General features: G+C 38.2%; 11 protein-coding genes across 11 annotated transcripts; 2 read left to right on the top strand and 9 right to left on the bottom strand.

Moving 5' to 3' along the window:
* Window positions 1-26,863: 26,863 nt before the first annotated feature.
* Window positions 26,864-27,844, top strand: K441DRAFT_733413 (uncharacterized protein; the record flags this gene model as incomplete). The annotated part of the gene is made up of 4 exons (XM_067654254.1): window positions 26,864-26,895; window positions 26,959-27,210; window positions 27,271-27,462; window positions 27,520-27,844. 4 exons carry the CDS (start codon window positions 26,864-26,866, stop codon window positions 27,752-27,754), a joined length of 711 nt encoding a protein of 236 aa, XP_067508527.1. The 3' UTR covers window positions 27,755-27,844.
* A 97-nt stretch (window positions 27,845-27,941) lies between these two features.
* On the bottom strand, window positions 27,942-29,732 carry K441DRAFT_486968 (HET-domain-containing protein; the record flags this gene model as incomplete). Its single annotated transcript, XM_067641946.1, has 2 exons — window positions 27,942-28,416; window positions 28,483-29,732. Coding segments are annotated over 2 exons (1,725 nt in total), but the record flags the coding sequence as incomplete, so codon positions are not given.
* Window positions 29,733-30,043: 311 nt separating this feature from the next.
* On the bottom strand, window positions 30,044-33,778 carry K441DRAFT_628339 (phosphatidylinositol 4-kinase-like protein PIK1). Its single transcript, XM_067646193.1, has 5 exons — window positions 33,663-33,778; window positions 33,486-33,575; window positions 33,332-33,428; window positions 30,587-33,258; window positions 30,044-30,527 (listed from the first exon to the last, which is right to left on the bottom strand). The coding sequence occupies exons 1-5, from the start codon at window positions 33,740-33,742 to the stop codon at window positions 30,488-30,490; spliced, it is 2,979 nt and encodes a 992-aa protein (XP_067508525.1). The 5' UTR covers window positions 33,743-33,778; the 3' UTR covers window positions 30,044-30,487.
* A 126-nt stretch (window positions 33,779-33,904) lies between these two features.
* Window positions 33,905-36,051, bottom strand: K441DRAFT_693219 (sporulation protein-like protein RMD1). The gene is made up of 3 exons (XM_067652630.1): window positions 34,782-36,051; window positions 34,399-34,728; window positions 33,905-34,341 (listed from the first exon to the last, which is right to left on the bottom strand). The coding sequence occupies exons 1-3, from the start codon at window positions 35,928-35,930 to the stop codon at window positions 34,246-34,248; spliced, it is 1,575 nt and encodes a 524-aa protein (XP_067508524.1). The 5' UTR covers window positions 35,931-36,051; the 3' UTR covers window positions 33,905-34,245.
* A 137-nt stretch (window positions 36,052-36,188) lies between these two features.
* K441DRAFT_603231 (dihydroxy-acid and 6-phosphogluconate dehydratase) lies at window positions 36,189-38,256 on the bottom strand (the record flags this gene model as incomplete). The annotated part of the gene is made up of 2 exons (XM_067645295.1): window positions 36,189-38,123; window positions 38,186-38,256. 2 exons carry the CDS (start codon window positions 38,254-38,256, stop codon window positions 36,392-36,394), a joined length of 1,803 nt encoding a protein of 600 aa, XP_067508523.1. The 3' UTR covers window positions 36,189-36,391.
* A 1,251-nt stretch (window positions 38,257-39,507) lies between these two features.
* On the bottom strand, window positions 39,508-39,714 carry K441DRAFT_541722 (uncharacterized protein; the record flags this gene model as incomplete). Its single annotated transcript, XM_067642661.1, has 1 exon — window positions 39,508-39,714. A coding segment is annotated over one exon (207 nt), but the record flags the coding sequence as incomplete, so codon positions are not given.
* A 1,786-nt stretch (window positions 39,715-41,500) lies between these two features.
* On the bottom strand, window positions 41,501-41,881 carry K441DRAFT_541549 (HET-domain-containing protein; the record flags this gene model as incomplete). Its single annotated transcript, XM_067642653.1, has 1 exon — window positions 41,501-41,881. A coding segment is annotated over one exon (381 nt), but the record flags the coding sequence as incomplete, so codon positions are not given.
* A 1,856-nt stretch (window positions 41,882-43,737) lies between these two features.
* Window positions 43,738-45,762, bottom strand: K441DRAFT_628320 (HET-domain-containing protein). The gene is made up of 2 exons (XM_067646192.1): window positions 44,767-45,762; window positions 43,738-44,709 (listed from the first exon to the last, which is right to left on the bottom strand). The coding sequence occupies exons 1-2, from the start codon at window positions 45,555-45,557 to the stop codon at window positions 43,767-43,769; spliced, it is 1,734 nt and encodes a 577-aa protein (XP_067508520.1). The 5' UTR covers window positions 45,558-45,762; the 3' UTR covers window positions 43,738-43,766.
* Window positions 45,763-45,822: 60 nt separating this feature from the next.
* On the top strand, window positions 45,823-46,109 carry K441DRAFT_653437 (uncharacterized protein; the record flags this gene model as incomplete). The annotated part of the gene is made up of 1 exon (XM_067647543.1): window positions 45,823-46,109. A coding segment is annotated over exon 1 (188 nt), but the record flags the coding sequence as incomplete, so codon positions are not given.
* Window positions 46,110-59,887: 13,778 nt separating this feature from the next.
* K441DRAFT_653430 (uncharacterized protein) lies at window positions 59,888-60,530 on the bottom strand. Its single transcript, XM_067647542.1, has one exon. The coding sequence runs from the start codon at window positions 60,508-60,510 to the stop codon at window positions 60,049-60,051; it is 462 nt and encodes a 153-aa protein (XP_067508518.1). The 5' UTR covers window positions 60,511-60,530; the 3' UTR covers window positions 59,888-60,048.
* A 1,107-nt stretch (window positions 60,531-61,637) lies between these two features.
* Window positions 61,638-62,720, bottom strand: K441DRAFT_703073 (purine and uridine phosphorylase; the record flags this gene model as incomplete). Its single annotated transcript, XM_067653446.1, has 4 exons — window positions 61,638-61,742; window positions 61,785-61,940; window positions 62,031-62,155; window positions 62,240-62,720. 4 exons carry the CDS (start codon window positions 62,718-62,720, stop codon window positions 61,638-61,640), a joined length of 867 nt encoding a protein of 288 aa, XP_067508517.1.
* Window positions 62,721-70,536: the final 7,816 nt, after the last annotated feature.

Below are 70,536 nucleotides of genomic sequence, written 5' to 3'. Positions count from 1 at the left end.
TACTACGTTTCTACATTTAAAGATTAAGGTAATCGTGCAACCGTGTCTAGGTTCTAGAAATAATTAGATAAGTAATTAGATGGTACCGTCTTCTTCTAGTAATATAATTCCGTCCAATTTTTAAATTCCACCATTTATTGGCTAAAAGCTTGGGATTAGTTATTGCTTTTATTATAGTATATCGTTAGGCCCTTACCAAGTTATATGTAAGAGGCTTAGCAGGGGCTATTACGCATAGGCCGAATTCTCGCTTAACTTCCCTCTGTTCTCCCTACCTCGATTATATATTTTAAAGTCTTAACGGATGCCTTATCCAACTAAAGATAATTCTAAGTCTAAACCTTTGTCTTTTATACAAGCGCCTAAATTATAAAGTAAGGAGAATTAGAATCCCTCCCTATTTGTTTCTAATATATATATATATAGGTATCACGACTATTATAAATGCCTCTAACAGACTATACTATTTATTACCTATATAGTTTAAACGGCTAAGATATAATAGGCGTTAGAATTACAGCACTGGTCGCTCGTCTTAATGCTATTATAAAGTTCGCCCGGCCTACTAAGCTGCTATTTATTAAGAGGGAAAAGTATATCTACTAACGCCTCGGACAATATTATAATAGTATTCTTTAATTTTATAGGAGCCTAGAGGATGCCCTTATCCTATAGTATGCCTATAATAGTTCTATAAAATAATACTTTATAAAATAAGCTAAGCCGGTTCCGCTGCCACTACAACTTTGCTAAATTTAACAGATTATAGCTTTAATTACTTTTATTTACTCTAAATAGGTGCTATATAAGGATATTTTTTATAATAACGTTTTCCTTAATAAAGAGCTTAATGCGAAGCTTGGCGACTTTGCTAGGTTATTAATTAATAGTTAAGCCCCTCTTATCTATTATAAGACTAGTTATAAGCACCCTAAAATTAAAGGAATCTCTATAAAAAGTAAGGTGTTTACTCTTAGCTCTACCTTTTATAAGATAATAATAGGATTAAAGCTATATAAGGAGCTTTTAGACTAAGAAATATGTAATATATATATTAAGGGAAAGTTTCTAAACCTAGCCGCTCTAGCTGCATTTAACAATATTATTGCTAAGTGCTAGGCCTAAGATTATATAAGTATAAACAAATTGCTAGAGGATGTATAGGCTAAAGGTATAATTTTTAGTTAGTAAGGTATTTAATACTAATAACTTCCAGTTACTGTCTAGTTAAGACTTATCGCGTAAATTAACATCTCTACTATTCTTTATTCTACTATACTCCTAATAGCCCTTACTCTTATTCCTTTACTCCCTATTATATTCTAGGTAAGAAATCGCAAATAATAAGGCTAGGTAGTAGTATTCTTATATTATTAGCAGAGATCTAAGTTTTTTTTTTAATTTATACTCACCTTTAATTAAGGCGGACACTAGGGATATTCGCCCACTTTCCTTAATAATCCTATTATAATTACTTTACCGTTTTAACCTTTAGCTAGTAACGCATTAGGGCAGAAATACCTATTAGCTTTAGCTCTCTAGCATTTATCCTAGCTACGTACTAATTAAATATGCCAAGCCGGTGCCCTGCATTCACTATAGTAAAAGAAGTAATTATAGTAGTAATATATTGTGTAGTTAATGACAAGTATAGCTAGATTTAGTAAGAAGCTCTTATTTAGGAGGGAGAGTAGATTATATAAGAAGACTAGGCGATAGGGAGACTTATCCTTTTATATAGTCTTTATAGCATTTTACTATTACTCTAAGCAATAACAGGTCTACTAGGTAAAGATACCATTCCTTATTAAAAGATATAAGGATTATCCCAAAACGGCTATATGCAGATATTCGTTGCCTATAAATCTGTGCGCACGATCTCCTAAAAGCGGATATTACTAAATCCATCTAATATGTAAACTTGAGCATTACTAATAAAGTGATCCACCACAGTGATTTAACTTTATTAATTTTCTTCTACTCTCTAAGGGGATAGCCCTAAACTAGACGTATATAGTTGTTTATCCTTAAGAATTAGAAGGAGCTAAGAATATAGTATATCTAAGCCTTTCCTAAAGCGTAGAGAATTGCCTTACGATATTAAAGTCTATAGCGTCTTAGCGCTAGTTTAGTGGAGTTAATAATACGGATCGCTTATTATAGCAGAGGATGGCATTAATTAGCTTCTTCTAGCGAGGTGCTTCTGCTACGTTATAGCTCTCCTCTATAGCCGCCATTATTATTTATATTTTGTACTTGTAGTCTTACAAATTAATATAGCGCGTAGTTATCTACATCACTCTCTATAAACTAGCGTGCTGTACTTTATTAGAAGCCCCCTTTTAGCTAGCTAGTTGCCCTATTTACTCTAGTAAAGTTCTAATAAATTTCTAACAAAGTTCTAATAAATAGGAACTAATTGGGGCGATATATAGGCATCCGTAATGCCAAGCCGCTATTATTTTAGCAAGGGTTAATGCTATAGCCGCTATAGGGCTGCTTAGTACAAATACCGTTAAACTTTTAACCAATTTTTAACCAACTTCTAACACTTTCTACGATACTACTGTTTATATTATAGCCCTTTAGCTATAAGTAATTATAGAATCTGGCCCTATATAGCTAAAAATATCTCGCTATATACTATTAACCATCGCCATAGCAATAAAGAAGCTTTTTAAGGCCTTTAAATTAATTATATGTTAAGAAGGTATAAAGCTAAATAAAGGGAAGCGTATCTAATACGCCTTTATATTATTAGCAAAGCTACTAAAGGGCGCTTTAAAGACCGCGGAAAGATAAAATTATTATTAATAGTTTTTAAGGCAGGCCGAAAGGGTTAGTGGCCGCGAAATAGTTATACTTTGCGTCGTTGGCCTAGGGTAATCTTTAGTCGCTAGTATAAGGGATTATAATAGGCTCTTACTTCCTTCGAAATTTAAAGGGCATAAGAGCGCTTATTAGTGTAATGTTCTTAGGGATATAGTTAAGAAATACTCTATAAAAGGTATAAAAGACTATAATGCTCTTAAAGTTCTATCGCTTAATTACTCTAGAAACCCCTACAGATCCCCTACTAGTATAGCCGGCGTTATTTACAGGGGATATTTACGAGCTTATAGTTGCCGACGCTTAAGGCGTAGTTATATCCAATTATTTTAGAGGCTAGATATACTTAACAAACACATATAAAGTAGAGTCTGCGCTATTTATTACGATTTCTATTTTAAGGGAGCTTAGCAACCATTTCGCTATATAGCGTTGGCAAATAATATAATAAGTCTAAAATATATCCTACTTCTTCTTAATATACGCCAGCCTAATAGATCCTATACTATAGTAATACCAATTATTACTCTAAGGAACTATTACTATATATCCTTAGTCCTCTATCCTAACGCCGCCTTTATATTTACTATCCCGCCTTTTATAGATTAATACTGCTCTAACGTTATTTTATATATCGACAATAATAGCAATAGTACTATTTAGGGGGTTAGTTCGTATACCGTCCAGCTTTATCTAATTAGGCGCCTTATAGTCGCCGCAATCGGTTTAAAGCTATAGTTAGATCCCACTATTATAGGCCTAAGGAGTTTTCTACCTCTTCCTTACACTCCCTTATAAGCGCGTCTTTTAAATCATCTTTAACTCTAGTTTTCCTAATTGTGCTAGCCATGGCATAGTAATCCACGACAATTAAAGTGAGTTATAATTGGTGTCTCCGTCACGTAATATATATACCATTAAAAAGCTAAGCCTAAGGGCAAATCGCGGTAATAACTAATAAAGCTATTATACTAGCAATATATAAGGTTAAGAGGAGGGTAGTTATATTACAGGCTTATAAAGATAAAAAGAAACTAAGAAACTAAGTAAGAATTCCGGTAAGCTTTCTATAAATATTAAAGACGTTCTATAGATTTCTTTAAGGGAAATATAATAAACATATAAAGTTTAGTAAAAGGGGCTTTAATAAAAAGGTAATAAGGCAATAATATTATCGTTAAAAGTAACCGCATCAGCTAAAACATTTTTGGGTAATAGGCGTTTAACGCCTAACTAAAAAACCACGCTACCCTAAGTGGTTAGAGGGGCAAGAGCGATATATAACCCCACCTAAGCCTATTTATTGCCATAAACCAATATCTAGATATCTATACTGCGCTCTACTTAACATATATAATAGAAAGGGGAGTAAAGCGGAAAGTATTTACGTGGATTTTATTGTAAGATTATCTACTTAAATCTGTAAGCTAGGGAAACACCTAACGCTAAGCATATTGCTAGCTAGGAGCGGCTTTATTAAGGATTATACTTCTATTTACTCTCTTATATACCTCCTATAGGTATAAAAAGCTAAAGTCTAGTTAGAGTCTGGTTAAAGTCTAATTGGAATCCGGTTAAAACCCAATTAAAACCTAGTTAAAGTCCTATTAAAAAATAGCCGCGAATTAGCAAATAACCAAAGTCTAAACCTTATCCTATACTTCCTTTAAAGCGTCTCTATTCCGCCATAATATACTATAATACACTAGGCGTATAGAGGCCGAGCTAAATAAAAGGAATGCTCCAATCTTATTTGTTAGAACGCCTAAACTAGCTCATTATTAATTTAAACAGCAACCTACCCCTTTAGGATTAAAGCCACGATCCCTAGTACGTAGCGATCTCTTCGCATACACGGCAGTAATATGCCCATATATATACTCTAGCGTCTCCTAAAGGGGCACTAATAAAAAACAATACTATTAGCTTCCTCTATATACTTAGCTTATTACTAGTTTTATATATATAAGTAACCTCCTATACCAAATATAAGGTTCCTATAATCTACCACAATTCTATTAATTAAAGTAGTATATATATACTATGGATTCCGGAATAGCTCTAATATTAAAATCTACACATTGCCCATACTTTACCTAGACGGAAAATTATTATTATTACCTTATAAAATGTGTGACCATATTTAAATAAAGCTTAAATGCGGCCATTCTATTAATAGAGTAAAAACGTAGTACCTAAAATACTATAAGACCTGCAAACTATATCCTCCTAACGTTATAGAAATGTAAGCATAGAGACCTTCTAATCTACTCTAGGGTTATTACTTACGGCGTGATTTAGAGAGGGCTACCTAGATAAAAACTGTGGTAAGCTTTAAAGCAGCTAAAAAGATTAGGCGGTTGGCTTATTAAAACATATAGCGGACTATTAATTAAAATTATAGATAAAGTAGAGGATATAATTTGCCTTTAAAACGAGGTTATTAAAGCTCTAAACAACGCGAATTCTTAACGCTTTATTAAACTCCCCTATGGGAACCAATGTCCTATAGCTTCCGTTCTCCTATTCCTAGCTAAGTAAAACTTAAAGACAATATCTGCCCGGCTAAGTCTTCGTCCTTACGACGCTATAGCTTACGCTTTACCTATTCCATAGCTTCCTCTCTATTTTCTATCTTTTTAACTATATCCGATAGCACTTTGCCTAGCTTCTGCGACCTATTTAAAAGAAAAATCCCAAGTAGGGTAAACCGTCTCCTATATAGGGGGGAAGCGCTTAAAGTAGGGCGGAAATTAAATATGTCTAAGACCTATAAAACTGTTAACATATAAAAAGCCATATTATTTATAATATTTACCTTAACCTACTTAAGTTGGTCATTAAAGGAGATCTATTTAAAGAATTTTTAAGAAGATAGAGCATTTTTTATCTAAAGCCAATCATTCCTATCCTCTACCTTACGTTTTACCTATTTAATTATTTCCAGCCCACCTTTTATAAGTACGAGATCACCTAAGAATACCGTACGTTTAACTACTAAACTATTAGAATTAAATATCCCTAAAAAGATACGTTCACCATAATATAGGTGCGGGCCTTATTACTAGCACTACCGTATATAGCAGAGGGCAAAAATATCTATAACCTATAGAACTATTAGACTAATATAATTAAAGGGTATATAGTATCTTTTACCTCAATACCGTTATAATCTATACTAGGTTTATTAAAGCCCTATAGGAAATCCTAAGGAGAAACTAGAAGACAATCTAGTCTAATAATTAAATTATTCTTTATAATTTCCGGCAGCTTTATTACAATGTTATTCTTAAGGTAAAAGTACTAAGTAAGGATAACGACGAAAGTGGAGGTTTAGTGGCCTCTTTATATAGGACTAGAGGATATATATTTATATACACTCTAGGGTATATTCTCTTTACCTATAAATATTAAGACAATTTCTATAAGTCGCCCGCACCTCTTCTATAAGGCAATAACGGTTCTTAGGAACGGGCGGTATTATATAGGCCCTACCCCACTAAAAATCAGCCCCGCTAAAGAAAAATCAGCCCCTTCAAAGGGTCTTAATATCTATTCACTAATGCATCTATTACTTATATCTTTCTTAGACTTATTATATCCATACTATAGATAGCTTCTAGTATAAATAGCAGATATTTAGATTACTTGCGCGCCTTTTTATTAGTATAAAGCTAATCCTTATCCTTCTAAAAGGAGGATATCCCCTTCTATAAAATACCTAATAGTGAAGTAACATTACCTTATATTTTACTATACATTAAGGTATTGCTAACGCTAGGTAGATTAGCAGTATACTAATGAAAAATATTTAGAAAGTCGCTAGGCAGCATGCTACTAAAATCCTCCGCACTACTAAAGACGCGGTCTCCGTCGAAAACCAATATTTAGTATATTATAATAATATAAATAAGGAAATCTGGGCGAACCCTAGGAATAGCGTGGCAAAGGCTATAGTAATATTAGCACTTAGCCAGCTAAGTTCAGATAACAGTTTGCTAGGGTTTAAGATTTCCACAAAATATAAATACCCTAAACTTCAAAGCGGCAATATAATAGGCGTACTTAATAATACGCCTTAACACTTTATAGGGAAGGGGGGTGGACATGCTTATATATCTATATAGGTCTATACAGCCGCAGCCTTATAGAAGCCGTCTAAGGCTGTAGGTTCTTTAGAAGCAGAGTAAAAATAATATTAAAATATACAGGGAGTGCTATATTGCGAATTCTAGTTTAGGTTAAGGCTTACTATATATAGAAATGTAGGGTATAAATTAAGCTAGTTATTTATCACTATAGTAATTAGCGGAGTAATTGGCTAGAGATTAGAATTTAAATTAAGAGGAATTAACAGAGGATCCGAATAGATTTCAGGAATTAAGAGGTTTAAAAGAGGAAGGTACTTTAAAATTTAAGTAATAGTCTAGGTATATATCAAAAGGAATTAATAGTAGATCTAAGTAGATTTAAGGAATTAAGATAGGTTTAAAAGAGAAGGACATCTTAGGGGTCGAGTAATGGCTTAGGTTAAGAGGGATTTCTAAAGGGTATAAGTAGATCTTAGGGATTAAGGTAGATCTAAAAGGTAATAGTATCTTAGAAGGGTCCGAATAAAGATTAGCTAGTATAACTATACTATATTGGTTTTTTAAAGACGTTGGAAATATTTAATCGGAACTCCCGTTAGGGACGGCTTGCGGACTACTTATTTTAAATAACTCGCGCCTAGTACATTTAGTATTAGACTGCTTAGTAATAATTAATCTTTTTATACCCCTAGGGTTTTAAATGGCGCTGTTGGCTTCAGGCTAACTTATAGAGTTAGTATTAGCATAACAAAGATATATATCCTTTAGGTTCCTTGCTAAGGGGGATAATTCCGTCCATTTCTAGTATTATAGTTGTGTTTCTATTTAAGCAATTAATATATTAAATTCTTTGGGTGCTATATACCTTTTAATACTATTATAGGTTAGTTATTAATTTAATAGAGATAATTAAAAACTAATATTATACTAGAATCTAGGTTGTAAAGACTAATAAGTACTCTAGGTTTAAGACGACTCTATTTCTAACTAGCAATATTATTTAGTTTAAGGCGCTCTCCTCCTAATAGACAGGCCATCTCCTATACTAAAGCTCTAAATTATTAGCCCTTTTTAGGCCTATAACCTTCTTTCTTTAATTACTCTACCTTATTATTTAGCGTCTTAGATAGAACAGACTTTATTAACCTACAACTAACTGCATTTTTGCCTACGTTAAGGACATTAGCTAGGTTACGAATTATTACCTAGTTATTAGCTCCTACTAGTTTAATATATAGTTCCTAAAGGGCTTTAAGTAATCCGCCCTTAGCCAGATTATAAAGCTTAAGGAACTATTCTAATTCGCGATTATCTAAAGACTGAATTTTCGTACAAACTATAACCAGTCGCTCTATAGCTGCTAGTAATAAATTCTAGCGTTTTATAAGCGCGGTTTTTACTCCCTTAGAGGCGGGGCTTCCTCCGTAAAGTGGGTCTGGGCTTTTATTAGAAGGTAGGGTTCCTTATCTTTTAAAAATCCGGAATAATAAAATGAATTTAACTATAGCTTTCCTAGTCTCTAAATCTATAGGGGTCGTTAAGGCCTTTAGGGCTTTTATAGCTTTTAGGGCTTTTATAGCTTTTAGGATTGCTAAGGCGTTCTAGGGGCTTAAGACCGTTAGGGTTTTATTTAAGCTAAGCGCCTCTTTACGGTTGGTGGGTAAGGCCTCTAGAATTTTGTCTACTACTCTTTTATAGGCTTTTACTACTTCGCCTTTATTAGTAGAGCGCAGAAATTACGTAAAAAGCTTAATCTTATTTAACAATAACTATTATCCATAAGTACCCCTTATAAGAGGAGTAATAGAAGGTAAACCTACGGTGTAATAAGGACGGACGGTATAAGTAAGCTATAATAGTACACTGGGAAGGACTGCTTCTCCGTCCTATAATAAATAATAATTAGCCTTAGGAAGGGAAAGGCTACGGAATAGAATTACCGTGGCGCTAAAATCTATTTCACTACACTTCTAAAGTAAAGAGGTATTTGTAATCCTATAGGCTAGCTAAACTAAAAAAAGAAGGTAATAGGGTATAAAAGTAAGGGAAGCAGGAAATGTTATAGGGGATTATTATTACGATCGCAATAATAATACCCCTATAATTTTAACTTAGTGTATAAGAGTAAAGGAAGCAGGAAACGTTATAGGGGATTATTGTTGCGATCGCAACGATAATACCCCTATAATTTTAACTTAGCGTGTATTTGCCCCTTGCCTCGTTATCCCTAAAACGCCACACTTTACCAAACTCTACCACTGCAACTCGTGCTCCTCTAAAGATTTATAATGGAAAACTAAACAGCTAATTAAAGTAAGGATTTGCAGCTATCTCCCCGGTTAATTAAATATAGCTTACCCACTGCTATAAAGTCTAGAAGCTCCCATTAATTTCTTTTTAATAATATAATAATGCGTCCCGTAAGAATTAAAAGATAAAACGCCTTAATAAACCTAAGAATGCTTTAAATCTTAAGGGTATAGGATAGAGATAAGTGATATATAAAGCTAATTTCGCCCCATTACTAGGGATGCATAGTTACCTTTACCGTCCACTTTACCGGTTGCCTTATCGCCTTCTTCTATAGCTTTTATTCGTTACTTCCTTAACTTTACTATTTTTACCGCTTCTTTTAAACCATTCCCTAGTCTATCCTATTTCTGCTAGCTATTTATAGCCACTTTATTCTTCGATATAGATGCTACTTCTTTAATAATTAGCTTGCTCTTTTAAGCCGCAATTTGCTAAACCCTACTAGTCTTAGACTAGTATATTTAGCAGCCTCTTATAACCATCACTAGTAGCTAGGATTAAGATTTGGGCTATAATATATTAACTACTAACCTTGGCCTAGGAGCAAGTGCCTTATTATATACCGATATTAATCTAAAGAGGGCGTCTTTAATTACATTAGAAAGCTATCCTAAATTAACTACTAAGCTTAAAACTTCGCGTTCCGGTACTTACTAACTTAAGGGTATATAAGGCTAGCAAACGGAACCTCTAAAGTCGCGTCCTAGTACCGGCCTATTGGGGCATTAAATTACTATAGGCCTAAAAGACTAATAAACGGTAGGTGCGGGTCTAGAAAATCCTAACCACCTAAAATACTAATAAGTCGCTCGAATACCTAATAATTTAATATTAAGTGAAATTCTCTACATCTACCTAGATAAGAGGACTATAGATAAACTCTCTTACTCCTTAATTTATTCCTTCTCTAAGTCTTAACAGAAGTTCCTTAGTGCTCTTTATAGAAAAACTAGAGAGTAATAAGTATGGGATATTATCTATTTACCCACTTTCCTTAAAATAATATATAACCACTCTAACGCATATACGTTTTAAGTACGTTTAATATCTCTTATATAGTATCTATTCTAATTAAATTGCAGACTATAATTTAGGGGAATCTCTAAGGTTTAGAGAACTATATTAAAGAAAGAGGGGTAGAGAATATTTTAAAGTAGAGGCCGTGTCTGTCCATTATAGACCCTTAATAGTAGTTATTTATATCTAGCTTAGGAAATTAAATCTTCCGCCTTAGCACCTTATCTTTACATCTAATAGTATTCGGTAGCGTTAGGCTCATATATATATATTCCTAAAGGTTAAGTATTAGGTAACACTAAGCAGATATAAAATGTATAATAATGAATTAGTATAATACGTGCGGTAATAATTCTTAGCTATACCTGCCGTACAGAATCCTTTACCAGATTCTATCTAAAGGAAGGGTAGAATGGTAATACTAAAGAACCTAATTCCATTAGTTGGAGTAGGGGCTATAGCTACTATATCTGCAACGGTCCCAATAGCTCTTATCTAATTAATATTATAACTTCTTCGTATATCTTTTAAGGGTGCTCCTCCTTTTGCTGCCAATTTTGCTTTCCTTTACTCTCTCCTGCGATAGCTACTTATTAAATTCGACCGCTTACGTATATAGATATATTTCGAGCAACCTATATTATTGTTTTAGCTTTTAAAACCTCCCTATCTTTTAAGATTTGGAGACTATATTCTAAAGAATTCCTAATAAACATATACGACTTTTACGCAGTTAATCTTATTAATGCGCTTCTTAGTTCTACCTTAAGGGTTTATAGTGTAGAAAGCCTATACAATAAAAATAAAGCTAAGGTAGTTAAGTCACTATAGGCCAGGCAAGATTTGACGGTGCTAATTAGCGAAACTGTAATTTCTGGCGTCCTTATTATAAGTGGCCTAGAACCTTAACCACCGCCTAAGGAGGGCATTTATACGGTACTATTATTTATCTAGTATAAGTTTGCAAGCTAATAAAATAAAGGTATTCTTAATAGCCTCCTAGAGGGTATTAAAAATCTACGTTAAGATAAAAACCTGGATAATATTAAGTTTTATAAGGAAAAAACTTAAGCTAAGGGGCATTAGTATAGGTCTTAGGTTATAGGCTTAGGGGCGTAGCTAATTTTACGCTAGGTACTCCTAAGATTGCTAGATGAAAATCTTTACTCTTACTATATACGGGTCTTATTAGAAGTCTAGTCTAGGTAGAATACTTATTAAAATAGTAGTAAAAAAGTAGGACGAAGAGGGAAAGAAAATATAGGTGTTAGCTATACTAGTAAGCCAACTTATTTTAAGGCACTTTAGGTTTAATATTAAGACTAAGTTAATAGAAGGTCCGGTGGAGTATCTATATGGTTTTAGTACTTATAAACCACAGCGCCGCATTATAAGCGTATAGCTAGGAGATAAAGATTAATGCGGGGCATAATAATATAGAAAACTTGTAAGTTACTAGCTGAAATAAAAGATTTATACTCTTCTCTTTTTTTATTTAGCATTACCTAAAATTATAGATAGTATTAAATACTTAATCTAGTAATAGAATGGAGAAGGTAACTAACCCCTATACGCCCTAAGTGCCTTCTTTAGTTATTCATCGCCTAAGGTTTAGGCGACAACTTATTAGAAAGCCGCTTAGTTAAGTTATTTAGTAGTAATGATATAGCATTTACATAGCCCGCCTTATTTCTTAGGAATAATATCGTTATAAGCTAGCCTACTCCTACTTTTATCTTTATTCTTTTCCATTTTCTTAAATATTTAAGATTATAGCTCCCTTTAGCAGATTTACCTACCCTACCCTTGCCCTCGTTATAATTACTTGGTTTTTACGGCATCTAAACCCTTCTATTATTAAAATAGCGTTATATAGTGCCTTTCTTTACTTACTTATTATTTTCTTTTAGGTAATATACCTCTTTAAAAAGTTAGCTAAAGATTCTAAGGTCTAGCACGTCTAGCTTTATTATATTAGTATTGCTCTTAGTTAGCATTTGCGATTATAGCTTTAATAGGATTGCCCTAAATACGCATTTTTTATTTAGCTATTAGGTTTCTAGTATATGGGCATAATTAGGATAGTAGCGCAAACCACCAAGACGGAAATTAAGGTCGTAAGGTTAACTTTAACGTACAAAGCCCCCCCCCCCTAATTTTAGCTATTAGTTTACTAATATATAATATAGTTACGCAAGCCTTATATTGGCCATTTTTATAATTATACAACATTAAGAGTTCTATTTTTAGCATTAGAAAATAGTATAAAAGTAATCTTTTACTTTATAAGAAAATTATTTTTTTAGCTTATATAGAGTGTTAGGGAGGTTTTACAATCCACAAAATAAATTACCCCTCTAATAACTAGGGAAAATGTAACTATTATTATTAACTTAGCTATTACACCTAGGAGCCCTAGCTTCTTTTACTTCTATAATATAGTAAGCAACTTCTAGCACTTTAACTCCTCATAGCAACCCTAGGACTATTAGTATAAGAAAGATCTAATATATTAGCTAGGGGCTACCTAAATTATAACCTTATATAGTTCTTCTACATATTCCGTAACGTAGTAAAAGTATTAGGTAGGCTACGTCTAGCGCGGCTGCTAGAACTAGTAGCGTTTAGCTAAATAGTTAGTGCGACCCTAGGGAAGGCGGGAGGACTAGTCTTATAAAATTAAACTAGTAGGGGTGATACTGGTGGCGTTAGCCAAGACACTTAAATAACTTAAAATTCTTTATTTACGAAACCCCGCTTTACCACGACATATTAGGACCTAGTAATTTCACTAATACCTATTTCTAAACGCTACTACGCATAATGGACATTAGGGCTAATACTATTGCAAAGTAGGTATAGGATGCAGTTTAGTATAACCTAGAGTAGTAGTAGCGTTTTTTAGTAAGTATATAGGCCTAGGCTAAGGCGCCTTTTTTTAATAAGGATTAGTAGAAATTTATAAATAAGGAAGCTAGGAATATTATTATATCACGGCGCGGCTAGAATGATGTGAATTTACCTAAAAGGGAAAAAATTCTAGAACGCGTAAATAAAAAGCTAAGAAATAATAGGTTAAATAAAGTAAACTAAAAGGCTATAAGCTAGCGTATACTAAAAGCTATTAGAAGTACTACTAGTTAGTTTTAATATAAATATTATAACTAGTACGTTTTTACTAAGTTATGTTTTAGTTTTAGGGGATAAGGAATCCTAAGGGGAATTAACTAATAAACCTATTTAGAAGCTCCCGTGGGATCCTATATAAGATAATATATAAAAATAAGTGGCGGGTAGTGTATGTAGGCGTATGGCTATACAGATTATCAAAGATAGGCGCTTAAATTAAAGCCTAATATAAGCAGTGCCTGTCTCGCCTTACGAAATTAGCAGCGTATTGTGCCCTAATTAACGTAGCTATACCTTATATAAATTTGTGCCATATAATGCTGCTACCTATATAAGCAGTACCTAAAAATATAGGACTTTTACTCTTCCAGTTACTAAGTCTCTACTACGAAATTGAGAATAGAATATCCTATATAGGCTAGCCGTCTTAGCGTAATCCTCTAAGCTCTAAGAACTACAGGAGTAGGCCTTACTATTTACTTCTTATATTTAAACGCTAAGCCGTTCTATTAGGGTATAATGAGGTATTTAGGTATAAGTGTAACTAATAATAAACCTTATATACGAACTTCTGTAGTATTTCTAAATTATTACCGTGTTTTGATTTAACTGTAGGCGTATATATTACGCGCTTTAGCTTATAGAGGATTTAGGCAGCCCTATATATAAGAAGCCGCTTAGTGCTAGTAGCTTTACTATACTTCCCTTATATAAATACTTACTCGGTATACTCTATTTTTATTTTCTATAAATACTTTCCTTCTATAACCGGCAATGAAAATCTATTAATAACTTCCTATAGCAACTCCGAACTACTAGGCTACTAGCTCTATAAGTAACTAAAGGCGAATTATATATACTAGAGACTTATTATTAGATAAGGCTGGCGAGAGTACTACTAACTTTTGCGTTAGCAATATAACGAGTAATATTTAGCTCCATCTTTCTTCTCCCCCTTTAGTAGATATTAACGAGGAACTAATACCTACTAAGCTTAATAGTATTAGGGAGATGGTAATTACCACTAACTCTAGTGTTGATAATATAACGACAAGCATTTAGCCCTATCTTTCTTACCCTCCGGTAGATATTAATAAGAAATTAATACCTCCTAAGCTTAATTCTCCTAGCGGTATTAGAGCGACGGCGACTTCTTTTAGTATTAGCGCGCTAAGCCAACCCTTTCCCTCTTTTATAAATGCTACTAAGGACCTAACCTACCCTAATAATAATAATACCCCCTTTATATACTTTAGAGTGGAGGATAGACTTACTTAAGACTACTTTAAGGGGGAACTAAGCGCATCCTTAACCCCTACGCAATTATCGCCAGTAATACTAGTTGGGGGTTATACCCTTTAGCCGACCGTTTTTAGTTCGGCCGTAGGAGTAATAGCTAGGGATAATATTATTAAGCATTTAAAAGTTTATATAAGTAACTAGTTTATATTCTTATAGAAGAAAACTAACTGCTATAAGAAATTTGTTATTACGTTTCGTAAAACAGCAAAACTTTATTTTAATAATTATTAAATGTTTGGGCTTAAAGCGGTATTAGGATATAGACATCGCGGTATAAAGATCGTCTACCAGTTATTAGACAATCCTAAACTTTTAAAGTATATTAAGATAATCCGTATAACCTATAGCCCTACTAGCGAGTAGATACTAACGGGAATTTCTAAGAATAAAGATATGCCGGTATTTACGCTTAATGGAGTGGTAAATAGATCTTATAATAATTCTCTAAGGCGCTGGCGTTCTTCTATATATATAGTGTAGACTAGAATAAATAAGGGTAAAAAGGAGATAAGGATAGTCTAGTATCCATCGCCAGGGGCGGTTATTACGCATACGTTAGATAAGGCCGAAAGAAATAGGTAGTTACTAAGATGTAGTTTTACGTTTATTAGTTATATAAAGGATAAGTAGTATAAAGGAGTCCTTAAAGCTATTAAGAATTATATGCTAATAGATGGGATATTTGTACTAATCTAGCTATATAATGCATATTTGTTTCCCTATAGTGGACTTTCTTTAATAACTAGGTGCTTAAAAGTTAGAATAGGATAAGTAAAAGGCAGAATGTAAAGCTATCCGTGTAAGCCGCTATAGGAGATAAGCTAGGATGCCGAAGTGTTCTTAATTAGAGCGGTATTAAGACTTAGTATAACGCAACTAGGCTAAGCGAGAATGTAGCTTACGCGAGGCGGTAATTAGAGTTTCACGGCTGTATGTTGTGTAGAGTATATAAAGAATTCGAATCTATTAGACTGGCAATTATAAGATATTCCTGCTAAATACGCTAAGGATAAGAATGCTAAACTAGAAATAGACCTCTAAGCTAAAAAGAGCACTACTATCTAAGAACGAGGATATCCTAAAGCATTACCGCCGTCCCTTGCGTACGGCAGCTCTGCCCTTTACTTTTATAGAGTGTACCTATAGTAATTCAACCTTAGCATGCCGGACGCGTCTTTAGTAAGACTTAAGGGCATCTTTAGAATTTAAAAGCCCGCTTTTATAAACCTAGGTGGGCTTCTAAACTACCTTATATTCGCGCCCTAACTTAGTTATTCTTTCCCCTAGAATATCGTTAATCTTCTATTTATTATCCAAGTTTATTTCATTAAATTTGTCTTTTTTAGCCTAGGTATAGCGCTTTATAGCAGGCTCTGGGTCTAAAACGTCGCTCTAGTTATTGGCGACGCTATTAGGAAATCGTTAAGGAATAATATCTAGTATATATGACCCGTTTTCCTAGCGCCTAAGAGCTACTTAGATTAACTATTCTTCTAAATTAGCATTTAAGGCGGCTCTAAGTATTGCTTTACTATAGTTAGAGTTAGAGGCTAAGTTTAACAGCGGCTTTTAGGTATAAAGGCGATTATATATAGGGGATCTAGCCTAATTATAATAATCGCTACTAAGCGTAGTACTCTAGTCGGACGTGTATATAGATGGAATTAAAGGGGAAAGGTAAGACCGCTAAAGACAATACTTCGCAGTATGCTTTGGTTTTAATCCACTACTAATAGGCACTAGTGATCCTTATCGCCCTATATACCCATAGGCCTTATTACTCTTATTACTATCGCTATCGCTACTATCGCCGTCCCTAGCGTCGTTATTATCCATATCGCCGCTATCGCTGCTTCTGTTGTTACAGTTCTTGGCCTTACCTTCGTCTACAACGTTCTCGCCGCCCTTATTATTATTATTATAATTATATTCTTTAGCTAAGCCGTTAATAAGATTATTAAGATTATCTTGCGGCGGTCTAATATTATAAGAAGACAAAGATTACTAAAGTAAAGGGCTAGTAGGCCGCGTAGCAGAGGCCGCTTGCTCTTTAATACGGTTATTACCACCGCTAAGATTAGGGGTAGGAGGGCTAGGAGGCGAGGTTCTCTAAAAAGCTAGTGATCTTTATTACTTCCTAAGCCGTAGGCTCTCACTACCCTTACTAACGGAAGTATTAGAGATATAATTAATATTATTTAGTTACTTAAGTTAATTAAACCTCTACTTCTTTAACTTCTTAGCTCCTAAAGACTTTTAACTAGCGCTTACTAATATCTTAAGCTCCTACCTAAACCGCGGAGCGGTTTTAATACAATGCCCCTTAGCTAAATTATCTATTTAACTGCTATCTAGCGTTAAAGGTGTAGTATAATTATACGTAGGTGCGTATACCTCCTCTTATAGCACTTCTAACGAAGGCAGCTCTTTATTTTCTTTATTGTCCTTATTACTGCCATTATTTCCGTTATTTACTAATTATTAAACAAGGCTATTGTAAATTAAAGGAAATATACGTACCAAATTCATAGGGCATTGGTCGGTTATCGGCTTTACTAGCCTTATTAACTTAGTTAGCTTCGTTATTAGCGTTACTAAATTTATTACCCTTAGTTTCCAGGTCCGGATCGGCTATATTATCTTTAATAACTATTAGATTTACTACTAGTTATTAAAACTATATATTTAGAACTACTAGGAAAAGAGGAAGAGTGGTAGAGTAATTATTAGGATAATTACCTTAACTACTTCCCCTAGAGACTTAACTGTTATTTCTATCCCCATCTTCCTTATTGTCCTTATTATCCTTATAATACTTATTATAAGCTTTCTTGTAATTATATATACGGTCTATAGGCACTTTATTAAATGGAATCTCTAAATTAAGGCCCTAGGTGGAATAATATGCTATTAAGTGCCCAAGCTTCTAATACTTCTTGACTTTTTAGGGGGAAAAGTGGTATTTTATACTTTGTCTGAGGTATACTACTTACGCCTTTTTTAGAAGCTATAGTTATATAATACTAAGACGAAGTTGTCGATTTTCTAGGGGGACTAGTATAGAAATTGTTATTATTAAGCGAAATTTTAGGAGGGATACAAAATAAAGATCGAGGTAGTGCTAGCATTATTGCCGTTAGAGTTGCCGTTGCTTTGTGGCTTTTAAAAGCCTTAAGGGGGGAATTATAGGTCTTTTTAAGTACACGCCAGTCCTCCGTTCGCCGCTAGCTCTTATCTATTACCTCTTACCCCTTACCTCTCGCCCGGGCTTCTTACCAAATCAAAGCACTTAATACGTGCGCCTCCGGCATAGGCTGGAGTAGATTGCCGTTTATAGGGTATAAAGGTTTACAAGGGCTTAAATATCTAGCGCCTAATTAATACCCTTAGCAAATTGCGATTGAACTATATCCGCCCGTCTAAGCTNGTATATTTAGCTTTAANANAGCTATTACATCTAGCCCCTTATTAGGAGGCTNGTNGCGTAAATTCCCNACCTTTATCCCTTAGTAAAGGGTAGCGCTGACATGTCTATTTACTTCCTGGCAATACTAGTCCAGCTAATCCTCTACGCCGCTTATATCGGCAGGAGGTAAAGCCCCGCTTATACGTCCGCGTTACGAGCTATCTATAATAAAAGGAGGTAGTATCCTTATTAGCGGCGGGTAGGGCTCTTTAATGCTAACCGCCTAGTGATAGATATGCCTGCCATTTATATAGTGATCGTATACATGTTTATAAATGTGCTAGGTAAAAGACTGCATAGGGATGCTTACCCTCCTAACGTGGCTAGCTAGTGTCGGAGATTCCTACGCAGTCGTGCCACTGTACTATTAATCTATCGTGCGCTTAAAAGCTATAACCTTCTAATTTTAATCTAAGTGGTTCCCACCATAGCCCTATGGCTTAAAAGGCCAGATCGTTGATCCTCCGCTCTGCCGCTAAGTAAGGCAGCTAAAGCTAATAGCCCCTTAGCCCTAAACCAGTAGATTAAACAATGTCACTAAAATATCTATAGCAATGCAACTATACCACTAGGAAGGTATGCATGGCGACCTAAGCGATACTCCGTGCAATATCTATTTAAATAATGCCTAATATAGCCCCGCACGGCGTGGTCGCTTAAATCGGCGATCCTTAGCTGCTTTTCCGCTAAGTAGCCTAGTAGGCATACAAGTTGTAATATAGGTGGCTTTAGCTATTAGCAAACGCTAAAGCGGGCTATCTAACTAATAGCGTATCCTAGGAGAGAAACGTAGGTTACTAAAATAAGTGTAATATAAGCTCTCTTAAGCCCTTTAAGGGGCAATACGCACGCCTATCCCTTTAGCTTAGAAGGAGATATAGGGCTAAGTTAAATAAGACGATAGTGCTAACGCGGCTGGTAACTATAGAATTCCCCTAACCTCCTTCCCATAAGACGGTTGCGGGCTAGCATCATTTAGGAGGCTAAAGGAGAAAGAGTAAGAGAGAAAAGGATTATAAAGGCATATACGCGCTTACTAGATAAGGCCGCGCTAAAAGAGCTTAATAATAATTAAAGCCATTAGTAACAGAGGCGTAATTAGAAGACTATAGTCGTCTATATATTAATATAAAAGAGAGAGTTGCCTATCGGAAAGGCCGTAATTAACTGTATTAATTATTAGTCTAACGCGGGGGAATAAAAGAATAAGCGGGCTAGACGTGCATACGCATAAGCGCTAAGGGGACGGCAGAAATACCTTAATGCGACCGTGTTAGGGACTAGCAGCAAGAAGAGGAGGAGGCGTAGCGTTGGGAGAAAGGAAAGATAGAAGATAAGAGAAAAAGCAGCAAGAGAAATGGCCTTTTATGGTTAAGGTCAAGGGGCAGTCTTGGCTTAGCCGGGGTTAATAAGCGAGGGCGCCTTGCTTATAAAGGAAGCCTCTATTTCCTAATGCGTGGTCTTTATCTTATTTTTTACTAAATAAATTCTTTTAATGCTCTACCTTCTTCTTTAGTAAGCTTATAAATTGGAAAAAACTTTAGACTTATTCCTAGTTCTAATTCTATCTTATAGTCCTATACTATATAATCTAATAGCTTTTTACTCTTTAGTAACTATAGTTTCTTACTATACTTATAGTATCTCTTTAGTACATGGCTTAGTCCTTTCTCTATTTCTTTATAGGTTGCCCCTACTTAGTACTATACTAACTTAGCTTATTATCGCATTTTATAGCGTTAAGTATTTCTAATATTAACCTAACATATAATCTAGTTAATCCTTAGATTGTATTCCTATAACTAAGGTATTCTTAGTACTGCCTTATCCTATCCTAATGGTAGGATATTAAAAGATATCTTAATTTATCTTCCTTTAATAGTTATTTAGATAGGTCCTGTTTTAAGATTAATAATGCCTCCTCTATAGGCTATTAGATCTCCTAAAATCGTTACTAATAGGTAAGGGTGCTCCTTTTTTCTATATAGTAACCCTATTCTTTTAACTGCTGCTAATAAGATATAGTTTCGTATTACTCTACTATCTATTAGCGCCTTAAACTACTAATTTTACTACTTAACTTATAAATTTAGGTATTGTCCTTAAATTCCTTTAAGGGTCTAAGGCTCTACTACTAGTTCCCTCTAGTTCTATAGGCCTCCACTTTTCCTAACTATTAGCTGCTTAATCCTATTATACTTGGCTTACTCTTTAGCTAATACTTAGTTTACTTTTTATCTTTAATATACTATAGATATATATTTTCTAGGCATTCTTACTACTATTATCCATCTAAGCATTCTTCCGTAAGGAATCTTCCTAGTTAAAGTATTAAGTCCCCTTAGCCTTACACTTCTACTAGGTGCTAACTATATATATACTTAACATTTCTATATTTTGCCTCGTCTAATAACTAATATATCCTTACTAGGTACTTTTAGTTTTTATCTTTTAGTGCTCTATATATATTATATGTATTATCTATATATATAATCTATACTAATATATAATATACTAAGTGTTTTAGGTTAACTTTTAGTTTATCTTTATCCCTAAGTTTAAACCTTTCTTATGTTAATTTAAGCGTTGCGACTTTATTTACTAGTACTGTAATTTACCTCTCGCTTCTCTAGTCCTCTAATTACTTCTTTAGATCTTTTAACGTTATAATTAAGGCTCCTTTAATGTAACTTATAGCCTTTTCTATAATTAGGTGGTCTTAAATAACTTTTTCATCTAACTATATATAGAAATCTTCCTACTTATCGTTATATCGTTGCCTATACCACTTTTAGTATAGCCCTTTAAGTATATACGGCTTATCCGTAAGGAAGTATCTTCTTATTACTATATTATAATAGCCTTTAGTATATCGTTCTTTAAACCTAGTAGGGATCCCTAAATCCTCTTTATTCTTTAGTTTAATAAGCTACTTAGCTCTTAGTATGCCTGCCCTAGGCCTATTAGTGATTTTTTATACTAGTAATCTGTCCTTTATACGTCCTAATATGCTAGATCTCTTATCTAGTTTCTATTCTTGCTATACGATAATTCTTTATCTAAATTCTTCTATGGTTTCTTTTGGTTTGCGTCTTATAGATAGATCTTTAAAGTTCTTTTACTTTTTAATCTTAGTATTAATTCTTTAATCTTTAGGCCAAATACTGTGTTCTTTTAGTAAGTCCTTTAGGTCTATATATCTGTCTCCTAGTCTAACTACTATTTATATTATAGATTCTCTAATCTATAAAGAAGCCTCTTACCTCTTATTTATAGGTGTCCTTATTTATACCCCAAATTCTTAACCCCTTTAGATTCTTAATCCTAAGCTTGCTTTTATCTTAAGCTTTACTCTAGCCTTAGTTTAATTAGACTTACTAGGTATTCTTATCTCGTTTTAAAAGTTTTAAATCTTACTTATCTTGTCTTAAGAGTCTTATGCCTATAGGAAACTCTATCCTAAGCTTATTTATATATCTTTAAACTAAGCTACTGCCCTACTCTATCGGTTTCTGTCTATTATAGGTCCTTAGGTCTACCTTATCTCGTTTTAAGAGTCTTAGTTATCTCTTATCTTATCTTAAGAATTTTAAGCCTTTAGCCTTTTGCCTTTATTAAGTACCGAAGTAGCTTACTATCCTACTTCTTTTGCGTTTTATAAAGCGATAGATATCGTGTCTAGTGGGGTCTTAATCCCTACTAATGTTCCCTATTCTGTAGTGGAATTATTCTCTACCTCTTATATAATATCTTTAAGGTCTACGTACTCCTAATAAGCCGCCTTTATTGCCTTATTATTATAAAATATTTTGCCTATATTAAAGTTATTGTCCTTAATATCCAATCTATAAACTAGTTTATTAGTTCCTTTATATTCTGCTAAATATAGCTCTTATAGCTAATAGCTTACGCTGTACTTAGCGTCCTTATAAATTTAGTATATGTTATTATAATAAAACGTAAAACTTCTAATTAAATATTCCTTTGTTCCTTGCAGTATACTATTATCCCTCTATATATATATGTCTTCTACTATTAGTCTAGTTCCCTTTATTATATAGTATCTCTAACTATCTTTATAATCCCTTATAAAATAACCTTATTTTCTATAATTTATATAAGCTCCTTCTTTAAACCATTTTTTTTATTATAAAGTTTGCCTAAACGTCTTCTACTGCTAAGATCCCTAGTTCAGCCTCTGCTTCTTAGTCCTGTAATTACTAGATCTTTAACCTCTAGGTTTTTATAGCTTCCTACTCCATCTCTTATAGGCTTCTTTAGTGCTACTTAGGTCTATTAGCTCTGCGCCATACTATAGTTTTTAACTTAGCTTTAGTTATTACGTGCTTTACGCCTTATATAACTATAGAACTTTATCTTAGCCTCTCTTAGCCTGTTCCCTATAGTAGATCTAATTATTAATCTTAATCGCTTAATCTATTAGTTCCCTTAGGGTGTTTATATCTTCTATTAGGATAATTATATTCTAGACTTTAGCCTTAAGTCCTTACTTATACTATGCTATAAGCGCCTTGTTATTTTACTTTACTTATATTACTAACATCTAGAACTATATTATGTACTTAATTACTAAGGTTTATTATATAATGTTTTAGAGTTTTTTTTTTGCTATAGTTATTAATTCCGGGTTTCTAAATATTTATATAAGTTATTCCGTAAACCCTTTTTAGCTTAAGAATATAAACCGCATATCTTAGTTAGTAGTTGTTATTCTATTTACCTATATTTCTATAAAATAATATTTAAACTACTTAAGTGCTCTTTTTAATAGGAATAGTCCCGTATATACTATTTGATCTATAGGTATTAGTAGCTTAGCTCCTTTTTGCGTAACCTTAAAGTATATTTGCGTAAGGAATCCTTTAAGTTTTAATCTTTCTCTTAAGTACCTTTTAATTAATAGTAACTTAATCTTTGCTACTCCTATTTTATTAATCCTATTTTCTAACGTTATATTATTTTTTATTAGCTAGTTAACTATCTTTTATAGTTATCCGACCGTTATAGGTTGCTATAAGTTAGTATCTACTATACTAGTGTCGTTATCTAACCTTAAAGTAGTTGCCACCATTAATGGCGTTATAGCTAGTGCTTTTAGTAGTATATTGTTTAACTTTTTGTATTTAATACTATAACCTAGTAGTAATTATATAACGGAACCTTATAGTAAGAACTATAATAGGCTTATTAATAGGCTAGGTATATAGGTAATATAAATTAAAGTTAATAACGTAATAATAACTAATAGAGTGGTTGCCTAATAGATTAACTCTAATTATATTCTAAGAATTACTATAAGGAAGGAACTATCTAGGTAGGGACTAAGGGTCCTTAAATACATAACCATACTCCTATAAAATCCTTCTTGTATATAATATACGTATACTCTATTTACTTTGTTACAGATTATATAGATTATATAGATTATATAGATTATGTCACGTAACCTTAGTTACTATTCCTCATTATATAGTTCTATCGGCTCTATCCTAAACTGTACCTAAATTAACCAACTAGCTTCTTCTGACTCTTCTCCAAGTAGTTGTAATATCGTACTTAAAGCGTCCGTAACATTATACCTACCTTTAATCGCAATTAGTAGATGCGTACCGTTAAGCGCTTTAATATAATTGGCGAAGAACGGATATCGCTTTAGGTTATCTACAATCTTATTTAGCGTAGTATTTTTAGGTAGATTAATAAGCTCTTTATACAATTTAATAAGCCTAGGAAGAACTATATATACTACTCTATATACTAAATTAGCTCTAGTAAAAAGACTATATTAAAGTATATATTACCTACTCCTTAACCGTTAATAAGGCGTGCTGCGTTTCCTTATAAACTAATTAGTATAACTAATTATTACTAAATATTAGCTGGAATATTAATAGCTTCTCTACTACCGATAAAAGCTTTATATCTTTTAAGTCGCCATTAATTTAAAGCCATTTAAGCAACTTCCTAAATACCTCTAGTTGCATCCTTGTTAAATTATAAAGCCTCTATAGGTGGCTATAGAGCAATTACGTTATCTACAATGTCCCCCGCTATATATTAGTGTGTTAAATATAAACGCCGACTGGTTAGATCTAAATGGTGATAGTAAGGATTAAGAAGAGGACGTTATATAGGGCCTACAGCTGCTGCAGTAATACCGTCATCGGTGAGGGTAGTGGCGGTGGGGTTATAATGGGCAATCGGATGGGTGCACGAGCAGAGCTCCAGATTCGACTTAACAATTAACCTATAGAAAAAAGCTATAGGTTAATCTAACGCCAAGAGCTCAAGTTTAACTACTATATACGGTAAAGCGTGCGAATTTAACGCGGTTGCCGATCTAGAGGAGCTCCAGATCAGAAAGTCGTCAGATTGACCGAACACCCACCTCCAGATCAGATTGAGGCTTCAGATCAACTCGGTTCTGAAGCCTCCAGATTCAATCTGGAGCTGCAACCGAACACGCCCTTAGGCAACTAGCGGATCTCTCACTGATGTTCTCAAGCCAAAAACCCCTCAGATACGCCTCGCTACCAATAACACTACGGCCTAACCTTAATTCAAGTTCATGACATCTAAAGGTTTACTATGCTTTGCGCTACTACCAATTGCCACAGTGAGCTCTGCGATCCTTTCGCAACGAACGATCAGGACTCCTCGTCTGTACCCGCCTCCCCGACTAGCGCTATACAGCCCACAATTGGAGCCTTGGAAGCTACCCTGACAATCTACTGATTCTCTCGAGCTATTGCTCCACAGGAGCCCGTACCTAACGTTCTGGCGACCCAGTGAGACTCGACCTGAAAGAAAAGGCACCTTAACCCGTTTAAATGGTCTTACTATAAATACCTATAATAAAGTCATTTGCAAAAAGATACGATACTCAGCACCACTAGCTTAAAAATTGATTAGAGAGTGTAAATACTGACAATGCAGAAAACCACTTATGGTGGGGGATAATAATGAGAGTGCTTTTCTTTGATGGTGGTTTCTCCGATTCAAGTTGTGTTTGGTTAGCATTGAAACCCATTGTGGCGTGGCTTAGCTGTCGGCCTAGCGTCGATCACTTCAAGGTTAGATCAGGGGTGCCGTGACTCACCCACCTCTTGTATATAGAGGCTCCAAAGCCTCATTTCAAGACAGAGTTCTCATTCTGGATCGTCCGGTCAACAGTTATGAGCCCGGGCCGTCTACTGCGTTATTTGATTTAAAGCCTTGATCGTTTAATCGTCAACCTGCATCTTAGACCCCACGATATGACCTCTCAACCCGATACACCTATTACAGTCTCCACCATAATCCTTGCAAGCCCAAACAATTGGGACGAATGGATTAAGGTGGAGACGGTAACGGGTGTATCGGATTGAGAGGTCATATTGTGGGCGTACAAGATGCAGGTTGACCAAGGCTTCAAATAAAATACAGCGCAGTAGACGGTCCGGGCTCATAACTGCAACCGGACGATCCAGAATGAGAACTCTGTCTTGAAATGAGGCTTTGGAGCCTCTATATACAAGTGGTGGGTGAGTCATAGGCACCCTCGATCGCGATCGGCGCTCGGTCGACACTAGCTGTTTCGCAGAAGGAAGCGCGACATGGAGCCAAGAGACTTTATTCTATTTTCAGGCTGCCCTTCACTTAATGGGTGGAGTATATTTGAACGCCCTCGAATTGTTGACTTACATTTGAGAGCTGTAGCTAAAACGAAAACTATTTTTCCTTGCAGGATAACCAGGTGCGGCCGAGCGTCTTTAACTAACTAGCGAATATACTAAACGAGATAGATTATGTAGATAGCGAGTTCTCTAATAGTAATTACTGCGATGGAATTGAGGACACTACCTCCATCCTTTCTCAGATTCTCCGCTTAAAAGAAAATGAAACCATGAGGGAATCAACAATCCTCGCGAAAAACTTTCCCTATAACAGATGACCTCCTTTGCGCGTCTCCTACACATATCCATCGCAATATAATATTGTCAATATCAGACTTACTAATCTGTGTTGGTGTATTGGATGTCTCTATGGCCAAGGACTGTTCGCTTAGTTGAATGGAGTTTTACAGTTGGCAAGTCTTTTCATCGCATATTCTACTACTCTAATGCTCTTTGGGATAACGTTATCAGCCTCACATACTTGCAACGGTGTGTCGAGACTATAAGGGAACTGAGGCTGACGTTCACAAAACTGTACAGCTACCCACTTACCTAAGAGTCTAGGATAGATTGCTTTAGATCCTTGTGCAGTCCTCTGATCAGGAGAGAATTATCGTATGACTAGAATGTGTTTACTGTTCGAGTCTGAGGCTTTATTGACGGCAAAGCCTAGCATGAATCCCCTCGCTCTTCACTGGAGAATGTGCAGTGGGCTTGTGGGGTAATTGGCCGACAAGAACGCCAACATGCAAGCCACACGTCGAAAGCCAAGAATTTTAAGTTGAGAGGTGTTCGCAGGTTCAGCTCCATATGGACTAAATATAAATGATCTTCAACTAAGCCTTGCCCAAGCATTCTAAAGACAACTAAGTATCATCATAGAACTCATTGCATTTAGTCTTCGACTTTTGTTCATAATGCAGACAGATTCTCGACCTCGGCTCCACACTTTTGTCCTCTTTGGCGTCCAGTTCATACTCATTGTAATTTTACCCAGCCTAAATTCTGCACAAACCGCTAAATGGCAGTCCGTGTACTAGATGGGTAGTCTTCAGCTTTCAGCGGCACCAGTGTACGTTCTCTTAAAATCCTGGCCTTGAAAACGGAGGAGGTAATGCTAAGTTTCTCATCATAGTATATTCATATTTGTCTGCATTGGTCTCGAGTTTCTGGCCCTGATCATTCAACTTATATGGTTCCTCCAGAACTCTTTAAGCCCTGCAGCGGTCACAATAGCCCATAGATGTTTCTCTGTAGCTTGGCTAGCCGTCTTTGGGCTGTTCTTCGCCAGTGAAGGAATGTATTCCTCGCTGATTGCGGACAGTCCCTTGGATTGGCCCCCTAGCCCGATGGTCGCAGCAGAAGGGGGTTTCGTTACTATGTGCTTGTATGGATGACATATACCTAAACCCAATAACTTAAGCCGCGAATTGACGTTCACATTTAGCCTAGGAAGTCTCTATGTCACCCTCTTCTCCGCCTACATCTTCCTCCGCTGTAAACGTAGCCCACTCTACGACGCACGCTCTCCATATGTCGAGGCCGCCGAATATGTCCCCGTGATCCTGCCGAAAGGAACCAGAAACACATCTCAAGCTCTGGTTCATTTCGCCAACGACAAGCAAGAGGCTGCTCTCCCGTAAGACAGCCACGAAGCCCTCTAGTACCCCTTCACGCCACAGGGATTGCCGAACAGCAATGCCCGCCCCAACCCCCACCGTGGCACTCCAAGGCCTGAAGACGTCTCGTCCAATACCATAATGGTGAATGGGATACTGTACCAAGTAGTTCCGAATACGCAGGCGCAGACGGCCGCGTATGGCGTACAGCCTAGCCAAGACCAAGCTCACGCCAGTGAGAAAGTTCCGGAGTTGCAGGCTTCGGCGTTGAAGCGGAAGCCAGTTGCGTTAGGCACTGGCTCCGTACGATGATAGTTTAATGCGCTGAATGGCTACTTTGTTTTCGGAGACTGGCACGGGAGTTGGCGTTACATATGACAATTTTGTGGAAGGCCTAGTTAATGTTGTGATTAATGTCTGATAGCCTCTGCAGTCTCAGAACTAATTTCCCATTTGCAGCGAAATATATAACGAGCCAAAAGAGGAGTAAAGATCAGCAAATACTAAATGTCTGCTTCTCCAGCTCACCATCTTCTAACATTTTAATTGCTTCTCCGTACATAATACCGTGCACGTAGCTCTCACCAACTAGCTGATAGCGGGAGTCTTTTCTTCTGAGAATAAAAGGGACTTGTGCTCCAAACAAGACACAGACAATATCACCAGGTTGCATTACAGAAGGCCCGAGACCAAAGTATCCATTTTTGGAATAGAACAATCTTCGTCGTTTTAATGCGCGGACGGCGGCCGACCTGTATGGGTAGGCTAAAGGAGGAGGCAGCCCCTCAAAGTTGATGCTCAAGCTATTAATGCCAGGATTTAATATGCTATTTGCTCGTTCATTATTCGTCGTGCAGTTCTGAATCCAATATTCTGCAAAGTCTGCAAGTAGTAGTCTAGCTCTTTGGTCAGGATCGAGCTTCGTGTATCTAGTCAAAGAAAACCCTTCGGCTGCTAGAGTGAGTGCTAAGATTCTCTTCGAATCATTGGCAGTCTTATCAGAATTTGAAGAATCATGTCATCCTATAGTCATATCATACAACACCTTTATATAATTTCCACCTTTGCTACCCGGAATGCTTTGTTTGGGGATGTAGTCAGTTGTAAGTATTTCTTCTGCCTGGCACAAGACAGTGTCAAATATGAACCCTTCGACCTGGAGAATATTTGAGCTGCTTGGAAACAGGAAAATTGGATTTGTCGACGCGGCTGCTCGGAACCAATCCCTGCTCCTGGTAAGTATGTGTGGAAGATAATCTGTAAAATCCCATTGTGGCACCCATGAAGCGGTTGAATTTTCTTCCGTTAAATCGACTGAGGGGTGCACCACAGCGGAGAGAGGATGAAGATTTCTGTGGTCCCTCATTAACTCAACTGCTAGCTCTTGGTATACTTTGGCTGTGGTCTTGCTGTAATCAGCCTGCACAATGGTCCCGTCTCCAGATTTTCTCTTCGCCGAAGGGTGGCCAAGGAGGGCAAACACCTTATCTTTCGGATCTGATGAGCTGTGTTCTCGCACTTGGTCCAGAATATAAATGAACGTAGTTTCATACGGACGACGTTCGTAAACTCGATTAATGTCGCAAATGTGTCCAACGCCAGCTAAAGAAGCCAAACGTTCTTGGGAATGCCTATACCCAAGGAACCTTGACGCTCTTACAAGCAGATTCCAATTGATTTCCAGCTCTCCACACATGACTGTCACCTCTGAAGCGAGGCCAACTTCTTGTATAACCCAAATGCGTGTAAACCAGGGACGTGCAGTTACTCTTTTAAAAGCGTTGCACCGCGTGTCTGGGATATTGCCAAGAAACGCCCCAAGGGCGGCTCCTTCAACGGTATTTCGAGAACCGGACGGAACACTCTTGCCGATCTCTAAAAGATCATGTATGAAACCAAATGCCTCTTCAGCATCGCCATTGCTTTGACCAAGCCAAACGTGCACGCGCTCTGCTCCTGCGAACACTTTGCCCATGAGGTTGACTTGGTGACCCCTTTCAGACACATTGCTTTGGTCAATACACGCAGCATCGCCCCAAAGAAGTAATGCATCCTTCTCCTTGCGAAGGACTCGGAGTGCGTCGACTAGATTCGAGGGGACGAACAAATAACCTTCATCGCATATGATTTTTTCCTTGTCCGCAGGATCACCCCACGTGTAAGAAATGCCACCAAATTTTGGGAGACTGTTGATATCCGCAAACTCCAAGCGGCATCTGATATCTGAGTTGCGCTCCCCTGGGAGCAGCCTTAAGAGGCGAATAGAGGTCTCATTTGGCAGAGGGCTGTGCCTGTAGCGTTCTTGAAATGTAGAAATGCTAGGCTGCCATCGCTTCATAGAGGTTACTTCTTCTGGATCTTCTGGATCTTCCGAGAGTGGTCGTTTTAAGTGTGCCATAGTCTTAACGATATTGAACGAGTACGGTAATGCTAGAACTAAGATACGCTTGCTCTGGCAAGAAAGGCAGATGCTGACTTTGAGAAGTTGGTGATATCCCAGAGTAGCCAGCGGGCCTTGTCCTCAGCCCCAACGTACACAGCCTCCAACGCTAGACCCTTCTCGGTCGAGAGTCCTCCCATGCACTCCATAAGCCTAACAAACGGTATTAGGGGTCTGGATTTCTTTAAGAAGAGTTTATACATCTCTACATACATTGGGTATGATCTGTGGTCCGCTTCTGTCCACGTCATTTGCGCGATTTACTGCAGAGACTGGTCGCAAATGCAGCCAATAGTAGTTTCATAAGATCCAATGAACTTCCTCCTTCCCACGTACAGATCGATAGATAAACATTCAGAGAGATGCATTCATAATCACTTACAGCATTATTAAGTCTTAAAATGAGCAAATTATCGATGATTCACACGGAATAAACTTGAGGACTTTGAACACATCCATTGGAGGATATCGTATGTGATAGAGCTCTATGTGCAACAGAGGGTCATCCTGTTCTGATAGCCACCTAGAAATGCAACACTACCCACTCGCGCCGTTGAATGCAAGTCATAGCCTTGTAAATGCCGCACTGAATCCGCCGAAGACCTTCAATAGATGCCCTGCGTGCGGTACTGGAAGGTATCGTAACTGCCATCAAATCGTCAGTAAGTTAGTAGGAAAGATAGGGGAGGGAGCCAGCAACATACAGCCTTGTATAATAACTCCCGACACTTTTTGCAACCAACTCATCCACAAACCCCTCCGCCTCCTCTTTGCTCAGCTGTAGCATCAGCCTTGCCCTCAGCGCATTACTCGCCTGCGCCACGCCGGCTGCGAAGCACGGCATTTTGCTCTCCTTCCCCATCATCTCTACCAACATTACGATACGCTCTGCCTCCTTTCTTAGCGCCTGGAATGCTTGCTTGCAAAGTGCCTTGAACTCTTCAAAAGCAGGCGACCCAATGCCGCCGAGCACATCGACGTACTCTTGAGTCAGTTTGAATGGCGCTGCTTCGAAGCCCATGCTGCCTGGTGAATTGGAGAGCATGAAGCCAAAGTCAATGTGGATGATGTGACCAACATTATCGATAAGGATATTCCCGTTGTGCCTGTCTTTCAATTGCAAAACATAACAGATCATGCTGTAAGCGGCTAAGGAGCGTACAAAGGCGTCGACACCGCCGGCATAGCCTTCGCTGTCCACCTCTCCGAACGTCTTGACAAAGTGGTCGCGAAGTGTAGCGATGCGCTTGCGGGGGTTCGTACCGGCGGTTATGCCAGCGAGGGTTAAGCTGCGCTTGAGAGAGTGCAAAGACACACCATTGGTGATGGTTTCAATGAGGCCAGAGGATTCACCAGTGACTAGAATTCGCATACGCTTGACCCAGACCGGGATCTGGGCGTCTTGCCATATCTTGGAACAGATCTGGATCAACTGGCATGCAAATGCCTCCTGACGAAGATCAGCACCGGTTTTGACGATGACGCTTATCAAATCCCAATTCTTCATCCAGCCATAAGGCGATGACCGCCGTATGCGCTCTTTCTTGGCCGTCCACTCTTCCCCGAACGTGGCCGCGCTGGGGTCATCCCGATCACCCTTTCTTTGCATACCGCCAGTCTTTAAGTCGTTTTCCATTCGAGCAGCACCTGCTCCGGAGCTGGATCCTGGGTCGGGTGCGGCAGATATTCCGTCCTCAAACTCTTCGGCCTCTGCCGTAACAGCAGCTGGATTTGCGTCTGCCATAATGCTATCGAAAGTCGGCGCGCTCGAGTCATCCATATAGAAGCTCTGCTCCTCAAGGCTCTGCATACTCGCAATTATCTTCGCTTTGATGGCTGCGACCTCAGTCTTCGGTCTTTTCGAGCCACTTGACTCAAGCTGAGCCAACATTTGTGCCGCCGTCCGCATGTGGGTAGCTAATGCTGAGAAATCCGGTTGATCAGGCCCTTGGGCGCGATTGTTCATGGATATTGTCATTTTGCGAGGCCCTGGACTGTTTGCTCTACTTATTTCCATGTCTGAGGTCCTTGGAGTAGATACCGTGGCTATTGAAGACATGGTGTTTGCTCCACTCGATGACCTAGGTGCTGCGATTTTGCCAGCTAAGCTGGTGCTCGTTAGGGACACCCTCGATAGGACATTTGTGATATCTTCTTCTTCAGAAGGATCCTTGATGAGGGCAGTACTTCCAAGATCTCCATTCGCAGGTTCAAACACACTATCGACTCCGGGAACAGGAGCTTTCTCCTGAGGGGTGTTTCTTGCTGCATCCGTAATATCAAAAAGGCGTCGCTTGGATGTTCCTTTTTCGAACATCAGTTTACTAAGCAGCCGCTGGTTGACTTCAGTATCTGGATCGAAGTCGAAGTCTTCCCGGAGGACCTCTACCATAAGTAGATACGGTACTCGCTCTGCACTATTCAAGCTGGTAGCTTCCGCAGGGTTCAATCGAACGATCCGATGATGTCGACTCCGAGCAGCGGCCCCATCCTCTAGCACTGCAGGACATATCACGGGAATATCGACCTCAGCAGGGAGATCCTGAGCAATAAGAGCGAGCTCTGCTCTCAGCGCGCTTAGACGTGCAGGCTTTGGGACGATTACAAGCCGGTTCGAGATGTCCTCCAGAGCACTTAAAAACTGTGTCTCACTTCTGAAATAATTTGATCGTAGGAGCCGCACCTTCTGGGCGCGCGATAATGCTGTTGGTGTCAACGGTCTCGCAACATGTGCATGTCGGCGATGTATATGCTCAGCCTTTGGTGTCAGTCCAGCGGTAGCAGGCGGCGTAGGAATGGGAGATACGCCAGGACTCCGAAATTCTGGTAGTGATGAAGAGCTCAGACGGGCTTCACTCGATGATGCGGTGAGAAGCGATGGTCTGTGAGACCCAGGTGGCGGTCTGTTCGCAGATCGTGTTGCCCTGCGTCGCAAGTCTTTCGGAGACGGAATTTCCTTCTGACGTGGAGTAGGTGATTTTCCTAGCCTTTGATTCTCAGGATCCGAATGCCCTTGGTGAGATTTCTGCTTTCTTGGCCTTGGAGAAGCTCCAGCGACAGTATTACTCCTTCCTATCCTTGCCGTCTGCACGTTATCCGATATAATGTCTTCTACAGGTCGAGGCTTACGAGCTTGAGCAACAGCTAATGGTCCGGCATGTCTCGGGAGGAACGGCGCAGCTACACTGGCAAGAACTAAGCTGGACAACACGATGACTGGCAATACATTCTCCTTGATATTTTCCCTCCGCTGCGGCTCCGCAGATCCAAAAACTATCCGTTGAACCTTGTTATATATTCTCCGACACGTTTTAAATGAGTTCGAAGCTGGGTTTCCGGAAAGGTCATGCAGATATGTTTGGAAAAGCCAGAAAGTCTACAGGCCATGTATGATTAGCAATAAGCGGGATTTCTCCAGATGAACACACAGAACACGGTGTCTAACTTACAAGCAAAGCGCCGTTAACAGATTCTTCGCATAAATCGATTATGAACTCCTCCAATGCCATGGACTCATTATCGACACTGATGAGGAGGTGGCATAATCTACACTACATAAGCTACGGTCCGGAGCATTCTGAAGGTAGATTATGGTCATCGTACTGGGGAAGGAAGAATTCAATCTCCTCGTAGGCAAACTGGCGGAGCTTGGAACATAAAACGTAATGGATCCCGATATGGTCTGCATATCGACTGTGAATAAGCAGCAGTGTTAGCCTGAACTTTTTGTGGCAGCGCGGCAGCGGCAGCTTGCGGAGGTACAAATGGCTTCAAACTCACGATAGGTACGCTACTGAGAGGGATGGATCGTTATTGAAGTGATCCGACTCTATGAAGCGCTCTAGCAGGTTCCAACTCATCTGGAACGGATCATTGGGAATAATGTAGACGGGATGGCAGGCTCATGGCTTTTCGGGTAGGGTTCCAATGAGAGGTGCTTGGCAAAGAAAAGCCACGCTAAAATTATTTCAATGTAATCCGGGGGTGGCTCAACGAGGAGAATGGCGATGGGAGAAGTGGCTGTACAAAGCAATCCAGCTACAATGAAAATTTATCCTAATCAACCAAGTTTATCGATTCATCTCTTCCACAGAATTTCAACTTTAGGTTGTTCTACTCTATGCAGACTCTCCCACTAAAAACGATTCGCTGGGGAGCAAGTACCCATCTCAACTCGTTCGCTTGTCTTGTACTCCCCTTGAACAGGACCTGTTTTTCTGGCTGCTCGCTACTGCTGTAATTTTGAACGCCAATACACCTTGCAGGCGGTTATGCAATCCAGCGCTGCTGATTTCTTGCAAGAAGCTTATATGGTACAAAAAGAGAAAGATTTTTTTTAAAAGGTTTTTTACAGAGATAAAAGTTAGTCCGCTGCATGCATGTCCACAAAGATATTGATGGCTGCCACAACGATCTCAGCAAAAATTAAGATGATGACGATCCACTCAAGCAATTCGCCCTAAATATTAATAGTGTTAGCATCTTCAAATGGCGCACTTCAAGAGAAAGTACTTACGTGAGTTACCGTCAACTGGTCCTTTAATACAGCAAGCAGATCCCCAATCACGTTGAGCCGTTCGGTGAGAAGACCAACTCTTTGGTCCATCTCCAGGTAGCTGCGAACAGCCTGGTAGACTGGATCGAGTTGTGGTTCGGCCCACATTAGCTCAGGAGCATCGAGCACAGAGCCTTGAAGATGGATATTGATGCGGAGTATGAAAAGCTCGCCGATTTGCATGTTGATCTGTGTCTTGTTGAGATTCACTTTCCCGGAAGTGGCAATCTGCGAAGGTATATCTTTAGTTGTTTCGATAGTATTATCAACAAGGTCTTCGTAAAGTGAAGTCTATAGTGCTGATCAGCATCGCAAAAAAAAGACGATTGCCGGAGTGGGTGTACCTTGACACTCTGCGACAATGCATGGCTTATCGCAAGCTTGGTCATGTAGTTCTTCTTCTCTCTTAAGCTAATAAAATCATTGTATATCCTGGCCTGATACTCCCTAGTGTAGTAAAAGTTAAAATCCTCAGTTTGCACATCCTCTTTGCTCAGCTTTTCCACCTCAAACTTCGCGATCTCTTTCAGAAACCGATGCTCTTGTTGCAGCGTCATCCCCCAGATAACCACAGTGCCGTAGTCAAATAAGAACACCTCCGGGGTATGCACTTGTGTATCAAAGTCTAATGTAGCAAGCGAGAGTTCGGAATGCTGCTGCATCTCTTGTGGGGTGTGATTTGGCACTGAACACTCTCCATTATCCAACGAAATATCCCCCCCTTGCGTGTGCAAGTCTATCAAATCCTCTCGCCGCTGCTCACTATGTGTGTCCACTTCCACGGCGCTATCTGAATACCTTCTTGGTCGTTTTCGGGGATATTCTTCAGCCATTGTAGAGCTAGCAACTTTTTCCAGCCCGCTCTTCCTGTAAGTGTACGGCGTGTATATGCATTCATCGAACAGCTTAGGCGCCGCCCCTCGTGTCTTAACCTTTCCTTTCAGAAACCGCATCAGGTCGTCCATTCGGTATGAATTCGCGGTACAGTATGCTGTGACCCGTGGCAAACGCTCTCGGTCCGCCTTGCCGAGTCGAGCGGCGTCTCGCCTTGCCGTGGGGTCCTTTATGCGAGTAAACTGTGCGTATACATCCCGACCGCTCTCTTCATCAGGCCCTTCTTCGCCGTGCTCAGGGTCTGGTAAAAGTTTTAGTTTCTGCGCAGTCCTGGTTGTTCTTTGAGGACCAATCTTTGGCGCAGGTATGTTTGGAGGAACAAGAGGTGACCCAGAGCTATTTCGTCTTCGAAGTTTACTGTTCAGAGCCGATAGCATTGGTTGGCCGCCATGGCTAGTGGGGATAGAGGAGACAGAGGTGGCAGGGAACTGGGAAGAAGGTCGAAGGGGCGAGGAGGGAGTGGGGCTGCTGGTCGTGACCGTAGGATTAAAAGTGACACTCCGCTGTGGTTTTGAAGGTCCGGACTGGCCAGAACTTTGAGAATGTGACATGGACGATATCAGTGGAGTGCTTTCGGTCGCAGTGGACGCAGAAGCCATGGTGGATGTGGTAGGTAGAATACTAAAATACGAGGTAATCCAGCGCCGAATGCTATAATCTTATAGTTGTCAACATAGTGAATGATAAGGGGTTGTGCATATTGGTAGAATGAAAGAAGAGCTCTGGTGGTGGAAGCTTTGTTAGATTGGAACATTAAGATGACGTTCTGGAGCATGGGCACTCGGGCCACCACACGTTTTTGGCACAGCCGTTTTCAACGGCGACGTTTCATAACGTTATCACAAAAACAAAACAATGGGACTTATAATCTAATCTGGTAGATCATTCTACAAAATCCTACTAGAGTAGTCACTATGACAATATTTTGTTAGTGAAGGGCAACATAGAAAGCCAGCATTGCGCACCAAACCCAGTATCATTTCATAGATTCCAAATACTCCAACTCCTACTTTTTACCACCCAGGCAAAGCCACAGATATATAAGGCTTCAAGAATTTCCCTAAGCATCGGTGATGCACCCATGACTAGCGTCCTGCACCAACTTCGCATACTTGAATAGGGTGCCTTTCGAGTATTTCAATGGTGGTGCTGTCCACTCCTGTCTCCGACTCTCTATCTCCTCTTCACTCACGCTCACATTCAATTCTCTCGTCTCTGCATCAATCGTAATCTCATCACCATCTCTAACAAGCCCAATGAGACCACCCTCTTGAGCCTCAGGTACAATATGGCCAATCAAGAAACCGTGGCTACCACCGCTGAATCGACCATCGGTGAGCAACGCAACGTCCTTGCCAAGACCAGCACCCATGATCGCAGAGCTCGGCTTCAGCATCTCTGGCATGCCGGGGCCGCCCTTTGGACCTTCATAGCGGATAACAACGACAGTCTTCTCGCCCTGTTTGATTTCACCCGCTTCAAGGGCAGTGATAAAATCATCTTCAGCGTCATAGACTTTGGCCTTTCCAACGAACCGAAGCCCCTCCTTTCCAGTGATCTTCCCAACGCACCCGCCTGGGGCAAGGTTGCCACGTAGAATCTGTATGTGTCCAGTCTTCTTGATGGGGTTACTTAGGGGTCGGATGATATCCTGATCAGCTGGGAAAGAAGGAGCGTTTTCCAAGTTCTCTTTAAGCGTCTTGCCAGTTACGGTTATTCCACTGCCGTCAATGAGGCCTTCTTTAAGGAGAAACCTCAAAACTGCGGGAGTACCGCCAATGTCATTGATATCTGCCATAACATATTTTCCGGATGGCTTAAGGTCTGCAAGGAATGGGATGCGGTCGCTGACACTCTGGAAATCGTCAATCGTCAGCTTAATGCCTACGGAATCCGCGATGGCGATTAGATGAAGCACTGCATTTGTCGACCCGCCTGTGATGTTAACCAACACCATAGCATTCTCGAAAGCTTGGCGGGTCAGAATGTCCTTTGGCCGAATATCTTGCTTCAGGAGTTCCTTAATTGCACCACCAGCAGCCAAGCATTCAAGCTGTTTCGCTTTGGAGTCTGCAGGGTTTGAAGACGACCCGGGAAGTGACATGCCCATGACTTCAATTGCGGTAGCCATAGTATTTGCCGTATACATGCCTCCGCACGCGCCTTGTCCAGGGCACGCATGTCGGATGATATCAAATCTGGTTTCTTCACTGATCTCGCCTGTGATGAACTGGCCATATGCTTGGAATGCTGAGACAATGTCAATATGCTGATTCCCCATGGTCTTTGCGCAGCCAGGTTGGATCGTTCCTCCATAGACCATCAACGAAGGCCTGTTCACTCTTCCCATTGCCATAATAACTCCAGGCATGTTCTTATCACATCCAGGGATGGAGATATTTGCATCATACCATTGCCCACCCATGACCGTCTCGATTGAATCCGCAATCAAGTCTCGAGATTGGAGAGAGTACCGCATTCCCTTTGTACCCATTGAAATGCCGTCGCTCACACCAATGGTATTGAATTGCATCCCCACGAGCCCGGCTCTTTGTACTCCTTCTTTCACTTTGTTGTTTAGTTCCAGCAGGTGCATGTTACAGGGATTTCCGGAGTACCACACGGATGAAATGCCGACTTGTGCCTTGCTTAGATCCTCATCTTTTAGTCCCGTGGCGTACAGCATGGCCTGGGAAGCGCCTTGTGATTTCGGTTGAGTAATATACTTGCTGACAGTATTTAAATCCTCATTGGACTTAGTCCGGAAGTGGGACGATGTTGAAAGTGCCTTCCTAGAAGCTCATTAACATACATAAAACAGACACTGACAATCAGTTGGGGTTTTAGAGCTTACATATGCCGCCATTGCAGCCTCGAACCCCATACTGGGCGAGCCAAAGTGGCCCCAACCCGTGGAAGCAACATTTCTGCTGAGCTTGAAGAGCATGAGTTGAAATGCTCGCTCCAAATGTTTTGGAGTTTTTTCGGAGATTGGCTTTTCTTCGGGCCGAACAATGGTGGTCCTACTTCGTATCCGAGAACCAATTAACGTGGGTGACCACCTGGGTCGTGCACGCCGTCATATCGTGCACGACCCAATGGCTACTTCTGGCAGTATTTTGGTGTTCCATCTACATCAGGAAGGCGGTAGTAGCCGACCGTCATAACCCTATCACCTCCGTTACGGAGGTACAGCCCATAATGTTTGTAATAGCGCTAGCAAGGGGCGCCCCTGCTGCAATCGACTTATCCTAATAAAGTAATAGGCCTCATAACACCAAAATCTTCAAATCCATTACTCTGTATATTGTCTATATATATCTAGTACTTTATAAAAGCTTTACCTTAAGGTCCACATGCTATTCCAACCTATCGAATTGTATAACCACCCAATATCGTATAGTAATTGGTAGTCGCGTCGCTAGTTACGAGTAAGAGTTAGAGTTTTTCGGTAGCGGATTGGAGGGTATAGCATAGGCCCTATAGGCTCTATAGGCTACTAGTTCTAGTTCTCTGCCATTATAATACTTGTGTAGAACGTATAGGTACTATATAGAGCGTGTTCTATATAGAACATGTATTCTGTACGCGTCGAGGTAGATTTTGGTGTTATGAGGCCTATTGACCCCCCCTTGCTAGCGCTATTACAAACATTATGGGCTGTACCTCCGTAGTTCTCGCTACAGATCTCATTTCGGTTCCCGGTTTTGGATCTATTCCAAGACCGCATGGTTTAAGCTTGAATGAGGAGAGCCTCTTAGCGCTCCCGCTAGCAATGTGGACAGCAACAGTGCCAAGCTTTGCCGATTAACCTGCTAATCTTTGGTTGATACGCGGAAATGCTTTCTAGCTGGAATTCTCTCGTCCTCCGCGCAAAACAACAGCTAAAACAAGGGTATGGCTGGAGCGGGTCGGCCGCCCTCCCTGTTTGTGGTGGCGATATCTAGTAGAAAATTAATTTTATTACTATTAGATATCATTTATAAACTTGCTTACGCAGCTCGGTCCGCATTTACACTAGCTTTAGTCTGCTGCTTTAAATAAAATAGATTTTTAATATGTGACCCACGAAATAAATTCGCCTTAAAGCCCGATCCCCATGTTCCCCAATTACCACTTATTTAGAATTTCAAGCAATAATGTTTATATATGGATGCTAAGCACCAAGAACCTATTTCAGCAGGTGGAAGCATTTTTTATCAGTGAGGTAACTTCTTTGTTGAGGCCTTGGGCCTTAAATGTAAATGCGAGGTTGTTTATGCTGGTTAGCGTGTCTGGATGCTCGGCCCCAAGCACCCTTAAACTTGTGTCCTTCACTTGCACAAACAGCTCTTCGGCCTCCTTCCACCGCCCTTGGTTCTTGTACGTCGACGCCAGGTTTGCTCTGGCGCCTAGCCCAATAAATACCTCATTCGCTCAAATACTTATCACTGTTAAAGCACCATGTGTCACGATTCCTGAAAGCAGGCTCCGCACGCGGATTCCTAAGGCTATGTCCCTAAGAAACTCATTAGGAATTAGCAATGTAAATCCTGTGATATTATTATAATTCCTGTAGTCGACCTCAATGCAATGTTACAGTCTGCCATTTTGGACGACCAAGTGTAGCCTCTCCGTACATCCACCCGTCGACGAAGCAAAGACCAACAAACAAGAAAGCATCTTTTCCATCCCTCATTACACGTCGTAGAACAGCAGGTGCCCGACAGCCCGCAAGCACGCATACCTCGTCTGAAGGTTGCATAAAATGGGGTCCGAGTCCCGGCTCACCTTTGGCTGTACAAAAGAACCGATGGTTCTTTGCATTGAGCTTAAGCGCTCTATAGTGATAGTCTCCATGGCTACCGTCACCAGCCTGCTTGTCTACGGTGAGATCTCGATTGTCTCCCGTTTCGCTCCAGCTTCTCCACCATTGCTTTATATCGGCCAGCCTCTGCCAAGGCAGCGGTTTCCTTTCGTGCAGCCAGTATCTCCAGATGTCTCTATCCATGAAGGCAGCCCTCCAAAACTTGTCGTTGTCAGGAGGATCCGCGCAGTCTTTGTATAGCCGCTGCCATTCAGATACGTGGCTGAGCACCACATTAGATGTGCGATTTGAATTCAGTTCGTCTTGAGACACCCGCCTAGCACAGGCATGCACTGTTCCTATCGGGATCATCTTAATCGATAGATCTAGGCCCGTCAATTCATGCATGAACCCGACTCCTTCAAAGCGTGACTGACGGGATGCATCGTAGAGCTCCCAGCGATTGTTGTCGTCTTCACCGTCAGGAAGCTGGTTGCTGAGATCAATAGCCCATGAGGGCAAGTCGCTAACCATACTTCTTCTAACACCGATTGCGTCGCTGAGTGGTCCAAGGCTGTCGTAATTGGTATAAAGTAATTTGGCGCATTGACCAAATATTTCAGCGGTGGTGCATGAGTAACCCTGATTGTAGAACCAACCATCTTGCCACTCTGGAGGTAGCAACCCTAGTATCCCGAAGAAATGATCTCGTAGATCAGTAGCTTTCCGTCCCTGAGCTGAACTAATGGCTTCTTCAAGAGACAGCCATTGCGATTCCGATTCTGTAAATCTCTTGCGATGGCCATGCAGGGCGTAAGCTCGAGTGTACTGGTAGAAGGGAAAGCTCTGATATTCTCCAAGAAAGAGTCTTCCTAGGTCCTTGCAGCACTCAAGACGGTGGTCCATCATAGATTGAATGCCATTCAGCAGCCTTGATATGCGGAACGAGTATGGATAAGCGTGTATGAAGGAATCGACCTGGGGCAAGACGGCTTCTTGCAGAGTCCATACTCGAGTCCACCACTGACGTGAAAGCAACCACCGAATGCAGTCAAGAATCGTAAGCCAGTGCCTATTCATCGCAAATCGACCGCCTTTGCTGACATCGTCAGCGAGGAGGAAAAGTGGGAACTCATGTAGATGCTTCCCCCCTGCGGCTCCGTCCAGCACATCCAATGTCCGGGATAGGAGTTCGTCACAAGATTGCTTCTTTGAATCGGGCAGCTCATATTGTTGTGGAGCTTTGCCACCCGCTCTCAGGAAATGCCTCAGTTCGTCACAGCAGATTTGTTCTGCCTGATTCCATTGATCTGATGTCATTTCAGACGCTCGGGTGTACTTGTCCGAGTCGCATATAATTTCATTAGACCATGACTGCGTAAAGTGGCCGAACCAGATATGGGCCTCCTTTGCTTGACGGTAGATTCTGGCCATCAATCCAAGTTGACGATTTTTCTCTTCAACGTTCGACTGATCGATGCAAATAGCATCAACCCATAGGAACCGATCGGCGATTCGCTGCCTCAAGCAATGCAAGAAATCGACCAAATTCTCTGTCGCATTGAAGATCTCACCACCGATAATGATGGACTTGGTTTTCTCCGGATCGCCCCAAACATAAGAAAGGGTTTCGTACTCTGGGTTATCATCTAAGGACACAATCTGCAACCTGCAGGTAATCGGACTATCGTCGGCTCCCTTGTGCAACTTAAGAATCCGGATGTGGGGTTTACTAGTATCTAACGGGGTCTCGAGCCATGGCATCCGCTCCACCAGGGCTGGATCAATGTCAATATCGAAGTCGTCCATCATCGTGACTGGTTTTCGTCGCTTGAAGCTCTGAATGGGTGGCAGTTGGAGAACGTGGAATTCCTACGGTTATCGATAAGAGTTACCCAATAGAATCAATAGGATCAACCATATGCGTACTTTTGATTCTGGTATTCGCGCACGGTCCAACTCTCGTAGGACACCACCGTTGGAAGGGATATCCTACCTTCTAATAATATATAGCTTGCAGTCGGCGGTGTAGCCACTATGTTTATGCGGGACCTTCCTCTACAGCAGACTTCTTATATCGAGAAGAAATGAAGCAGGATGGCGATAGGTTTCTATTTATGCGAGACCAGTTTCTTCCACAGCAGACTCCTCATGTCAAGGAGAAATAAAGCAAGATGGTGATAGGCGGCAGCGGAATAGGTTTATTCTGTATTCTTAGATAGCTAGATATAGATACCTAATGAGACAGGCCCTCAGGATTCTGCATGCATTTTGCCACCACCTCGTTTTATTTTAATATATTTTGGTGCCGTGCACAAGATGGGACCGTGCATACGTTATTTAGGGACAGCCAGAACTGGATCCACAGTTGGGCAAACCTAGCACAGCCACATCACATGAGACTTTTGCATGCTCTTCAGCTGGAGTGGCTGTCATTCTTCGGAGCAACCCATCTCTCAGAGTTAGCGTTGATCTTATCCACGATATGCGGCCAATTGTTTATACCGTGAGGTAGCTTTTATTTTGCCTAAGCCCTGGCTATTTCGAGAGGAAACTTTGCACGGACGAGTTCAGGTCTACTCCGCTTCTAAATAGCACCTTACTTAAGTACAAGAGGAACCATAGCCTATCATTCAGCCAAGTACTATCTCTATACGACGACGACCCGGCTCGAAGCTCCGTTCGGCGGCTTCGCGATATATCCACCCCGTGGCTATCCTGTATGCAATACAACCTCTCCATTCGATGGCCATAACGTTGTACAGGCTCCACGTCCAAGGCTCAGGAAGGACGAATTGTCGTAGTGTATGTGGCAGATCCGGGGGATAAGTATCTATATCGTTCAAGAGCGATTTATATGCTCCGTCTTTATTAGGCAGTGAAAATTGAGCAACAATGCCCTTTCTTCTCCCCAGTGATGTCACTGGTTAGGTTACTTCATTGGATCGGTTCGGTTAAACCAAAATTCAAAGCCTAACCGGTTAGACGATTTTATTGGCTTAATCTGGATCGGTTCTGAAGTTTTAGCGATAACCAGGTAACCAGGAACCAGTAAGGCCTTAGTGGTAAGGATTTGGGTAAGGGCGAACGTCACCTAAGGGAGCCAAGCCTCGTCTATTGGCTTAAAATTGCCGTGTAGCAACGCCCTAGTTAATCCGTTTAAGGCTTTATAGATAACTAGATCTATTAAATATAGTTAATTTAATAGAGTTAATAAAGTTATAGTGGTTATTCCTAACCGCGTTATCCCCATCGCGTCGCCTATATCACGTCGCCCATAACGCGTCGCCTTTATTATTACTACCCTTATTACTACCCATATACTACCCTCATTATTTTATAATTGACGACTAATCGTCGTTCAACACCATGCCAAGACTCGCGATAGTAAGTACGACGTTCTAATTTGCGTATTGATCGCTAATATCACTGCTGACGTCCTGCAAGCTTTATAGGACCTCTATATACTATTTCATTACTTTATACAACTCCTCCGTACCTTCCTTAAGCACCTTTACCGCTTTATACACTATATTACTCCAAAATCTATATATTTTATCCGGTTGATCTGGTTTAACCGGTTACATAACCGGTTAGTAGCCTAAATCCGAATTTTGGATCGGTTTTGGCCTCATTTTTGTAACCTAACCTAACCGCTGACATCACTGCTTCTCCCACCCCCACACAAGCGCTCAGAAAGAATGAAAACTTCATGCCTTCCGACAAATGGCGGCATTGTATCAACTGATCGAAGATCGCCATGAATTTCTCCGGCAAAGTTCCCGAGGCAGTCATGAAGGCAAAGTTTTCTTTCCTTCTTTACGATTTCGAAAGTAAGGACTGTCGCGAAGAACTTCAGTTGGCCAGCGCCCTCTGCTGGAGAGGAAATTGTAGTCTCCCTAACGGCATCATTCAGGTAGCTTGAATTAGATCCGTGATTGTGACCCCTCTGACCGGGGGGACAACCTGTGCTCATTGGACTCGGAGTCGGAGATTCTTGACCTGCGCCGTTCTGCAACAGCTCAAACCGTTCTGACCTGGCGGGCCGGTATTGCCACACGATCATCTTACGAACAGACTTGGACGAGAATAGTGTAGCCATCGAGGCAAGACTATTAGACCCTGCCCAGATTATGGAGTCATCCCATGATATCCTGTCGGTCCATCCCGCCCAACTCCAGCTGGGAAATAGGTTCCGCCTCCTGGATTCACCGAGATACTCAGAAGATTGCCACAGGACGGCCCAGTCGAAGTATTCGATCGGTAAGCCAAAAAGTAATGGCGTGCCGAGCTCGCGTCCCAACACCGCGCTGATACCGGAAAATGCGTTCATGATATCGCTTGGGTAGCTTATGTCTCGTTCTACATAGTCGGAAACGCAGATCTCGAATTTGCTAAAAGCATCATACGTCTTCCTTGAGCCTTCGTGAAGGACATGTCCGAAGACATGGAAGAGGTCGTAATGGTAACCTTGAAGGTGTATAACTTCTTCTGCAATAAGATCCTCTCGCCAGCTTACTTGAGGGCAAAGAAAGAAAACAAGGCCGTCAACGAAAATTATTTGGCGCTTGGAGAGCAGTTGCTCCTGTAGGCTGGTAACTAGTAAGCATCTACTTTTCTCCTTCCAACCTAACTGGTGCATTACTTACGTCCATGCTCTTCTATAATGAGACCAGTTGTCTTTGCTCCAGTAAGACTGATAGTTTTTAATAGAAATAAGAGTAAGCTCCTCGCTGATTCGCTCGCCTTGTCGGAAGCCTTCAGGATCGCTGACAAAAAGACCAGAGTCGGCGCTCTCACCAGTAACTGCGACGATAGTGAGGGAAGCTTGTAGGAATATTTGATCCATCGAAGAGATCATGGAATGTTTATTGCTGTTATCGTCTTGTACGATGCAAAGAAGATCCACCCAAAGGTATCGCTCGCCTATATTATGGGTAAGCCAAATTGCGTCCCCGATCGTCCCTGGCATTGGCTCACACCCCTTTGTGAGCCCTCCTGGTACTTTGAGAAGGTCGATGTTGCTCTTCCTTGCGCCTGGGCAAGTATGAACTCCCCAGACATAGCTTAGGGCAAGGTATCTGCAATTAACTGGCAATACTACCAGGCAATCGTTCCAGACATCAATAACAAGCAAACCTTGGACCGGTGGAAAGGTCGCTATTCCAGAATCTTTGTGCGGTCCATGTTGCCGATCACAGCGCCAAATCCATTGACGTATCAAATGAGCTTTCTCCTCTCGCGTAGATAAATACCGACCGGTGTGTTGCCCAGTGCCTAAGTGGAGCTTGTTTGTAATTGACGGGACAAAGATCCTCGAACTTACCGTGTTGTTGCTGAAGGAAATGCAAACATACTTGGGATACAGTATCCTTCTGGTATTGTGGTCTTTAAAGGGTTCACCGCGACATAGGAGTGCTGTACAGATTGGGTCCTCCATATATTTGTGGTCCCATTTATGGTCAAACTCCCAGACTTTAGCGGCTAAACGACACAACGGACAATTGCCTTGACGGGGAATACTCGATAGCACGCCTAAAGATATCTTGCGCGGTGTTCCGGTGTTTCCATTTTCATCAATCTCTGGCGCGCTTTCGAGACGAAAATCTGCAAGCTGGAGGTCAAAAGTTTGACAGCAGTTGCAGAGTGTGTCTGGGGTGGGGGGTATGGGTATCTCCAGAAGCGCACAACCGGTCAGCATCGTCTGAAGGAATTATGACGTCACTCACATGCAGCTCCATTCTTACTACTGCTGACTGAAGCGCAAAATCCCCTTCTATATGAAGAGATGCCAAGAGCTACCGCTGTATATGATTATCGCTTTGAAGTAGGGGACTTGTTTGAATGTTCTTGTCGATTTAGGTTGAATTTAGCCTATTACCCTATCCTTGTTCCTATTCCGGTTGTACTACTACCCCCGTTTCAGTTACATACCCCCCCTCCCTTTCCTATTTCAGACACCTACCTCATGTATAAATAGCTTCTTTTCTTCATAGTTTGAATAGAGAGTCCTCATTCTTTTCTTACGATCGGTGCACGGACTACCGATCGACAGTTCTGCTCTGTTTCATATAGCAGTGCCGGAGGAACTTGGTCTGGTCTTGGGTCTTGACACTGAGGTAAGTTGCTGCCTAGCACGTCGATCGTTATCGATAGGCTAACCAACAGTGGGGGAGCTGTTGTCGGCCGGACAATAAAGGATGAGGACTCTGTCTATTAAATGTGGCTCTAGGGCCTCTATCCCTTAGCACGCACGCGATTGACAGAAAAAGTGAGACTGCAAAATTCGCGAGGTCCACGTTCTTATCGCCCATTACCAAAATTTATATAGGAACTATGCTTACACATTTATACGTAGAATAAAGCTTTGTATTCTTATGCGGAGCTTATACAGCTAAAATTTGAGAATTTTAAGGCCTTAGAAGCCCATCGCGTGGTTAAACTTAATCGCGCCAGTAATACAGGCCTTCTGCGGCGTTGTATAGTGTTTTTAAGACCTATGCTGCTCGTAGTAGAGATATTGCTTACTATTCTAAGGAGTATAGGGACGGGGTATAGTATAGAGTGTTCTGCATCTGCAAAATGTATAATGAAATGTATGGGGGGGTGTCACGGTGCTGCAATGAAGTAGACTAAATAACTACGTTGTGGTATAAAGAGGAGAAGAAGGCAAAAGGGGGTATCGTATACAAATAGTAGGGCCAGCCGCCAAGGCGCTAGTGGTGGGCCAGCCAACAGTACGAAATAGTACGAGATAGTACGAAATAGTATAAAACAGTATGCGTCAGGTTAGTGCCGTAACAGTACTCCCCTCCCTAGAAGGTTTAGTCCCTAAACCAAATAAGTAACTTATTTTTACTGTAAAGATATTACTTCCACTTACCGCTCTTAACTAAGCTAATAGTAATTTTTTATACTAGGTATGGAAAATCCTAATTAGTTAATTTAATAAATAAAGTCGGTAGAACTTTACACCGCCGCTATATAGAGCTTTTTAGCAAAAAACTAACTAATTAGACAACTTTAACCGGTAGTTAAAGTTTTATAAGATCTTAACCACCATAAATTATCTTTATAGTTAGCTATAGTTTTGGCGTAACTCTTTTTTATCTTATACCTAGTCTAGGGGTCCTAGCTTCTTAGGGTATTATTTATCCCTTAACACGTTAGGGCACCCAGAGGAGAAGGCCCGTGCGCGAACACCAAAACTTAAACAACGCGTTTATCTAGGCGGCAGCGTCATTCAAGGACTTATTTTAGCTGCAGTATCTATAAAATACCGTTCTGCAAGAAGTACGGCCGCTAGAGACTTTATATCAAGCAACTCAACTCCAAAGATAAGCTTATATATTATTTCGCTATGAAATTAAAAGCTTTATCCCTTAACCCGTTAGTGTCCAACGAGAAGTGGTCCATGCGCGAACACCAGTTCCAAAACAACGCGTGCACCTAATCAAAAGCTTCGTATTTCTCAGTACGGGCGTTAAATTCAGCTCGATTGATTGGCTAGCTCTTATCGATAACCGTTGGACGCGAATTAACGGGTTAAGGGATATTCTTAAGCACAGGCATTAAATTCTATTAATCTGATTGGTAGGCTCTTATCGATAACACGGGTGCCCAAGTTGACGTGTTAAGGGATAAAACTTTAGTAGTACACGCTCGCACCCTTTTAGGGATTTCTTAGGTTCCTAGGTTTCCTTATTATAATACTTCCACTTAATATAATATATTAAGCCGTGCTCGTCTATTTATTTATTATATATATTAAAGATCTTTTTAAATTCCTACTTATCTGTAATATTGCTGTTATTATCCCTTTTAGCTATTCTGCCTATAACATTATAACGTTCCTTTTTATTAATATATACTTAACTAGAGATCTCTTTAGGGAACTAGAGGCGGACTTTTAAAGTATAAAAAGACTTATTAACACGGATATAGTTTAGGAGGTTAACTATAACTACTCCTTTATAGGTAGCTAAGATGGACTAGGGCTATCCTAGTTATTATCCTACTTCCTCTTAGGCCGGTTAGTCTTTATATTTTTAAGGCTAACTATAACTATATTATCCTTTTTAAATATTATACCTTCGTCTTGTTTTATATTAGCGTTATCTTTATAGCGTTGCTAGGAGATATAAGCTAGGGCTTTAAGTTAGGTTAAGATGCGCTTAAAGTGGTTAGCAATAGTATTAGCTTATAGGTACTCCTTTTTTATATATATAGATACGGCTAATAGCTAGGGGCCTGCTAGTTTAATACCTAGACGTAGGTTATAGCTATAGTTGGCAAAGAACGGTAAGATTTCCATAGTCTTATTAACCTAGTTATTTATAGCAAACTTAGTAAGGGGAAGCCAATCTACCTAGTTGCCTTAGGTAAAGCTTATAAAGGCGCGTAGGTACTTATTTATTGCTATATTAATAATCTTAGTTTAACTATTTATTTTAGGGTGCTATACGGAGCTAGGGCTTAGGGTTACCTTTAGGCGCTAGTTTAGGTAACGCTAAAAGTTAGAAATAAATAAAGAGCCTTTATTAGAAATAATGGTATTTAAAGCGCTGTGTAACTTATAGATAGTGTAAATAAATGCTTTAATAAGCTTTTTAGTATTTAGGCTAGTAATAGGAATAAAGTGTCTTATCTTTATTAGGCGGTTAATAATGATAAAAATATATCTATATGTTTTGCTGTTATAAAGGCACTTAGGTAGGTTAATAACGTGGTTAATAGAGATAATAATCTATAGGTAGACTGGTAGTTCTAGTAGTTTTAGGAAATTAGGCGGTGCTAAATATAGGGTTTTTATACGGAAGTAGAGAGTGTAGTCTCTTATAAAGGTAGCCGTAAACTATAAAATACTTAGCTACTAATACGTTTAATTAAAGAGGTTTAGTGTTTTAACGCGGCCTAGGTAACCTATAGGGCCTAAACTATATATACGGTATATAACTTCTAGTTAGAGTTTAGGTAAATTAGGGACAAATACTTAATTCCTATAGTAGATTAGGCCGTTAATAATTAAATATTTAGATTTATTACAGCGAAGCAGCTTCCTAATCTGCTTAAACCAATAGCGTACTTTATAGTCTTCCTATTTATATAGCATAGCTAATATATTCCTAGCGAGTTTATTTTCTATATAGGCATTCTTAATAAGCTCCTTAAGGGTTTTTTTCTTAGGCTTTAGGTCCATTACTGCGATAAAGTCTTTAATACTCTAGTTTTATAATTCGCTTAGTAGCTTTTCTAGGATAGTAGGGTCGACTTTCTTTGGTAGTAAGATAACGCGGTCTCGGTATTATAGACATTTATTATTAGCATTAGTAGATATAACGCCTAGAAGGCAGCTAAGAGTATCTAAGATTATAGCTTTAGTGCTGGGCCTATAGGTAATAATAAAGTTAAATTAGGAAAGGAACTTAGCCTAGCAGACTTAGCACTAGTTTAATTATTTCGTTATTATAAAGGTTTAGAGGTTCTTATAGTCCGTAATAATTTTAAACGGCTACTTAGTTCCTTATAGTTTAGGGCGCCATTCTTTTAGTGCCTTAATAATTGCTAAAAGCTCCTTATTGTATATTTTATAATTATATTTAGGGGCTAAGTACTTAGCAGAGAAGAATATAACTAGCTTAAGCTTATTACTTTCGTTGGCTTAATAGAGTACTCTACCTAAAACCTAGTTTAAGGCGTCTGTTTCTACTATAATCTTCTTTATATAGTTATAATATGCTAGGACCGGTGCTGTAGTAAACGCTGTTTTTAGGGTCTAGAACGCCTATGTTTAGTTAGGGCCCTATAACTAGCTAATGCTCTTCTTTAGTAGCCTAGTTATAGGCTTAACTACCTTAGAGTAGCCTTAGATGAATTATTAGTAGAAGTTCGTAAAGCTAAGAAATTACTATAGTTTTTTTTAACTAATGTCGGGTCCTTCTATTCCTATAAGGCCTATACCTTCTTAGGGTTTATAGATATGCTATTAGTTAAGATAATTAAGCTAAGGTATTTTATTTTAGTAGTATAAAACTTAAACTTATTAATATTAATCTAGAGTCCAGCATTACCAAGTCTTTAGATAATTTTATTTATATATTTTATATACTTAGCGCGTGTTTTTAAAAAGATAAGGATATTATTAAGATACGCAGTATAGTAGTTATTAAGGGCATTGTGTAGAATATAGTTAATATAGTTTTAAAATATAGCGGGTGCGTTATAGAGACTAAATAGTATAATTAATATTTTATAGAGCCTAAACTAGGTAATAAATGCTATAAGCTACTTATAGCCTTCCGTAATCCGGATCTGGTTAAACGTAGTAATTATATTAAGCTTAGTAAAGTACTTAGCACTATAAAGTGCGTTAAGTATCTCGTGGACTAGTAGCAATAGATACCGATTCTTAATAGTAACTATATTTAGGCCTTAGTAGTTATAGTAGATTTATATACTACTACTAGGTTTCGTAGTAAGGAGGAGTAATATAATGGCTAGTAAGATTAATTCGCGGATAAAACCCTTATCTAGTATCTCGTTAATCCACTTCTTTATATAACTAAGTTTAGTAGGTAAGAGTAGTCTATTTTTATAATATAGGGCCTACTTTCTAGGTATAATCTTAATTTTATAGTCCTATAATTGGTAAGGGGGTAGCTTATCTACGTTTTTAGGGAAGAAGTGTTTAATATATTCGCGAAACTCTTTTAGTAAGTATTATAAAATGTCTTTGTAGGTTAATCCTAGTTTACCTTTTAGAAATTTCTTAATATTAGTATTAACTATCTTTTGGCATAAAAACTTAGACTTTATTTTTAGGTTTATTTTAAGAAAGTTATAAAAATAAGGGGGTAGCGCTTTACGGGCTTTATCTATTATATAGTCGCCTTTTACTAGCTAGCGGAAAGACCTTTTTAATAGGGTTGGTACTTCTATTAGGCCTATAGGCAGCTCTTTAAGCAGCTATTAATGCTCTTTTTATTTAACTAGTTTTACTAGCTCCGCTATATAGATCCTTATTACCTTTACGTCTTTTTATTTATAGAACTAGGTAAAATTTACGGTATAAATATATCTAATATTATCTAGGTTAGGGCGTATTTAGTTCTCTAGTGCTATAGCTAGGCTAGTATAGCTTAGTTAGCCTAAGGGGGCGGAAATAAGGCGGTGGCTCTATATAGTACGCGTAGGGGATAAGTATAAGGTTAGGCGTTATAGGGGAGAGGTCTTAATTACTTTGGTTTTAGTCTTAGCTATAACGCCCTTAGCTATTATACGTGCGGTCGTATATACGTATAGTAAATAGCTTAAGATTAGGTATCTTATTAGCTAATTTAGGTTAAACGGGTATATATAGGGGACTTATAGTTCTAGCAGTGTTTATTTTTTAGAGAATAGGGTAGTAGTCTAGTCTTCTAGAATCTCTACTTAGTTTACTACGTATATTAGCTTACTAGTATTAGGCACCTCTTTTACTATTAGCTAATAGTATTTAAGCATTAGCCGTATAATGCGTCCGCGTAGTACTACTAAGTTATAGTCAGGAATATGCTATAAAAGACAGTTATAGGTATAGTAATTAGAGTTAAACTTAAGCTCTAGGGCGAGAAAGTCTGCCCTTAGGTTATACTTTTTAAGCTAGGGTATTTTAAGAATTACTAGTATAGAGGGTAATAACTTTATAACGTAGAAGAGTATAAATTCTATATAGTAGTTAATTGTTATTATTGCTATAAAGTAGTAGGTAATAAACCCGGATAGGAGTTTATTAGTAAGGCGGAGTGGTTTTAGAACTAGAAGTCTTTTTGTCGGGAATATAGGCAAGTTGCCGTTATGCGAGGCAAGTTGCCATCACGTGTCGCCGCGGCACTAGCGTGGCGAGGAGCCTTAAGCTCCTCGCCCTTCCTTAAGGAAGAGAGAAAAAGAATATCAATTATTATACTACCTATAAATCTATAGATACGTAATATTACCTTATAATACCTACACTAATTAGTAGTTAACTTTACTGTTATATCATAGAATAGCTAGGTATTCTACTAAGAAGAGACAAGCTACTATACCAGTGCTACTTATACTAGAGAAAGCTATCTTTTAAGGTTAGAACTAGTCTTAAACCTTAAATAGAACTCTTTTATAAATCTAAGGATCTAAAGGCTAGAACTGGTCCTAAGCCTTTTCTAGATTATAGATTCTTACGTCTATTACGTAAAATAACACGCTTTATAAGTCTTTGCGATTTAAGGCTAAAACTAGTCCTAAGCCCTATAATTGCAAATATATGTTATAAACGCGTACTAAATAACGAACGCGTACTAAATAACAATCCCTACACTAATAATACTTCCCTCCCCCTAAAAACATAGCTACGCCTACTTTAAACGACTAGGAAGACTCCTTACTATTAGGGGTAGCTTTATACGCGAAACTTATTAATAAAAATTAGGACGAATTTACTTTTAATATAATAACTTATACTGCAAAATAAGTTAATAGCTTTCTCTTATACCATATTATATTCTACTAAAGTAGATACTACGCCAATTTACAGCTATAGGAATATTTTAGGGAGGATTTTATAGGATAGACCGCTAACACCTAGGCACTTAGCAATATTAATATTATTTAGGATTTTTAAGACTTTTTCTGTAGGAATAGGGTATATATTACTAAGAATAGTAACCTAATTACTAGCAATATTTAGGCCGTTATTATTAGTATAGAAGAACCTGTAAGCTTTATAGTGTGTAGGTATTAAACGAGCAACTTAATTGTAAATCTATGGAAATCAAGTGGTATATATACATGAGAAAGGTATAGGCAATAAGATAAAAGGGGAGACTAATACGTAGTCGAAATAGGGTAATATAAGATATACGAGGTATACGAGGGTAGTGCTAACGCTAGTGAATAGGGTAATATGCAAGGTCTAGTAGTTGGTTACAGAACCAGTATAAACAGAAGCTAAGATTATACGTTAACTATAAAAACCTAAAACCAACCTATATTCTTTAGAAGGTAACTTTAATTTAAAATAAAAACCCTAAAACGCTACTCTTCTACCTAGAGGTGCTCTCCCACCTAAAGGTGCTCTCCTACCTAAAGGTACTCTTCCTCTACCTCCGCCACCTTTAGCTTCTCTACTTTAGCTAACTGGTAAGCTTTTATTATAAAAAGTTACAAATCTAATAAGGGTATATTTAGATAAAGAGAAGAAGTTTAAAGGAAAATTATATAATATACTCGGAGTAAAACTATAGGTTTTCTATAACTGTTATAATAAGGTTAAAATTTAATACCACTAGTACCACTACGCTTTCTCTATTATATTAAAGGGATAGGCAGTAATATTCTATTATAACTATATTACGGGTAAAAACTATAGCTTTAATATAATGCTTTAGCTTACTAAAGCCTACTTTAAAACTAATAAGAATTGCTAACTTTATATATCCGAATGGCGGGAGACTATATTTTAGAAAGTTATTACTTTTAACCCAATAAAGACTTATTTAGAGTGCCTTTAACTACTCTTTAATAAACTCCAAAAAATCCAATATAGCCTTACTAAAACTTACTAAAATAAGAACAGTCTAAGGGACTAGATTATCTTAGCCTACTATAGCGTTCCTAAGTATAACTTAGTGCTATATAAACCTATAAATATATTTAAAGGAGTATATACTAAGCTACGCTCCGCTATAGGTACTATAATATAAATATAAAAATCTTAACAGTTTTATACTAAAAGCTTTACCTAACTAAGCGTTTCTAACTAATATAATTATAACTAGACTAACCGAATATATAGTAGCCGTGGTAGGGAATATAGTAAAGGGTATAATTAACGTTAACTATAAAGCAATTATGGAGGTCCTGGCCGTCGAAAACGGACTCTGCACCTGTACGTGGTGACGGCTACGAACCTAAGTCTTCGAAGTTCAGACTCAGAGCCAACGCAGAGACGTCGCACAGCGTGCGGGCAGGACCTGGTGGTGGTTGTGCGTTGTGGGCGGTGGTGAAAAATTTTCAGATGGTGAGATCTCGAAAACCACTACTGTTGGCCCTCTACAAAACGGCTACTACGCTGTTCTCCTACCTAGGGCACCTGTACGATCTAACATGGATGCACGGCATTCAATAACATCCCCCTGACCCCCAATTGAAAGCATCGACGACCTTATATTAACGAACGAACGGACGCGAACGAACGAACGAGCAAATATACGGCCCCTCCTAACCCCTAGGGCGATCGCCCGCGGAGCATGTGGTTACTCGCCATCATCTACCGAGTATTTAGCAGCCTGGATTGCGACCCACGGTTTTCCCTGTCTTCTTTTGACGGAGTGGTGACCCTTAGAAAGGGCCTAGCTGGGGCCTAGGCATAAAAGATACCCAAAATATACAATATCCCGCGCGCTTGGTATTACAGTGGTTAATGGATGAATCCCCTTTACGCCTTTGATGGCTCTAGGGGGGGGAGGCAAGGCGTATATGGTAATGGTCTACAGGAGATAGTATATAGGGGATGGTTAAGATTTGGAACATAAAGTATACAGCAATTAATTGGCAAGGCCTAGCTAGGGCGTAGTAAACCCTAGCTTGGATAAGCTAAGGAAGGAAGCAGTGGTTCCTAAGGAGTTCAAACATCTAAGGAGGATAGGACGTAGCTATAGGCCCGCAGGGCCGCTGCTATGGACGGACATGGCAAATCGGGGTTTTTTATCCTACTGAGGTGGCTTATAGGGTTTTTCCTCCCCTAACATATCAGGGGTTTTTCTTCCTATAAATTTACAAGTTTCCCCTGTGTACGGAGTAGTCTGCGTGGGCCGCATAGGATCCGTATTAGACGTTAAGCAATAAATGAATAATAATTATGGAGGTCCTTATAGAGGTTTATTCTAAAATAATTGCTAAAAAAAGTGCTACGTTTATAAGAAGCCAAATTGCTAGTTAACTAGACACTCCCTTAATAAGCAAAAGAAGGTATATAATAAGTTTATTAGAGTATAAGAAACGTTAAAAATTATAAGGTTATAAGGGGTGCGGCCGAGTAAAGAATTACATTACGTAAGCGCAGGGGTGCGAACACCGAAATGCTGCACCCGCATTTAAACCACTATAACTTATTTAATTTTATATAATAATACACTATACTAAGTATAAATTTATGCCGTAAAGTTGTTATTTCTACCCTTTAATTTACATTTCTCTGTAACTAATAGAAAGGTATTATTTAAGGCCTAATAAAGAATGTAATTACCTAAATCTTTATCCTCCCTCTATATCTTACTTAACTACTCTCTTACTACCTTCTTAGCAGCCTTTAAAGCGCTGTTGCAATTATAGATATTAACCTTATAGTTTAATCTCCCAAAACGCCGCTTAATTAGGTATAAATTAGGTAAATTAAAAGGATAATCTACAAAGAGAATACCTAGCTCTTTAGCTAGATAAAAAAGCTTCCTTTAAGCAGACCTATGTAGAGCTATATTATCCTTAATTAACCACACCTCCTTATTAGGATTAGCCTTTTTAACCGCTATATAGTAAGAATAAAGAAGAGGCTTAAGAATGCGGTTTGTATACTAAGCTATATTTATCCCTTTACCTTTTCTTCTTATAAAAACCTTATATAGATACTCTTAATTAGGCCTATAGAGATAACGTCTTCCTTTTTTAATCCCCTGCTACTTAAGACGCTAATTATCCCTAGCAATCTTATTATTAATCTCCTGTATATAATTATATTCTATAGTACTAGGAATAGATATATTCTCCTACTTCTTCTTAGCCCTTTCTTTAGCCTTCTTATTATTAATAATTACCTCCCACTATAATTTAGCCTGCTACTTATTAGATTTAGGCTCCTAGATAATATAAGGCTGGGGAATAAATGGATCTAAGTATATTATACCCTAAAAAGAGAAGGAGAAATAGGGGGCTCGCGTATAAGTTATATACTTATTAGCATCAGCTCCCTAAGGCCTAAAGACTCTAGCTTTTTCTCCCCTAAATTTGCCTAGCCTAAACTGCTTAAGGCTCTTATTAAAACAGATAAAAATAACATTTCCCTAGGTCTGTTTAATAGTACTTAAATCTTAGGTCTTTTTAATTTATATTAAGAGCTAGCTTATAAGGCCTAATTCCCTATATAATTGGCTTATTATAGAGGGGATCCCAGTGCTTATGGGTGATCTTCTTAATAGTTAATCTGGTAAGCGGTTTATGGCCCAGTTTCTATAAAGGGAGGCTAGCTATAGTGATAGCTAGTACTGCAGCTTCTTTAAATAAATAGTCTTTAAAGCGTAGGATATCTTACCATATTTTATAAGACAACTTACTACTATTTTTTACCTTTAGCTATTGCCTAGGGTGCTTAGTTCTATTTAGTATAGCCAATATATTATAGAAATTGCAATTCCTGGCATCCTCCTCTGCTTTTTAGAAGATCTTAATATATATAGAGTAATTAACCCCAGTTTAACGCTTAATTTTATACCAAGAATCCTTTTTAAAGAGCCTTAAGGTAATTATAGCTGCCTTTATTATATAAGGAGTGTTAATTAAGCCGTATAAGCGGCCGCCGGCGTAGTAAAAGGGCATTTTATAGTGTTGTTTACGCATTTATTAAGAATTAACACTAAAAATATAAGGCTAAGGGCTTCACCGCCTTATATATGCAGGGGAGTTAATTAGTAGGCAGAATATCTACGCTAAACTTAAAGCGATTGGTATGTAATTCTACACTCGGCCGCACCCCTTATAGTACTCCTAACAAAAAATTTAACCTAAGTTTATAATTAATAAGCTAATTAATTAACCTAAAGCTTTAATTTAGAGCCGTATTGTATAGAGCTTAATTAACATATACTAATAGGTATAGATTTATTTCGTAAATCCTATACCTTCATTATGCTTTATAGTAGGGGGTAAGCTTTAGGTAGAGCTTTAATAGAGCCTTATACGGAGCTTTATATAGAGTCTTGCGTAGAGCTACGTGCAGATATATAGATATATAAACGTGCAGCCATTTATTCTGGCGATTAATTATAGAGATATTTATAGAGATAACTGTATAGGCAATTATATAGGCATTTAATTAATTAATTATATGGACGTTTATAGAGCTATGCATAGAGCTATGCATAGAGCTATTTATAGAGCCGTTTATAGAGACATTTGTATAGGCGTTTAGTCAATTAATTAATTAATTATGTAGGCGTTTATATAGGCAATTAATTAATTAATCAACCAATTATATAGGCGTTTATATAGGCGATTATATAGATATTTATAGAGCCGTTTATAAAGCCGTTTATATAGATAATTATAGAGCCTTCCTAGTATATTAGTGCTATATATTAGTAAAGCTTTAGAGCTCTGTATTAGGCTTTAAGTAGAGCTTTAAGTAGAGTTTTAAGCTTAAGGGGGAGATCTCCTTAGACCCCCCCTGCGCACTATATACTTTATTTACTACATAGGCAAAGCTTTTATAGAGGCTTTAGTAGAGCGTTTAGTAGAGCTTTTATAGAGCTTTGTGTAGAGCTTTATATAGCGCTTTATATAGAGCTTCTATAGAGCTATATATAGGTGTAAGAGTATATATATTAGGTCCCGCCGCGCTTGCGACAAGTTCGCAAGCACTCTCAGTCTTTTTGGCCGTATGGCGACGTGGAGGCGGGCCACGTTACAATAGGTATGCATACATTTATACGGGCGATTAATTATAGAGACGTTTATAGAGACAATCGTATAGGCAATTATATAGACGTTTAATTAGTTAATCATATAGACGTTTAATTAGTTAATCATATAGACGTTTAATTAATCGTTCGTATAGGTGTTTAATTAATTAATTATATGGGTGTTTAATTAATCGTTCGTATAGGTGTTTAATTAATTAATTATATGGGTGTTTGTACGGGCGTTTGTATGGGCAATTGTGTAGACGTTTATAGAGCCGTTTATAGAGCCGTTTGTAGAGACAATTATACGGCGATTAATCGTACAGATGTTTGTATGGCCAATTATAGAACCTTCCTAGTATATTAGTACTGCGTATTAGTAGAGCTTTAGAGCTCTGTATTAGGCTTTAAATAGAGCTCCAAGTAGAACTTTAAGCTTAAGGGGAGACCCCCTTGGACCCCCCTGCGCACTACGTACTCCATTTATTGCGTAGGCAGAGCTCTTGCAGAGGCTTTAGTAGAGGCTTTGGTAGAGCTTTTAGTAGAGCTTTTAGTAGAGCTTTTGCAGAGCTTTGTACGGAGGTTTGTGCAGAGCTTTTATAGAGCTTTGTACGGAGGTTTATGCAGAGCTTTTGTAGAGCTTTAGTAGAGCTCTATGCAGAGCTTTGATAGAGCCTTATGTAGAGCTTTAATAGAGCTTGTATTTAGGCTTGTTTTTAAAGGCCTTATAAACGACTTTGTATAGAGCTTCGAGCAGAGCTTTATATAGGCGTTTGTGCAGGCGTTTATGCAGGCGTTCGTGTAGACGTTCGTGCAGGCGTTTGTATAGACGTTCGTATGGACGATTGTATAGGCGATTGTAGACGTTCGTGGAGACGTTTATAGACACTCGTAGAGACGTTTATACGGGCGTCTGATTAATTGTATAGGCGTCTGATTGATTGATTGTATGGATGTTTGATTAATCGATCGTATGGGTGTTCGTACGGGCGATCGTGTAGATGTTTGTAGAGCCGTTTATAGAGCCGTTTGTACGGACGATTATACAGCCAATTGTAGAGCCGTCGTAGAGGTGTTTGTAGAGGCGTTCATCGAGATGATTGTGAGACTTCCTAGTATATTAGTGCTGCGTATTAGTAGAGCTTTGGAGCTCCGTATAGGGCTTCAAGTAAAGCTTCGAGCAGAGCTTTGAGCAGAGCTTCAAGGGGGAGACCCCCTTGGACCCCCCTGCGCACTGCGTGCTCCATTTACTACGTGGCCAGTACACTAAGTAGGCAGAGGTGCTGCAAAGCCTTTGGTAGAGCTTTTGGTAAAGCTTTTGTAGAGCTTTGTGTAGAGCTTTTGCAGGGCTTTGGTAGAGCTTAATACAGAGCTTTTGCAGAGCTTTAGTTAAACTTAATGTTTTGAAGTTCGTCACGTGTATTTTGCAGGTAGATACCGCCCGCGGCTTTTTTTAGACTAATTAAAAGCTGGCTTGGCAAAGTTTGAAATCTGGGACCCGAAAATATAGACCACTCGTACCTTGGGTTAATAATAACGTTTAATTAAAAATATATAACCACCTAGCTAAGTAACCTCTTATATTTTTAATTTAGAGGTATTAATAGAGTCGAGAATTTCTAATTCTACTTTTAAAGCTATATTTTATACGATAATAAAGAAAAAGAAGGCGACTGGGGATTTATTTGGGGTATGCCAAGACTTATCGCGATACGACGTAATGGATATCCTTATCGCGATAAGATTTATCCAAAACCACCCTGATCACGAGTACAAGCGGTACCCGGACACGAGCCTATAGGAACAGCTGATCAAAAGTGGTAATCACTGTGTGGGAAACAACCCCGGGCTCATAACTGTCGACCTGAAAATAAGGTCAGGAAAGGAGGTGTAAGCTTTGCAGTGTGAAGGATTGAATAAGCGACTTAATTGTAAATCTATGGAAATCAAGTGATATATATACATGAGAAAGGTGTAGACAATAAGTGGGTAATTGACTGAGTCGGTGACCGAGTCGGTGACCGAGTCAAGGTTTATACGGTGACACGAGACAAGACAGGGTAGTGTTTTGGTAGGGTACCGTAGTCGGTTACAGGAGGACTCGTGTAAAGATTGATCTATGAAGAAATAGAGGCTATATATATGAGGGGGAGAGGAGTACAGGCAACTGAGACATCCAGATTCCGTTCGACACAAGTGTTACTGTCCGTATCCTAGCCGGTCAAACCGTCCTATCAATGACTAAATCGCTTGCTCAACTCGGTCGAGTACGTTAAGTCCCTCTTTCGCCATAAATGCGTTCAGCAGTAGAGTCGATAAGATTAGATCGGCTTCAATATTTGCGATTTCGGCTTTTCCACTAGCCCCCCATTTGAAGCTATCCCAGTCGCTAGGACGGATCCTTTGGAAACTGTGATATTTTGCTAGTAACGCCTCTACTTTCGTTAGGCTAGCCTCGCAGCTCACGATAAAATTTTTCAGACGCGTTGATTTGTTCCTTGCTATGTAATCTCCGCGATTGACGACGGACCGAGGATTTTTAACAAGATCAGAATTGACTCCTTCGAGAACAATCATCATGCCTTGCACATGCTTCGAAAGGGTACGAAAATCTTCTCCGGCCTGTGTGCAGGCATTGTAGAGGTCGTAGGCGCTTTTGAGGACACGGACAATACCAAATGCAGAGCTAATTGGGTCACCCATTTTGATAGGCGATGATAATTCGGCCCTTATAGCTAGGAGCTGCGCCTCGCACTCCCTTAGAGCGACTAGGCAATCCTCCTCCGGGAGACCGCAAACTGTTGCAAGATATGCTGCTAGGCGTTCGGGATCGCCCAAATCCTGCATGCTTAGCGTAGCTAGACCCGCTACCATCTTACCTTTCCCAGCCTTTTGGATCTGGAAACTAGTGTCAATAACCTACACACGGCTATAACGGCTAATATCGTCGTCGTTATTCTGTGGTTTTAGTGGTCTAGGTCTTAGTAAGGGCGCTAGAACTTTATGCTTTCCCTTAGGAGTTACTTGAGGGACTGCTGTCCTTGGCTGAGGCTAAGAATCTTCCTCTAGGACAGGTATCTCTTGGATTTCCTTAATACGGCGATACGTTAAAGCGCATACATGGCTATACTATATCTAAGTTAAGCAGTTCCAATATAATAACAGTTAGGAATACCTACTATGTTACTTATATTTTAGGATCACCAATATTCTTGGAATGGTATACTGGACATTATATAGATAATATATTCCGTCGGCGGAATATCATAGCCATATTAAGGCGTTGGCCAGGCTACTGGAGTTAGTATACTAGCATACACCTCCTTTAGCCTAGGAGACCTACCCTTATAAGCGATTTCCAAGGTTTTGTAAGATTAAGGATTTGCCCAGAATAGTGGTCCTTAAGGTACTATTCCCCTCGCTTTATCTTTCCTAACCCAAGGTCTTTAAACTTCTCCTTTAGAATTTTGGTGAAGAGCTAGATATACGTTAGCGTCCCTATACTACGTCAAGGCTGCAATAAAGCGTCTTTGCGGACCTCTACAGAACCTATTGTGTCTAAAAAAAAGGGTATAGGTCGATTCCGCGCATCAATTACCATCACAGGGTCTTGATACTTGATTTGGGGAGGCAGGCCTTAAGCTAGTTGGCTTATAAGAATAGTTAACTAATTTGGTTCTGGCAGTCCTATAATATTGTTCCCTTGTTATAATCTCGCAATATTATAACCTAGGATACTGTTTTGGAGCATATTGGACGCATCAGCTCGTTCTAAGGCACTAGCAGTGTTAGTTTAGATTTTGTAATCTTACTAGTAGGTTCAAAGAAATTTAGAACCCACCGTCACGCATAGCCGGCGCCAACGGTTTGTCTTCTTGGATAAGACGTTCTAGAAGAACCTTTGTAACGGAAGACGCGGTAGCAGCAGCAAAATTCTACCATTTCTTATTTTTATGACTGTCAGCATAGTCGCATACTCCTTTAATAATAATGCAACAAGGCAGCTCTTCCCAGACGCCTACTGCCTCCATCTCGAATGCAATAACACCTTCTTTCCTTGCAATTGTATCTCGGTCTTCCCTAGACTTTATAACTATATCACCTAACGCAATAGGCCCGACATAGATGGCAGGCTTTTATGCTTCGTTGATATTATTAGGCTCTAGCTGTTGTTTTATCTTAAGTCGTTCCCTTGGCACCAAGCGCCTTTTATCGCATCCCACCTCCTCGCAAGATAGGTTAAAGGACTCGTCGCAGACATGGCTGGGTGTTCTACGGTACTCCCTACCGTGTGTATAATTCGATTCAAATAGCTTATCCTCAGCCGTCCCAGGGTAGTTGTATTTACCTCAACCCCCCCTCCGTTTCGCGGCTATTGCCTAGAGCTCTTTAAGGAAGCTCGCAGTTCTTCGATAAAGCAGTTCTATGCTACGGTCCGTCTTAAACATAACTAATAAGTTCCGGACCTCCTTATTTGGCTTGCTAAGGTTATCCTTAATGGTATCTTTCCGTATAAACCCATTAGGATATCGCCTGCTAAAGTCATATTGGACGATAGTCTTGCTAATAACCACATTGCCTAGCAAGATTTCCTTAGCGCCAACGCGAGGCACCCTGCCGCAGATTCCAACAAGGAGAACAAGCCACAGCCCACTATAGCTTAGCCGTAAGCTATGGGCTGCGCTGGTAGCGTTGGTTTTACCTATGTGAGAAAGCAGAGCCAGGACGACGTTATACTTGCCAATGCGACCAGTCGTGTAGTAATTGTGGTCTCCAGTCGCTTTCCCGTACGGGTCGCCATCTTCATCCCAAAATTCGTCAAAGATAAGGGAAACAGCGTCGTATTCTGGTGGTAATGCGCAAATTATCCCAATCTCGAAGTCTTTGCGCCCAGAGGGTCGCCGAACAGCCATGCCGGCGGCGGAGGGCTCGTGCTTAGGAAGCCGTTCTTAATAGATTGTCTTGTCGTACGGTAACTCGGAGTGAGTGGCGGCCGAGGATGTAGCTCCCTACAGGGTCTGTGTCGAGAGGTCGGTAAGTTGTTAACCCTGTGTCATGGTTTCGCGGGGTGCAGTCACGGAAAAGTTGAACGTGGTCACCGCCGGCAAAAGGTCGGCGGTACTAGGAGTTCTCAGTGCTGGCACCGATAGTGGTTACAGGTCGGCTAGGCCACGCTAAAAGGTCGGCCTACCATAAGCGCTAATGCACAATCCCTGTACGGGGCAGCCCCAGCTCAAAATACAAAGTCGTATGGTCAACCGAGCCTAAATCGCTTATTCTACCACACAACTTACCTCCTAATTAAAATTAATTATTATAAGTAACTAGTTATAATATATTTAGAACGTATTTAGAACGTATTTAAAATATATTTAGAATATATTTAGAATATATTTAGAACGTATTTAGAATATATTTAATATATATTCTAATTTAAATAATTTTTTTAGGCCTATAAAATAGTATCTTAGAGTTAAATATAGCTATAAAATTTAATTAAGTTTCTAATATATTTTAATCTAATTTTAGGTACTTTTTAATTTAGTTTTAAATATATATAATCTAAAGTTCTTTTATTATATTTTTAACTAAGAATTATTTAAGCTCTTTAGGTACTGTTAGTTACACAAGGGGATATTATATAGCTACGGTTCGTAGATAGTATAATGATTATTATTCTTATATATGTCAGGGAGGGCAAGGAGCTTAAGGCTCCTCGCCACGCTACTGCCGCGGCGACACGTGACGGCAACTTGCCGCACGTAACGGCAACTTGCTACCTATAATGGCAATTTGCCTTATATAGTAACCACTTGCCTTTATTCCCAACACTAGCAACTCTTCTTTTATAGTTGCCATCTATATATATATATACCGCTTAACTAGCGTAGCAAATATCAATCCTCTTTACTTACTATTGCCATTATAATATAAGTCTCGCTATCCCAAAATTTGCCTCTTAGCACGTAGTGCTTTCTTACTTAGGAGTTATAGGTAGATATCTTATTTAGAGGGCCGCTAAGGCGCTAGTAATAAGCAAGCTAATAGCAATTTTCTATCCTAGGGATGAAAAATCCTAATTAGCTAAGTTAAGTTAGGGTCTATAGAATGTTATACTTTAAAAAGTCTTAGCAAGAGAATCTAACTAATTAGATAACTTTAACCGCCGGTTAAAGTTCCTNGATATCTTAANACCTTANATAACTAAGAANTTTTTAGGGACTCCCTTTTAACCTAACCTTTAACTTATATATGTAAAGTATTTATATTAATAAACGTCTCTAGTGCCTTATTTAGGTTTGCCTTTATTATTATATCTACCGAGTTATTTTAGCTATTAATTTATTAAATTTTAAAGAATTCTTAACGCTCGTAGGATTGCTAAAGTGCTATAATATTAATTATAAGGCGCTTCTCCTTTGTAGTACTAAGCTTAACTAAATACTTATAGAGGGAATATAAGTTAGTATATATAATTATAGGGATAACAGGAAATTTAAGTTAATCTATAATTATCTTTAGGGTAGTTCTAATTGCAATTACTATATTAACTTCGCCAACTATTCTATATATCTCTAACGCTAAAATACTTTAGGTAACGCGCTTACTCTTAGTTAAGCTCTAATAAATAAAATTACCATGGATTATAAAGTTATTCTCTCTAGTAAATTTATTTATAATAATAATCTTATATCCTAACTAGGAGCTAAAATCTTTATTATTTATAAACGATTTATTAATAAATATAAAGAGCTTAGTAATAGGAAGATTAATAGGCATATAGAGTAGTCCCTAATTAAGATAGTTTATTTACCAGAAAAGACGCTTATTTAGGGCAAGGATATTATCCTTAGTTAGTTCCTAGTATTAGGCGGTAATAGAGAGATTAAATAAAGCCTTAGGTTAATAGATAGAAGCAATATAAGCTCTATAAGCGCGTTACTCCATATATCCTTACTTTAGAGAATTAGCGTTAATAACGTTAATCTTCTTACTTTAACCCTTCTGGCGTAGAGCAATAGAATCCTTATTTAGGGAGAGGATGCATCCGTTAAAGAGTAATAGTGTTATTAAACTAAGCTTTTTTTTGGCTTTACTATAAGATTTGCCTTTACTAGCTCGTCTTCTTTAAGAGCTAAGAATTGGTTGTCTCCTAAAATAATTATATTATTAGTTTGTATGCCGATAATTCTAAATAGAGTTCCCGTAGTTATAATAAGGAAGTAGGGATTAAATATAGAAGTAGTTATTAAAAGCTTCTCTTTATAGTGCTTGCTATAGGTAGCCCACTAGTAAGTTCCTATCTCTGCGATCCTATATAATGGCTTAAGTATAACTATAATCGTATCTTTAGGATACTAGTAGCGAATTTACTCTAAAAGGTATGCTAATATTAAGTGCTAAAGGTACGTCTCTAATTAGGTATAGGCTTAAGTAATATCTCGTAAATAAACCGCCATTCTATTCTTTATTAAGGAGGGAGCTAGCGTAATAATAACTTACTAACTAGCTTGTTAAATCATAGGAGACTACATAAGAATTACCTCCTTACTATTATTGTTATAGCCTTAGATAATAAGCCTTAATTTCTTAAATAGGGCGTTAGTAGCTTTACCCTTAATCTTATTAACCATTCTTAACTTAAAGATGCGAACTCCATTAAACTTAGTAGGGTTATACTTCTTAAATTTAAAGACTTCTCTTATAATAAGACTATCGATCTCCTACTTATCGGATGCTTAGAAAGGAGCTCTAGAGGTTATAATACAACCTTCCTTTCGGAGTTGTTTTACGAGCTTAAAGTTAGCCTTCTCCTTAGCTGTTATAAAGGCCATTAATAACTTAACTTTATTCTTAATGGCGGCAACAAATTGTTCTTTAAAATTAATAAGATATTGGCGATTTTGTGATCCCTTTAGGCGACCTCTGCCGCATTATAGTTATGGCGCATCTACTATAATTATATTAGAATTATAGTTGTCTTCTAAAGTATATTAATTATAGTTCTCTTCTAGGGTATTTTCTAGGGCATCTTATAAAGGCTTGGAATTATTATCTTTATAATAAGGCTTAATAACAGTTAAACGGAATTAAGTAGGTCCGTAAGGTATCTAAATAATATAAGTTTAACCATTAATTATAATAAGTTAGTGTGGGCCTAACTATCCTCCCTTTTTACGCTATACGCGTACCTTAAACTAGAGTGGCAGATCGAGCGTAGTTAAGGTATTTAGGCTATTTCTTATTCCTAGTATATTGTTAACCTGGCGTATAGCATAGAGATATTATACCTCCTTTATTACCTTATAAATAGCCTTAGCTTATTATATAATGGAGGGAGATAGTAGAGAATTGTTAGTTATTTAAGAGTAGGCGCCAAAGACTAGTAATGTAGGTACGAGTCTATCTAGGCTAGCGGAATTATTAATAGCTTTAACAGCTATTTATAAAGTAAGTTTTTTACTAGCGTCCTTTAGTTCTAAAGAGATAATCTTATATACGCGGCGTAATAGCGCATAATATTGTTCCACTTTTTTAATACTATTATATGCCTTAATAGGGACCTCCTTAACCTTAATTGCTATTACCTTTATCTATTATCGAAACTCTATAAATAAGAAGTTCTTTTTTATATTGTAGACAATTTAATTAGGGGGTCCTAAATAGATATTAATCTAGCATAACTAAAGGGTCTCCTATATATTTCTAGCTAATATATCTTTTAAGAAACACACGGCTTAGAAGGAGGTTAAGAAGTTAATAACTTAGAGTACTGGCTTGCTGCTAAGATATATAACGTTAATAATAATATAGAAGTTAAAGTTGTAGTTATCCTTAAGGGTAAACTTAAATTAGCTAGGGGACTTCTAGTTTATTTAGTAGTAATAGTAATACTTTATAAGATACTTAATTACCTTAACCTTAACTTTATAGCCTACTTATTAAAGAACCCTAAGTAATTAATAAATAGATAGGTGGCTAAAATAACGGTATAGTTAGCGTAATTCCAACTTAGTTAAGTAGCTTTAAGCAATACTCTTTTCTAGTTAATAAAGGAGTAACTAGGGGTAACCCTATTTACGTATAATGGGCACTTAATTATCTTCCTAAATAAGTATATTCTTAAGGTTGTTAAGCCTAATACCTAACTTATCTATATCTTTAATGCAAAATAGAAATAGAGTGTTTGTAGGAATAATATAAAAACTGATATACCCTAAGGGGGTTTAAACCCTAATTGTGCCGAGAGAGATTATAGTACCTTTACTAAAACAAATCGTATACTAGCCTGCCGTTAAATAGTTAATCTAAATAGAGCTATTAAGCTGCTAAAGGGCTCGAACTTAAGGTTCTCCTACTATAAATACTCCTGCGGCTTTAGTATCCGGCATAATACTATAAAAGATGTTCGCTAAGTATCTATTATTAAAGGAAAACGCAAAGCTCTTCTTTAGCTTATTAAAGATATCTAACTTCGTAATAGAATAGAGCGTAGATTAGTTATTAAGGATAGCGATAGTTTATATGCCATTTACCTTACTATACTTAGTAAAGTATTAGTTAGGTAAGTAGTCCTTAATTTCTATATTTATAAAAAGCTGTTTGGTCTTATTAACCTTACCCTTAAGGTCTTCTACGCCTTTATATTAAACTAGGAAGCTTTAGAAGTAGGCTATAATAACCTTATAATTTTTAACATTTTTTATACTCTGACGGAACTTATTATATACCTCTTTTTGCTTATTAAGGGAGTATCTAGTTAACTAGTAATTTAGCTTCTTATAAATATAGTATTTCTTTTAGCAATTACTTTAAAATAAACCTCTATAAGGACCTCTATAATTACCTTATAGTTAACGTTAATTATACCCTCTTTTATATTTCCTACCGCGGCTACTATATATTTAATTAGTCTAGTTATAATTATATTAATTAGGAATACTTAGTTAGGTAGGGTTTTTAGTATAGAACTATTAAGATTCTTATATTTATATTATAGTACCTACGGCAGAGCGTAGCTTAGCATATACTTCTTTAAACGTATTTATAGGTTTATATAGCGCTAAGTTATACTTAGGAACGCCACGGCATGCTAAGATAACCTAGTCCCTTAGGCTGTTCTTATTTTAGTAAGTTTTAGTAAGGCTATATTAGATTTTCTAGAGTTTATTAAAGAGTAGTTAAAGGCACTCTAAATAAGTCTTTATTAGGTTAGAAGTAATAACTCTCTAAAATATAGTCTCCCGCTATTTAGATATATAAAGTTAGCGATTCTTATTAGTCTTAAAGTGGGCTTTAGTAAGCTAAAGCATTATATTAAAGTTATAGTTTTTACCCGTAATATAGTTATAATAGAATATTACCGCCCGTCCCTTTAATATAATAGAGAAAGCGTAATAGTACTAGTGGTGTTAAATTCTAACCTTATTACAACAGTTATAAAAAACCTATAGTTTTACTCTAAGTATATTGTATAGTTCTTCTCCAAACTTCTTCTCTTCGTCTAAATATACCTTTATTAGATTTATAACTTCTTATAGTAAAGGCTTACCGGTTAGCTAGAGTAAAGGAGGTAGAGGCGGAGCAACTCTAAGTAAAAGAGTACCTCTAGGTAGGAGAGTAGCTTTAGGTAGAGAGTTAGCGTTCTAGGGGTTTTAATATAAATTAAAGTTGCCTTCTAAAGAATATAGGTTGTTTTTAGGTTTCCGTAGTTAATGTATAATCTTAGCTTCCGTCTATATTAGTTCTTCTATATTAGTAATAACGGCCTAAATATTACTAGTAATTAGGTTATTATTCTTAGTAATATATACCCTATTCCTATAGAGGAAGTCTTAAAAGTTTTAAACAATATTAACATTGCCAAGTGCCTAGGTATTAGTAGTCTATCCTATAAAATCTTCCCTAAAATACTCCTATAGTTATAAGTTGGCGTAGTATTTATTTTAGTAGAATATAATATAGTATAGGAGAAAGCCGTTAACTTATTTTGCGGTATAAGTTATTATATTAAAGGCGAATTCGTCCCAATCTTTATTAATAAGTTTTACGTACTTAGCTACCCTTAGTAGTAAGAAGTCTTTCTAGTTATTTAAGGTAGGCGTAGCCATATTTTTAGAGGGAGGGAAGTGTTATTAGTATAGGGATTGTCGTTTAGTACACGTTCGTAATGTGTATTTATTGTTTAGTACGCGTTTATTGTTTAATATATATTTATAACGTATATTTGCGGTTATAGGGCTTAGGACTAGTTCTAGCCTTAAATTATAAAGATTTATAAAGCGTGTTATTCTACGTAATAGATATAAAAATCTATAATCTTAAAAAGGCTTAGGACCAGTTCTAGCCTTTAGATTCTTAGATTTATAGAAGAGTTCTATTTAAGGTTTAGGACTAGTTCTAACCTTAAAAGATAGCTTCCTCTAGCACGAGTAGCACTAGTATAGTGGCTTGTCTCTTCTTAGTGGAATACTTAGCTATTTTATAGTATAATAGTAAAGTTAACTACTAATTAGTGTTGGTTATATAAGGGGATATTATATAGCTATGGTTCGTAGATAGTATAATAATTATTATTCTTATATATATTAGGGAGGGCGAGGAGCTTAAGGCTCCTCGCCACGCTACTGCCGCGGCGATACGTGACGGCAACTTGCCACCCGTAATGGCAATTTGCCTTATATGGTGACTACTTGCCTTTATTCCTAACAGGTACTAAATAAAAGTTATATTTATTATATTTATTTAAAAAGTATATATAAATAAGTTTATAATATTTAAATATAATATAAACTAGCTAAATATATATTCCTAAGCTAATAATANTAGNTCTTTAAATATAAANGGNAAAAAATAAAAATTTATAAATACCCTTAAANTTTTTAANTTTTTTTAAAAGATATAAGGTCTAATATAAAGTAAGTAAATAGCATAGTTATAAGTCGGCTAAACTATGTTAAAAGGTTAGCTTACTATAAGCGCTAATATATAATCCCTATATAGGGTAGCCTTAACTTAAAATATAAAGTTATATAGTTAACTAAGCCTAAATCGCTTATCCTACTATATAACTTACCTCTTAATTAAAATTAATTATTATAAATAACTAGCTAGAATATGTTTAGAATATGTTTAAAATATATTTAGAATATATTTAGAATATATTTACTATATATTTACTATATATTCTAATTTAAAATACTTCCTTTTAGTAATAATTAAAATTAAAAAAATTTAAGCTATAAAATAGTATATTAGAGTTAAATATAGCTATAAAAGTAAATTAAGTTCCTAATATATTTTAATCTAATTTAAAATATATTCTAATCTAGTTCTAATCTAATTCTAATCTAGTTCTAATCTAATTCTAATCTAGTTTAATCTAGTTCTAATCTAGTTCTAATTTAGTTTTAAATATATTCTAATCTATTTTTAATATATATAATTTAAAGTTCCTTTTATTATATTTATAATTAAGAATTATTTAAGCTCTTTAGGTACTAAATAAAGGTTATATTTATTATATTAATTTAATAAGTATAAATATATATTTTTAAGCTAATAATATTAGTTCTTTTAAATATAAAGGGTAAAAAATATTATAAATACCCTTAGAATTTATAATAGTTTTTATAAAATATAAGATCTAATATAAAGAAAGTAAATAGTTTTAATATATATATTTATTATTATTATTATTAAAAGTAATAAAAGCTAGTATATAATAAT

This window comes from Cenococcum geophilum, assembly GCF_001692895.1.
Source record: "Cenococcum geophilum 1.58 unplaced genomic scaffold K441scaffold_5, whole genome shotgun sequence".
NCBI classification, from domain to species: domain Eukaryota; kingdom Fungi; phylum Ascomycota; class Dothideomycetes; order Gloniales; family Gloniaceae; genus Cenococcum; species Cenococcum geophilum.
This window is presented reverse-complemented; position numbering and strand designations above follow the sequence as displayed.

Excerpts from the sequence above, each read along its gene's own strand:
- K441DRAFT_628339 (XM_067646193.1), bottom strand. The coding sequence starts at position 33,742 with ATGAGTTGGAACCTGCTAGAGCGCTTCATAGAGTCGGATCACTTCAAT. Across the intron at positions 33,576-33,662 it reads CTCTCAGTAGCGTACCTATC|TCGATATGCAGACCATATCG; the intron begins GTGAGTTTGAAG and ends GCTTATTCACAG. Across the intron at positions 33,259-33,331 it reads CTGTTAACGGCGCTTTGCTT|ACTTTCTGGCTTTTCCAAAC; the intron begins GTAAGTTAGACA and ends CATGGCCTGTAG.
- K441DRAFT_693219 (XM_067652630.1), bottom strand. The coding sequence starts at position 35,930 with ATGGCTTCTGCGTCCACTGCGACCGAAAGCACTCCACTGATATCGTCC. Across the intron at positions 34,729-34,781 it reads CATTGTCGCAGAGTGTCAAG|ACTTCACTTTACGAAGACCT; the intron begins GTACACCCACTC and ends TCAGCACTATAG. Across the intron at positions 34,342-34,398 it reads ACCAGTTGACGGTAACTCAC|GGCGAATTGCTTGAGTGGAT; the intron begins GTAAGTACTTTC and ends ATTAATATTTAG.
- K441DRAFT_628320 (XM_067646192.1), bottom strand. The coding sequence starts at position 45,557 with ATGGAGGACCCAATCTGTACAGCACTCCTATGTCGCGGTGAACCCTTT. Across the intron at positions 44,710-44,766 it reads CATTATAGAAGAGCATGGAC|CCTACAGGAGCAACTGCTCT; the intron begins GTAAGTAATGCA and ends ACTAGTTACCAG.
- K441DRAFT_653430 (XM_067647542.1), bottom strand. The coding sequence starts at position 60,510 with ATGGGTGACCCAATTAGCTCTGCATTTGGTATTGTCCGTGTCCTCAAA.